This window comes from Planococcus citri, chromosome 4 (genome assembly GCF_950023065.1).
Source record: "Planococcus citri chromosome 4, ihPlaCitr1.1, whole genome shotgun sequence".
Lineage (NCBI taxonomy): Eukaryota > Metazoa > Arthropoda > Insecta > Hemiptera > Pseudococcidae > Planococcus > Planococcus citri.
In genome coordinates this window covers 11,442,067-11,503,014 of record NC_088680.1, presented here as the reverse complement: position 1 = coordinate 11,503,014, position 60,948 = coordinate 11,442,067, and the positions used below count along the sequence as shown (strand labels likewise).

Genomic DNA, 60,948 nt, shown 5'->3' with positions numbered 1-60,948 from the left:
ATAATTTAAATTTTCCAATTTTCATTCGCTATTACGAACAGTACGACAAATTATCGAGTCGGACGTTGCTTCCGAAATTATTAATTTTTCAAATAATTATTCGGTTCACAGAAATTTTGAAGATATATACGCACAAATTTAAGAAAAATTTGGAAATTGGAATAAATTGAATCTCGACCAATTTCAATGTACCTACCGCAATTTTCTAATCTAATCAACTCGTACATGCATCCGCCAGAGTTGAAAATAACAGACAAATTTAGTTTCCGCTATTTCATAATTATCTTCGTATCATGTTTGTACATTCTGATACCCCAGAGATTTGACTAAGTATTATACCTAGTTTATTGTCTATAAATTATTTACAAAAATGTGCATTCTGTTACGATTACGAGAACATCGCTAGGAACGTTAAAATGATTTTCGGTTCGATGTCGATGAAATTTTACGCGATTTTTCCTATTTTTATAATAATATGTTTGACTCACACAAACGGATATACCTGTAAAAATGGAAGTACGTAAGAAATAGTTATTTGTGTATAGATACTCGTACATTATCAATGCTTACTGTTGTTATTTTTTCACATTTTTATGAAATTTTTCAGCAGCCGACTACGTTGAAACCCTCAGATGCCGGTTATTTACGAATTACAGTTCATCTATATCCGCAAAAACTTCCCAAAATTACCCTCAAGGACTCGACTTGGGAATTTTTTACGCTGACGTAGTAAGTTTTTTATTTCAATTTTTTTTTATAAAAACCATTAAGAAGCTACATATTAGAAGATTTTTCTGATACGGAATTCATTCTACAGGATGTTTCAGGAATATTGCAGCTGATTGGAAACGCCAGAGCAGTTAGTATATCGATATTTTAATGGGTAATATGGTCAACATAAATGTATCTTTTTAAGTTTGATGGTCAATGCAAGGACGTTGGAAAGGGGTGAATTTTTAAAAAAAGCTAATTTGTAGATCAGCGCTTTCAAAAGCCTAATTAACTACTCGTATACATAAATTGTGTCACGATTTTCAGGCAATTTAGGGACTAGTAGGGGGCAATAGAGGCATCCAATCGAAAAATCGAATTGATATTCGTATTCAGCGATCTCGAAAACGTATGAATCGATATAATACACGATATTTCAATTTTTCCACATTTTGACCTAAATTTTTGAGCTTCATAACCCCCCCCCCCCCCCTCTATAATAATGATTTTGCGAATAGAATGCCACAAATAGATTTTCTCTCTAAAACATCACACTCTCGAGAAATTAAAGTTCAAAGTTGGGGATCATGACTCATTTCAACTACTGAAAAAACAACTGTCTCGCCGATCAGTCAATCACTCGGAAGATGGGGGAGGGGGAGCAGTATTGATATTTTTCCTGAATTAAAGATATGATTTACGTACATTTATCTATACATGTGATGAATAGATGTTTTTCAACTTATTCAGTATCATCAACTCCTAGACTTGGCGAGATGATCAACTAACCTGGAAACCGAATAAAGATCATATTATCGAAGCTCTAGACATTCGGAATCAATTCGATCAAATATGGAAACCTGATTTTATACTGATTAAGTATGATTTTTATATTAAGTATTTTATTCCATAAATTAGTAAGTGGTGCACCCATCATCATGAGACTAATCGGTACCAAAACCACGTTGCCTTATTGTATCTTTTTTGCAGCAATGTATTTCGAGAGAATAAAACGTTGCTGGGATCTATTGACTTTACCTGTACGGTTTTGCATAATGGAACAGTAACATTCAGGACAAAGTATATCAGTATCCAAGCAAAATGCCCGATTAAGATAGAAAATAGGCCATGGTTTAATCACACTTGTCCGCTTAATTTTAAAACAAGCTCATCGAATTTCATATTCACGACTCATAATGAAGGCAATTTGACTGTAAGTACTTATGCTGTCATTGCAACAATTGTAAAGTGCAACTTCCAAGATCAAATCCAATTTTTAATGAGTAGGGATCATTTTTACAGAATGTTAATTCAACCATCGAATCACCATGGTCAGTAAATAAAACTCGACGAGTGCAACCTACTGATGGCAACAATACATCGACCAATGATACGATATTGATCGAGGTTGATTTGCGAAGAAACGTTAGTGTTTATAATTCAACAAAATGCATCTCATATCCAGGTTTGTATTACAATGAGAACCTCTTAAATGTTATAACGTTTGTTCCAGTCAGATTTAATAAGTAACATAAAGCGGCTGATAACACAAACCAATTGAAAAAAAGTGAATTTCTTGGACAAAATTTTTTATATTGTTTATTTGGACACAGTTTATGAACACATTCTACCTCTAAAAAGTGCATTAATAGTCATTGAACTGAAATTTTGCAAAAATTGCCAGATAAAGTGTTGAAAATAGGTTGAAACTTCAAAAAATTGTGGAAAAGTATTAAAAGTGATGTCAATCAGAGAAATATTCTGAAATTTACAAAAAAAATTAGGAAAAAATGTGGTGAAAAAGTGTTAGAAACATTTTAAAATTACATAAAAACATGAAAAACCCGTAAAAATTAATTATAAATAATAACATTATCTGATGCTCCGATCACAATAACCAATGGAATTTCTATTTTCTATACACAGTAAAAGCTTGTTATACCTAACACTCTTCAAGGTACTGGGAAAAAGAGCATTATTAGCTGAAACGCGTTATAAGCAAAAGTCTCATTTTAATGCTGATGAGCGTAATACCTCGAATTCTTGTTTTAAAGCAAAAAGAATGTAATGAAAGAAGTGGAAATGTGAACTTTATTTTCAATTAGAAGAACTGGGGTACATACATAGACTTGAAATCCTTCTTAAATACAGAGAATTGATAAAAAAAATAAAACTTTTGGTGACACAAGTTCAATCATTTACCTGCAGTTGTTTGAAACAATTCAATTTACATTCTTTTAATCATCACAATTTTTCTGTAAAAAAAAAAAAACACATTCCTCAGTCACTTACCTGCCTTTTTTGTAAGAATTGTAGGTAATCAAGCTTCGAATTAAAGTTTAATAAAGTTATCAAAAAATCTTACTTTTTTGCCCTAAATAGAAAATAATTTTACTTGTTTGTATGAACTGAAACTGTTGAAAGTTGAAAACTTAATTTTTTGGCAAAATGTTGCCATGAAAGTTTTTTTTTACATTTTTTAAAATTCAAACTGCAGAAATTGCCAAAAAAAAACTGTTGTTGTGGCCAAAATTTTCAGTAAGTGACAATTTTTTACATTAAAGTTGACTTTTTTGTCGCAAAAAATTGGCTTTTTGTTGTCAAAATTATTTTAAAAATGTGATTTTTCCTGAATTTTAGAACGTTAAAACGCAATTTATAATAATTGCTCATGAGTGTTAGGTATATGTATCACAATTAATCTTACATTGGTTCAAATGAGGTTGTCTAGGGACCAGAGGAAATCAGCGTTATCACCAAATCAGCGTTATAACTGAAAGCATTATAACGAGCTTTTAATTGGATATCAAGATTCAAGATCAGGACTGAATGATTTTAATAAAATTAAGGGTAAGGGCACCTATTATGGACCAGCACCAGATCTTGTTGGTAATTAGCGCAATCTGTCAGGAAAAAATGTTTTCTGGTGTATTTTTCACCAAAAAAACAAATGAGACATAAAAGTCAAAACTCACTGAGAAATTTACACAAAAATGTATTGAGACACTGACAATTTTTTTAGTGTGTTTTTCAACTTTTATAAAAATTTATATATGTGGTGTCATTTTCTGAATGTTATTGATGTTTATAATATTGAAAAAGGACATAGTTTCTGCTAGTGATCAGTTTTTGCTAAAAATGAAGGTACTTATGCACAGAAATTTTTGGTGCAAAGTTTTTTTTATGGGGTGTCCTAATATGGACCACCTGTGATATTACATTTTTTCCTCATTTTCATAATTTCTTACAGCCGCTGAGAAGGGGGATGCTTAAAATATTTCTTTTGTTCATTTCTACAAATAAATAAGTAAGCATGATGTTTTGAAACATAAAAATATGTTTATTTTGAAATTCTATTGGTGGCCCATATTAGGCACCCAAAATTTTGAACCGTCATTTTGACACTCGTCATTCAACAATTTGAAAAAATATTCAAAATTAACCAGCACTGCTTAAAATTCATTTTTTTGTTCATTTCTATGTACATATAAATATGACGTTTCGAAAAATGTGAAAGCATGTTCAAGTATTTTAAAATTTTATAGGTGGTCTATATTAGGCATCCAAAATTTTGAACAGTCATTTTGACACTTGTCACTCAACAATAAAAAACATGTACTTAAAGTTGACCTTCGCCCCTGAAGTTTTGTAAAGTGTTAGTGGAAGGATGGAACTTCATTTTAAGTCATTGTGAAGGTTTCTACCCCCCATAGTTTTCAAATGGCAATCCTCCATAAAAAAAAGTGTCCATAACAGGTGCCTCTACCCTTAATCATTTCATTATAATAATGAGTGGTTTTCAATGCATAAGGTACACTTCATGTGCATTATTAGAGTGAATCGCAAAAAAAGTGTTGGAAATGGATGATTTTGACCAAATTCAGTGCTGGAGACCTTCATTTTGAGTTGAAAGTCACTTGGAAACTGTTTTTAGCTCCAGAGGTGTCCCTAGGGGAAAATATGGGTGCTCAAAGAGGTGGCATTTTCAACAAAAACAAAAACGATGGTTTTTTGCTCTAGCCCCTGCCCATCTTCATCCAGTTCCAAAAGATGGTGCATATTTGAGATACCCTACTGTGTTGAACTGTTGAATAAAATCATGGCCGTAGCCATCTTGATCAAAGACCACTTTCTGGGTTTTGCCAAGTGGTTGAAAATTTGCAAATTGCATTTTTGGGTCAATTTGTGTTTTGAACATTTTTCTTTTCTCCTGAAATATTCACATTCATCATCATCATCATAATGTATCACCTCCCCCAGAGATATTGTGACACATTTTAGTGACATAATCCTACCAGTAAGCGCGTGTCATTGCTCCATGTCCTGCACGCTTCTCACACATTTCGCAAAGCTGCAGCCTGTTGGTTTGCAAATAGAGTCAGCCCACTGGGTTAACAATCATGTTCTTGCTCTGGTACCTTTTACTCTGCCGTGCACAAATATTGTCTCCATGCCATCAGCTCTTATGAGCTGTCTGAAGTACACTTGAGAATCCAGTGGAGGACCACTGCAGATAATCATTTGGTCACACTAATTTCTCTCTGTATCGAAGCATTATTTTTTTTGCTGCCCAAAGGACTCTCAGCAGCCTCCTCCTCCAGCACCACATTCCCATTGTGTTGATCCATCACCAATCCCTTTCACAAATGCTCCAATCCTCCTCACAAATGGCCCAAGTCTCTGATGCATGCAGGAACACTGAGCAGACTGGCAAGTTCACCAGTTGAATTTCAAGGGCCCTGATTATTGCAAAATCACTTCATATGTATTATTGTTTCAAATGAGCCATGACAGTTCTAGTGTGTGAGCTGGCATCGATGATGTACCTCAGCTTCACACTTTCCAATGTTCTTAATGATGGATTCAAGGTATGAGAATTGCTTCACAATGTTACAACGTATATTCTATCAACTTCCTGGATTTCTGGCAAGTTGTTGGTTAGCCTGTCAATTATCATCATCTTTGTTTCTGTCCTGTTGATCACTTGGCTATGTCTTGTTCTGAGTTTTTCCAGGCACTTCAGCAGCACAGACGTGTACTCCACACTAGAGGCCTCCAAAGTTGTGTCATCATCAGCATACTTACTGTAGGTTGGTGATTCCTCAGCCACGTATTCGGACTCCCTCTCCTTATTAATCAGCTCCATCTGAGTCATCTATGACCCTTTGCCAATCATTTCTGAAGCCAGGGAAATATGTTGGAATGCATCATTACTTCATTAGCTCCGTCTGAATCATCTATGACCGTTTGCCTATCATTTTTGAGGCCAGAAAAATATTTTGGAATGCTATGGTCAATGGTGCCAATTTTTTGGACATTACTGCAAAATCCCAAACATTTACTATCTTTCGAGTCTGGGCTATCTTTTTCTAAAATAGGCTGCGTAGAGACTAGAGCAAAGTTTCGAATAGGTACCTATATATGTTCTTTCTTTAAGGATCCATATCTCCTCTCCAAAGGCACCTCCCAAGCTAAACAATTTTCTGAGTGACTTTCAAGTCAAAATATTAAGGTTTTAATTGAATTTTTGTGAAAATCCTTTAAAATAATGTTGTCAAGATGCACCCATCGGCCCTGTTAATGCACATGTATGAATAATTTTTTGACAAAGAACGAAGATATTTACTTTTATGATTGTAATTTTCCAATAGTTAGTCATGAAGATGCACTGCGATGTTATTTGCAAACAAAGTTCGACTTGCTTTCACCTCCTCCTGAACTGAACCCATCGCTTCCACCTAATATGACGGATGTTCTATCAGTGATGGCGTTTATGGGTATCACATACGTTGATTATGTAAGATTTTATGCGCTTTGAAAGACTTCGCACTCGTATGTGGAATCTATAGGGAAAATTCTATTCAATTACTGTAAGTAATTCCTTTTTTTTTTCTCAGAACATCGAAGATGGAATCCTTTTGTTGACTGGGCATTTTTCAGTGGTAAGTAAATTTGTTATGAATTGAACTTCATCACACAAAGTGGCAAAGTTTACGTGTGAGGGAATAGAATCAGATTCCACTCGTTCTCTCTTACAATATCAAGTGGGTATTTCACTTACACAGTCCTTTATTTTTATGAATTCAACAGCATTGGGATGATGCACGAGTAATGGCCTGGGACGTAAATAAATTTGGATGGCGGGCTTCGATTAAGTTCGAACCCAATTCAGTTTGGAAGCCGAGTTTAACATTAAACAAGTAAGCAAAGTTCATCAATGAACAAGTATTGCAATTCGAAAAACGAATAACGCGTTGAAAAAATTTCAGTCATTTGTTTCTAGAAGACTCGTTCAACAACGAAACATTCGTTGGGAATCAATTAGTGATAGCATCGTGGCTCGGATCTTTTCGGTTTCGGACGTCGATGAATTTGCACACGAGATGTGACATGAGCTCTAATAGTTGGCCATGGAGTGCTCATAAGTGTAGCCTTAATTTTACAACGAATACAAGAGCTATGGACCCTAAAGTGTTCCTACAGGTAGTAAATCTCCACTGGAAACATTTGCAGTTTTGTATTTTTTTAAAACAGCTTTCGTTTATGATTTCAACTCCGAAGGACGAGGCAGTTGCAGACCAGTTATCGAGAGTGAAATCATTATGGAGAATCACCAGCCACAAAACGCGACTCGATTTTCCCAATTTTAACCTTGAAATTACCTTCGAAATGAAAAGTCAATCGTTACGGGTGGTGTCGTGTTTGACATTTATATGTAAGTTCGTATATGGTATGTAGTTTAAATCTGATTATAAATTTATACTCTCGCTTCACCCATCTGAAAATTTACAGCCGTAAGTTTGATTACCCTGCTATCATTCTGGATACCTCCAATAAGTAGCACTAAACTTGCATCAAAAATATCATCTTTACTGCTTCTGGCACTTTATCTAGTGATGTTGATGAATTCGATACCTCATTTTACCACAATAGCTCCTCATTTCAGTAAGTAATGAACGAGTTGAAATAAGAGGATTTCCATGGTCGTCAATTTTAATGCTGATTTATTCATGTTTTAACTATATTTTAGTGATCGGATTCGTCATGTTATCATTAGTTGTGGGAATATCCGGATGTATTACTGCCTACATAGCTCGATTGGCAGGAAAATCACGTTTATATCACCCATCACTGATCATGGTATGTACTTGACTTATTACATTTTCGAGGATTGGAGAGTGATAACAGCTGATCGAAAAATGGGGCAGGAAAAATTCAAGTCTAACTGGATCTGAATTGATTGAAATTTTAACAAATAAAATATCTAATAATAAACTCTTCGAATCGACTGGAAACAGCTTCGAACAGTTTTGAGCACTTCTAAAGCCTCCAATAAATTTGAAAAGCTGAAATTTCTTTCATGCCCTAATTTCAACAAGCTGAGTCGATTCTACATAGTTTGATTTGCTCTAAACCGATCCAGTGTTTTAAATCAATGTACTCTGTTCTCCAGCTACAGTCTACTTATAAATTTTTTTCATTCGTTATTCGTTTTTAAATACAGGATATTACTCGTTCAAATTCAGAACTAAGCAAAGGCGAAAATTACGACACGAATTCGATACTATCAGAAGACATTACACACACTGGAGACGAATACACTATTAAAGAATCACTGTCGAAAAAATCACGCGACGAATTCTTGAAGATTGCCATATTGATTGAACGTTCATCGTTTGCAATTTGTTTGATGATTGTTATATTTCTCACCATAAGTTTAATGACCTAAAAAATAATCTATGCATTATCTATGTGTTGAGTCGACTTGATTAAAATTTCACAAGTTATCGTTTTTTTTTATTTTTTCGCACCTAACCTACCTAGCATATTTTTTCAGAATTTTGCAAACGTTAAAGTTGAACCCAGCAATTGTACATTTCAAGTTCAAAAGCTCTAATAGATTTTTAAGAACCACTCACCCAAACAGCAGAAATAGACGACTCATATTTTTTGAATCTTTGGACACATCACAGGGATTCAAGTCATATTTCACATCAGGCACCCAGAAGTCTGTAAGCAAACAAAAATGAAAATTGAAAAATTATTAATTTGAGCATATTTAAGTAGGTATACTACCTAACCAAAAATCGTATGCAAATTAATAGTATATCCACATTTTCTAATCTAATCAGCTGCTTGCATCCGTCAGTTTCAAAAAATAAGCATTCTCGATATCGGATACTTCATATGTAGTTATCTTCATATCCGCACTTTCTGATACCCGAATGACACTGACGAAGGCCATGTTAAAGTGTTTATAAAAATAACAGTTCGATTTTCGCGTACGAGAACGTTACTTTAAAATGCTAAAATGATTTATGGCCAAAAATTGGTGAAATTCGTAGTTTTCCAAATCTTGGTGACCACGACTTATTACACTAATGGATACGACTGCAGAACTGGAGTAGGTATGCTAATCAGTGTTCTTACATTTTTATACGTTTTTTTTTTCGAAACATTACAGTTTTGAAATTAACACTTTGAAGTGGGAAATAATGAATTCATTCTCGTGTAGTAATTGCATTTTGTGAAATATTTCAGCAGGCAACTCTTCAGAAAATCTCAGATGTCGGCTATTTTCAAATTATTCATCTACCCTGAAGGATGATAGTTTGAACGATTACTTTCAAATATTCGACTTGAAGATTTTTTACGCTGATATAGTAAGTTGTACTTAGTGCAGTTTTTTTCGTGATCTTATTTTAGGTACCTACGTTTAGAATGAGTTTGTTAAAGATAGAAATGAAATTTACAGGATGTTTCAGGGATATTCCAGCTGATTGGAGACGTAAAAGCGGTTAGTGTTTTGAAATTCTTATATTATTTTTAGAAAATTGGAGAGTGAACTTCTTAAATTTGGCCTTGAATTGATTAGAATCGCCAAAAATTCACCAAGCATAAAATTGTGCTTTTTTTGAAGGTTCAATTTTCAAAAGCTCGCCAATTTTGGAAGCTAGGTAGATATAATTCGAAAATTTGAAAAAAAGAAACATGAATGGAATTTTTGTAACACCATGAGTCTCAACATTTTGATCAAAATGTTAGAATGCATGCGTTTTATTTTTTTCCCCATTTTCAAGTTATATCTTCATCATTTGGGAAAATTTTAAAACAGCCCAAGCTTTCCAAAAAAAAAATCAATTCCTTTTAAGATGCTGTAAACAGATTTTCTCCAAGTTGCATCAGCCTCGGAAATTAGTATAGAAATTTCAGGTCCGGAGGTGCCCTTGGAGGGAAGATATGAGGTCTCAAGGAGGAGGCTAATTCGAATGTCACAAGCTGCCAATTATCTAGTCATTATTGCCAAATTGAAAAAAAAAAAGGAGAAAAGAAAAACCAACTCATTGACCCGTCTGTCTGGCAGCTGAATAAGGCCGTCTGCATTCCATTCTGGCCTCCGAAGGTCATTGACCTCTTATGTCTTGTCTGACCTCTTATTAAGGTCATCGACGTACCTTACTATCTGGGTCTGTCTGGCTTCCAGTCGGATCTCCAAGGATCATTGACTTGTCTGTGTAGCTTTTGAGGGTATTCTGCAGACCTCATTGGCCTGGCTGTCTGGCTCTTGAAGACCGTCTGGCGTCCTGCCTGGCTTTCTTCAAATCATCAACCTCCATGTTTAGTTTCTGAAGGCTGTCTGCATTCTATGTGGCTTTAAGAAGGTAATTGACCTCTTTGTCTGGCTTTTGAAGGCCATCTGGCGTCCTGTCTGGCCTCTTATAAGGTCAATGACTTTGCTGTCTGGCTCTTGAAGGCCGTCTGGTGTTCTGTCTGTCCTTCGAAGATTAATGATCTGTGTGTTTGGTTCCTGAAGGCTATATTGCTTCAAGTCTACCCTTCTAAGGGTCATTGACCTGCATGTCAGGCTTGTGAAGATCACCTGGAATCAAGTCTGGCCTTCTGAGGTCATTGACATGACTGGCTATCTGGCCTCTAAAAAACCTCTAGCATCCAGTCCAGCCTCCTGAGGCTATTGACCTGTCTTTGTCTGGCTTTTAAAGGCTGTCTGGCATCAAGTCCAGCCTCTTGAGGTCATTGACCCGTATGACTGGCTTTTGAAGGCTGGCTGACATCAGGTTTACCCTCCTAAGGTCATTGACCTGTTTGTATGGCTTCTAAAGGACGACGGCTACCTCCGAACGTTATTGACCCGCTTGTCTTGGTTTCGAAGGCTGCTTTTGAGGGGATTCTGCAGACCTCACTGACCTGGCTATCTGGCTCTTGAAGGTCGTCTGGCGTCTTGCTTAGCTTTCTCAAGGTCATTGAAGCATCTATGTAGTTTTTTAAGACCCCGATAAGGTTTCATGGCCCATTTTCGAATCCAAAAATGGACCATTTTGTGCAGAAGGACGCATGCCATAGCCGCAATCTGACACCCGAAATGAATTCTTCGTCTCAATGGACCCTCAGTCAACATTTCTATTCGATTCGAAACGCAAAATCCCCCCTACCCTCCTCCACCCTCCAAAAAAATTCATGAACTAATTCCTTCGTATTTTTTGTACATTTTTTTTTTGATTTCCAAAAAAATCGAGTAAAGTATCTTTTTTGACAAACTTCAGGCCACAGAGTCCTAATGTGGTGTCCATTTGAATCGTTTGATTAGTCAAAACTTCATTATAAATGCAGAATTTGAACACTTTCTCAGGCTCAGGCTCAAGCTTAAAAATGGCCCGATTTAAATATTGAGAGAAGGACTTTTAGAGTTTTCTCTGAACTTCAAAGGTCATTGACTTGTCTAAACTGACTTCTAAGGTCATTGGCATGTCTAAACTGACTTCTAAGGTCATTGACCTGTCTGATTGACTTCTAAGATCATTGACCTGTCTGACCAATCTTCCGAGGTCATTGACCTATTTTTTTAAAACTATCTCGGGCCATTGGCTCGTAAGTCGTATGACGAGCTTTCCAAGGTAATTGACCTGCTTGACTGTCCTTCAAAGGTCATTGACATGTCTGACTGACTTCTAAGATCATTGACCTGTCTGACTGACTTTTAAGATCATTGACTTGTCTGCCTGATCTTCTAAGGTCATTGACATAACTACCCGACATTCTAAGGTCATTGGCCTATTTTTTCAACTATCCAGGGTCATTGGCTAGTAAGAGGAGCTTTCCAAAGTAATTGACCTGTCTGACTGACCTTCAAAGGTCATTGACCTGACTGACTGACTTCTAACATAAGATCATTGACCTGTCTGACTGACTTCTAAGATCATTGACCTGTCTGACTGACTTTTAAGATCATTGACTTGTCTGGCTGGCCTTCTAAGGTCATTGACATAACTACCCGACATTCTAAGGTCATTGACCTATTTTTTCAACTATCTAGGGTAATTGGCTCGTATGAGGAGCTTTCCAAAGTAATTGACTTGCCTGACTGACCTTCAAAGGTCATTGACCTGTCTGACTGACATCAACTGTCATTGACCTGTATGTCTGACTTTTAATATCATTGACCAGTTTGACTGACCTTATAAGGTCATTGCCATGACTCCCTGACCTCCCAAGGTCATTGGCCAACTATCTGATGTCATTGACCTGTCTGACTGGCATTCTAAGGTTATTGACCTGGCTGCCTGACTATCCAAGGTCATTGTTATTGACCTGTGTGTCTTGTCTGACCCTCTAAGGTTATTGACCTGGCTGTCTAGCTCTCGAGTACGAAAAGATATCTTTTAAGCTTTCATTTACCAAATACTTACTTATGTAGATCTGGGAAGACGACCAATTAACCTGGAAACCAATCGAATATAATAACACATATTCCCTGGATATTCGGAATAACTATCAGCAAATATGGAAACCGGAGTTCACATTGATCAAGTACATATAAATAAACCGTTTATTTTCACACTGTATTATGTAACTATACACCAATTCCTGTGTCAATTGCATTACCTACCCAACATAATGTCTTCTTTATAGCTACGTATTTCGTGAGAATAACCCCTTATTTAATTCTGGAGACTATTCCATCACAGTATGGCATAACGGAACAGTAACATACTGCGCGAGATCCGTCAGCATTCAAGCAAGATGCCCTATCATTATAAAAAATAGACCATGGTTTAATCATACTTGTCAGCTTGATGTTAAAACCAACCCTGTAGATATCTTATTCAACATTCATAATCAAACTGAATCTTCACCCCATCAGCTTTGCAACAATTCAGCGCCTGTAAGTACATTATTAGTATGGGTAGGTATGAAATGAAACTCCCAGTCTACAAATTAAGCTGATTTTAATGAGTAACATTTTTATAGAGTTTAAATTCAAGTATCGAATCACCATGGATAGTTCAAGACTATAAGAAGGTACTGAAAGATAGCACCTATGGATCGAACTCGTATGATTTAATATCGATTATCATCGAACTGCGCAGAAATATTGACGTTTATAACTCCACACAATGCATCTCATACCCAAGTTTGTGCATAATATTTGTTTGTAAGGTATAACAACAAAAAATAATAACAAAAAATCAAAAGCGTAATTCCAAACCAAAAAGAATAATTTTTGACCTCGAGTCTTCGACTTTTTTGCTATAATTTTTCAAGAGTTCTTCTTGCTGAGTAAATCTGACTCTGGAGGCAGCAGAGCAATGCTTGTGAGGCTTAGATGAACGAAATGCTCGATCATTGAGCCAAATTTTAGCTCTTTGAGCTCGATACGAGTCAACGAGCATCAAAGGACCCGTCTCAAAAATACCCTTAGCTCTCGAGACGATTATTTTCTAATATCGATTTTTTTCAACAGGCAGCAAACGTGATGAAGCGCACTGTTATTTGTTTTCAAACCCTAGTTTGCGTTTACCTCCTTCTGAAGCTATTTTACCCACAGCGAGAATACAGATTACATACGTTGATTTTGTAAGATTTTATGCATGTCTATTTAAAAGCGATCTTGAGATGAAAATTAAACTGAAATATGTAATTCAATTTATTATAGAATATCGAAGATGGAATACTTCTATTAAATGGAAGACTATATTGGGTAAGGATATTCTTTTTTCTTTTTTTGTTTTACTTTACCGTAAGTACGAGTATGTCAGGTCAAACTGGAAACACATAAAATTTCAACCTTCTGGTTTTCTATTCAATCGATCATAATAATATGATAGATATGCATGCATTCGACAGTATTGGGTAGATGAACGAGTGGACTGGGTACCTAAGAAACTTATAAAACTTAGATATGAGCTTGACGTCGTTCGTGATTCAGTATGGAAGCCGAGCTTAACATTACACAAGTGATGGAATAATCTTTACTAGAAGAACTAACCATAATCAATTACATATCATAATAATTGGAAAGGAAACAATGTTGTTAACACTTTCAGTGAGTTATTTCAAGAAGAGTATCTTCTCAACAACGAATCTTTTAGTAGAGGCGTGTTCACGTTGACACAGTTCGGGGGCATTGTCTTATGGTGGAGGAGAATGAGTTCACACATAAGATGTGACATCAAATATAATAGTTGGCCATGGGATCCTCAAAAGTGTGCCCTTAATTTCACATTCGATACACCATCTATGCACATTGACTTGTCCATGATTGTAAGCTTTCGTTTACTAAAATTTTGCACATATTTTTGCATCAATTCAAAATACGAGTTTGTGTTTTTATATGTACTACCTGTGAATTTGATTCCAAATTCAAAGGATGAAGAAATTCAAAAACGAAGAGAAGCGAAGTCACTATGGACCATCACCAACGTGAAGAAAGAAATCAATTTTCCCAACTTGATTTTTGAAATAACTTTTGAATTGAAGAACCATTCGTCACATGTTGTATTGTGTCTTACATTTATAGGTTTGTAAAGAAATATTACTGTTCACACAACTTTTAAATAACCTAAGCTAAGCCAATAAGTTGAAGGGAAGAAATGACTAAGACTCGATCAATTTTACAGCTCTAAGTGTGCTGACGCTGACATCATTCTTGATTTCGCCAATGAGTACGATTAAACTCGCATCGAAAATAACCTCTTTACTACTTCTTGTAATTTTTATCACGATGATGATGAATTCGATTCCGAATTTCGCTGTAAGAGCTCCTAATTTCTGTAAGTTTGGTGATTAGGTTACTATACGAGTGCACTGGATAAGAAACGTTTGATCTATCTATACCTATTTGTTGATTCGTTTGTTTTGTATTTTAGTGATCGGATTCGTCGTATTATTATTAACGGTGGGAATATCCAGCTGTATTACTGCCTACATAGTTCAATTAGCAATAAAATCCCAATCGTATCATCCATCACTGATCATGGTAAAGGAATCATTTCTATTTACATAAATTGCATAGGTAATTATTAGTGGGTAGCCTACCTACTTACACAATTTTTTCACTTTTTGCATGCTTCCAAAATTAGAAATCTACGAATTCGGATGAAAACAAATCCTTTAACGACGCGGTAGAGGCAACAGTATCTGAGGACATTACCCAAACTGAGGATGAATACGTGTCTGAAGACTCACTATCGAAAAAAACTCAAGACGAATGGTTGAAAATAGCATCATTTATTGAATATTCATCATTTGCGATCAGTTTGATAGTTGCTCTAATCCTAACCATGAGTTTAATAATCTGAATTTATCTTCTACGAAGGATTCGAAACACAATCAATACACAATACACATTGTACATAATTCATTATTTTTATAAGTTCATATTCTTTCATTCGAGAAAATCTCAAAAAGATTGGTTGCATAAACAGCCTCAGTTATTGATTAATGAATATTCATCATTTGGTTTTAGTTTGATTGTTGCTATAATTCTAGTCATAAGTTTAATGATTTGAATCTTTCCTTCGCCCTCTCTCTTCTGCTATACCTAATTACCTACCTATGTAATTCATCAATAGCATACACAAGCCCATGATCAAGCAATAAAATGTACTCAACTTAAAAAAATAAAAAAAATCACCCAAAACAGCACAGTTTGATGAATATTTTTCTAATCTACTACTGTAGCAAAACTTTTATCATTTGAAATGGACCCTCGAAAACTGAGATTTGATAAATCTATCATTATCGATTGTGTCATTTGAAATCGAAACTCGAAAGTCCATTTTTGAGATTCGATAAATCGGTCATTATTGATTATTGATGGAATTTTAAGACGTGTAAAATATGTATCATTTGGGACGATATTATCCATAATTTAAAATCGATTCTTGAGATTCGACTAATCCATCATTACCGGTTTTTGCTTTAACCAGGCAATGGTGGAATCAAATTGGGGTGGATAAAAGTGAGCGATTTGTCCGCAACAAAGACGACTTGTGACTAATTTTGGGTCGTTGATTTCGAATATGACGTTCGTTTTCACGGGCGATGCGCATAAGTGGCGTTTTTGGTACTTTTCATTGTGCAAAACCGTCCCACAGGCTTCCAATCAAACTCTAGCAGGCTACCGATTGTTGCAATGAATTCCTCGACCCCGAAAACTCCCCTGGAACCCATTCTCGACTCATTTGCTGGAATTCGTTTCTTGAAAAATTCACATTTTTGTCGAAAACTGGAAATTCCACGAGAACAATGTTTCATGAGCTGCGGTTTGCGGCATTGAATTCGCCGTCCCAAAAAACCCCCACTCCCAAATTTTCAGCAAGTTTGGGCGACATTTTATCCAGTGGTTTTGTTGGCCCCTTCTGCCTACTCCCTAGTAGGCATTGGTGGAATCAAATTGGGGTGGATAAAAGTGAGCGATTTGTCCGCAACAAAGACGACTTGTGACTAATTTTGGGTCGTTGATTTCGAATATGACGTTCGTTTTCACGGGCGATGCGCATAAGTGGCGTTTTTGGTACTTTTCATTGTGCAAAACCGCCCCACAGGCTTCCAATCAAACTCTAGCAGGCTACCGATTGTTGCAATGAATTCCTCGACCCCGAAAACTCCCCTGGAACCCATTCTCGACTCATTTGCTGGAATTCGTTTCTTGAAAAATTCACATTTTTGTCGAAAACTGGAAATTCCACGAGAACAATGAGGCTTCATGAGCTGCGGTTTGCGGCATTGAATTCGCCGTCCCAAAAAACCCCCACTCCCAAATTTTCAGCAAGTTTGGGCGACATTTTATCCAGTGGTTTTGTTGGCCCCTTCTGCCTACTCCCTAGTAGGCAATGGTGGAATCAAATTGGGGTGGATAAAAGTGAGCGATTTGTCCGCAACAAAGACGACTGGTGACTAATTTTGGGTCGCTGATTTCGAATATGACGTTCATATTCACGGGCGATGCGCATAAGTGGCGTTTTTGGTACTTTTCATTGTGCAAAACCGCTCCACAGGCTTCCAATCAAACTCTAGCAAGCTACCGATTGTTGCAATGAATTCCTCGACCCCGAAAACTCCCCTGGAACCCATTCTCGACTCATTTGCTGGAATTCGTTTCTTGAAAAATTCACATTTTTGTCGAAAAACGGAAATTCCACGAGAACAATGAGGCTTCATGAGCTGCGGTTTGCGGCATTGAATTCGCCGTCCCAAAAAACCCCCACTCCCAAATTTTCAGCAGGTTTGGGCGACATTTTATCCAGTGGTTTTGTGGCCCCTTCTGCCTACTCCCTAGTAGGCAATGGTGTAATCAAATTGGGGTGGATAAAAGTGAGCGATTTGTTGGGAACAAAGACGACTGGTGACTAATTTTGGGTCGCTGATTTCGAATATGACGTTCTTTTTCACGGGCGATGCGCATAAGTGGCGTTTTTGGTACTTTTCATTGTGCAAAACCGCTCCACAGGCTTCCAATCAAACTCTAGCAGGCTACCGATTGTTGCGATGAATTCCTCGACCCCGAAACCCCCCTGGAACCCATTCTCGACTCATTTGCTGGAATTCGTTTCTTGCAAAATCCACATTTTTGTCAAAAACTGGAAATTCCACGAGAACAATGAGGTTTCATGAGCTGCGGTTTGCGGCATTGAATTCGCCGTCCCAAAAAACCCCCATTCCCAAATTTTCAGCACGTTTGGGCGACATTTTATCCAGTGGTTTTGTTGGCCCCTTCTGCCTACTCCCTAGTAGGCAATGGTGGAATCAAATTGGGGTGGATAAAAGTGAGCGATTTGTCCGCAACAAAGACGACTTGTGACTAATTTTGGGTCGCTGATTTCGAATATGACGTTCGTGTTCACGGGCGATGCGCATAAGTGGCGTTTTTGGTACTTTTCATTGTGCAAAACCGCTCCACAGGCTTCCAATCAAACTCTAGCAAGCTACCGATTGTTGCAATGAATTCCTCGACCCCGAAAACTCCCCTGGAACCCATTCTCGACTCATTTGCTGGAATTCGTTTCTTGCAAAATTCACATTTTTGTCGAAAACTGGAAATTCCACGAGAACAATGAGGCTTCATGAGCTGCGGTTTGCGGCATTGAATTCGCCGTCCCAAAAAACCCCCATTCCCAAATTTTCAGCACGTTTGGGCGACATTTTATCCAGTGGTTTTGTTGGCCCCTTCTGCCTACTCCCTAGTAGGCAATGGTGGAATCAAATTGGGGTGGATAAAAGTGAGCGATTTGTTCGCAACAAAGACGACTTGTGACTAATTTTGGGTCGCTGATTTCGAATATGACGTTCTTTTTCACGGGCGATGCGCATAAGTGGCGTTTTTGGTACTTTTCATTGTGCAAAACCGCTCCACAGGCTTCCAATCAAACTCTAGCAGGCTACCGATTGTTGCGATGAATTCCTCGACCCCGAAACCCCCCTGGAACCCATTCTCGACTCATTTGCTGGAATTCGTTTCTTGCAAAATCCACATTTTTGTCAAAAACTGGAAATTCCACGAGAACAATGAGGTTTCATGAGCAGCGGTTTGCGGCATTGAATTCGCCGTCCCAAAAAACCCCCATTCCCAAATTTTCAGCACGTTCGGGCGACATTTTATCCAGTGGTTTTGTTGGCCCCTTCTGCCTACTCCCTAGTAGGCAATGGTGGAATCAAATTGGGGTGGATAAAAGTGAGCGATTTGTCCGCAACAAAGACGACTTGTGACTAATTTTGGGTCGCTGATTTCGAATATGACGTTCGTTTTCACGGGCGATGCGCATAAGTGGCGTTTTTGGTACTTTTCATTGTGCAAAACCGCTCCACAGGCTTCCAATCAAACTCTAGCAAGCTACCGATTGTTGCAATGAATTCCTCGACCCCGAAAACCCCCCTGGAACCCATTCTCGACTCATTTGCTGGAATTCGTTTCTTGAAAAATTCACATTTTTGTCGAAAACTGGAAATTCCACGAGAACAATGAGGCTTCATGAGCTGCGGTTTGCGGCATTGAATTCGCCGTCCCAAAAAACCCCCACTCCCAAATTTTCAGCAAGTTTGGGCGACATTTTATCCAGTGGTTTTGTTGGCCCCTTCTGCCTACTCCCTAGTAGGCAATGGTGGAATCAAATTGGGGTGGATAAAAGTGAGCGATTTGTCCGCAACAAAGACGACTGGTGACTAATTTTGGGTCGCTGATTTCGAATATGACGTTCGTTTTCACGGGCGATGCGCATAAGTGGCGTTTTTGGTACTTTTCATTGTGCAAAACCGCCCCACAGGCTTCCAATCAAACTCTAGCAGGCTACCGATTGTTGCGATGAATTCCTCGACCCCGAAACCCCCCTGGAACCCATTCTCGACTCATTTGCTGGAATTCGTTTCTTGCAAAATCCACATTTTTGTCAAAAACTGGAAATTCCACGAGAACAATGAGGCTTCATGAGCTGCGGTTTGCGGCATTGAATTCGCCGTCCCAAAAAACCCCCATTCCCAAATTTTCAGCACGTTTGGGCGACATTTTATCCAGTGGTTTTGTTGGCCCCTTCTGCCTACTCCCTAGAAGGCAATGGTGTAATCAAATTGGGGTGGATAAAAGTGAGCGATTTGTTGGGAACAAAGACGACTGGTGACTAATTTTGGGTCGCTGATTTCGAATATGACGTTCTTTTTCACGGGCGATGCGCATAAGTGGCGTTTTTGGTACTTTTCATTGTGCAAAACCGCTCCACAGGCTTCCAATCAAACTCTAGCAGGCTACCGATTGTTGCGATGAATTCCTCGACCCCGAAACCCCCCTGGAACCCATTCTCGACTCATTTGCTGGAATTCGTTTCTTGCAAAATCCACATTTTTGTCAAAAACTGGAAATTCCACGAGAACAATGAGGTTTCATGAGCTGCGGTTTGCGGCATTGAATTCGCCGTCCCAAAAAACCCCCATTCCCAAATTTTCAGCACGTTTGGGCGACATTTTATCCAGTGGTTTTGTTGGCCCCTTCTGCCTACTCCCTAGTAGGCAATGGTGGAATCAAATTGGGGTGGATAAAAGTGAGCGATTTGTCCGCAACAAAGACGACTTGTGACTAATTTTGGGTCGCTGATTTCGAATATGACGTTCGTGTTCACGGGCGATGCGCATAAGTGGCGTTTTTGGTACTTTTCATTGTGCAAAACCGCTCCACAGGCTTCCAATCAAACTCTAGCAAGCTACCGATTGTTGCAATGAATTCCTCGACCCCGAAAACTCCCCTGGAACCCATTCTCGACTCATTTGCTGGAATTCGTTTCTTGCAAAATTCACATTTTTGTCGAAAACTGGAAATTCCACGAGAACAATGAGGCTTCATGAGCTGCGGTTTGCGGCATTGAATTCGCCGTCCCAAAAAACCCCCATTCCCAAATTTTCAGCACGTTCGGGCGACATTTTATCCAGTGGTTTTGTTGGCCCCTTCTGCCTACTCCCTAGTAGGCAATGGTGGAATCAAATTGGGGTGGATAAAAGTGAGCGATTTGTTCGCAACAAAGACGACTTGTGACTAATTTTGGGTCGCTGATTTCGAATATGACGTTCTTTTTCACGGGCGATGCGCATAAGTGGCGTTTTTGGTACTTTTCATTGTGCAAAACCGCTCCACAGGCTTCCAATCAAACTCTAGCAGGCTACCGATTGTTGCGATGAATTCCTCGACCCCGAAACCCCCCTGGAACCCATTCTCGACTCATTTGCTGGAATTCGTTTCTTGCAAAATCCACATTTTTGTCGAAAACTGGAAATTCCACGAGAACAATGAGGCTTCATGAGCTGCGGTTTGCGGCATTGAATTCGCCGTCCCAAAAAACCCCCACTCCCAAATTTTCAGCAGGTTTGGGCGACATTTTATCCAGTGGTTTTGTGGCCCCTTCTGCCTACTCCCTAGTAGGCAATGGTGGAATCAAATTGGGATGGATAAAAGTGAGCGATTTGTCCGCAACAAAGACGACTTGTGACTAATTTTGGGTCGCTGATTTCGAATATGACGTTCATATTCACGGGCGATGCGCATAAGTGGCGTTTTTGGTACTTTTCATTGTGCAAAACCGCTCCACAGGCTTCCAATCAAACTCTAGCAGGCTACCGATTGTTGCGATGAATTCCTCGACCCCGAAACCCCCCTGGAACCCATTCTCGACTCATTTGCTGGAATTCGTTTCTTGCAAAATCCACATTTTTGTCAAAAACTGGAAATTCCACGAGAACAATGAGGTTTCATGAGCTGCGGTTTGCGGCATTGAATTCGCCGTCCCAAAAAACCCCCATTCCCAAATTTTCAGCACGTTTGGGCGACATTTTATCCAGTGGTTTTGTTGGCCCCTTCTGCCTACTCCCTAGTAGGCAATGGTGGAATCAAATTGGGGTGGATAAAAGTGAGCGATTTGTCCGCAACAAAGACGACTTGTGACTAATTTTGGGTCGCTGATTTCGAATATGACGTTCATATTCACTGGCGATGCGCATAAGTGGCGTTTTTGGTACTTTTCATTGTGCAAAACCGCTCCACAGGCTTCCAATCAAACTCTAGCAGGCTACCGATTGTTGCAATGAATTCCTCGACCCCGAAAACCCCCCTGGAACCCATTCTCGACTCATTTGCTGGAATTCGTTTCTTGCAAAATCCACATTTTTGTCAAAAACTGGAAATTCCACGAGAACAATGAGGTTTCATGAGCTGCGGTTTGCGGCATTGAATTCGCCGTCCCAAAAAACCCCCATTCCCAAATTTTCAGCACGTTCGGGCGACATTTTATCCAGTGGTTTTGTTGGCCCCTTCTGCCTACTCCCTAGTAGGCAATGGTGGAATCAAATTGGGGTGGATAAAAGTGAGCGATTTGTCCGCAACAAAGACGACTTGTGACTAATTTTGGGTCGCTGATTTCGAATATGACGTTCGTTTTCACGGGCGATGCGCATAAGTGGCGTTTTTGGTACTTTTCATTGTGCAAAACCGCTCCACAGGCTTCCAATCAAACTCTAGCAAGCTACCGATTGTTGCAATGAATTCCTCGACCCCGAAAACTCCCCTGGAACCCATTCTCGACTCATTTGCTGGAATTCGTTTCTTGCAAAATTCACATTTTTGTCGAAAACTGGAAATTCCACGAGAACAATGAGGCTTCATGAGCTGCGGTTTGCGGCATTGAATTCGCCGTCCCAAAAAACCCCCATTCCCAAATTTTCAGCACGTTTGGGCGACATTTTATCCAGTGGTTTTGTTGGCCCCTTCTGCCTACTCCCTAGTAGGCAATGGTGGAATCAAATTGGGGTGGATAAAAGTGAGCGATTTGTCCGCAACAAAGACGACTTGTGACTAATTTTGGGTCGCTGATTTCGAATATGACGTTCGTTTTCACGGGCGATGCGCATAAGTGGCGTTTTTGGTACTTTTCATTGTGCAAAACCGCTCCACAGGCTTCCAATCAAACTCTAGCAAGCTACCGATTGTTGCAATGAATTCCTCGACCCCGAAAACCCCCCTGGAACCCATTCTCGACTCATTTGCTGGAATTCGTTTCTTGCAAAATTCACATTTTTGTCGAAAACTGGAAATTCCACGAGAACAATGAGGCTTCATGAGCTGCGGTTTGCGGCATTGAATTCGCCGTCCCAAAAAACCCCCATTCCCAAATTTTCAGCACGTTTGGGCGACATTTTATCCAGTGGTTTTGTTGGCCCCTTCTGCCTACTCCCTAGTAGGCAATGGTGGAATCAAATTGGGGTGGATAAAAGTGAGCGATTTGTTCGCAACAAAGACGACTTGTGACTAATTTTGGGTCGCTGATTTCGAATATGACGTTCTTTTTCACGGGCGATGCGCATAAGTGGCGTTTTTGGTACTTTTCATTGTGCAAAACCGCTCCACAGGCTTCCAATCAAACTCTAGCAGGCTACCGATTGTTGCGATGAATTCCTCGACCCAGAAACCCCCCTGGAACCCATTCTCGACTCATTTGCTGGAATTCGTTTCTTGCAAAATCCACATTTTTGTCAAAAACTGGAAATTCCACGAGAACAATGAGGTTTCATGAGCTGCGGTTTGCGGCATTGAATTCGCCGTCCCAAAAAACCCCCATTCCCAAATTTTCAGCACGTTCGGGCGACATTTTATCCAGTGGTTTTGTTGGCCCCTTCTGCCTACTCCCTAGTAGGCAATGGTGGAATCAAATTGGGGTGGATAAAAGTGAGCGATTTGTCCGCAACAAAGACGACTTGTGACTAATTTTGGGTCGCTGATTTCGAATATGACGTTCGTTTTCACGGGCGATGCGCATAAGTGGCGTTTTTGGTACTTTTCATTGTGCAAAACCGCTCCACAGGCTTCCAATCAAACTCTAGCAAGCTACCGATTGTTGCAATGAATTCCTCGACCCCGAAAACTCCCCTGGAACCCATTCTCGACTCATTTGCTGGAATTCGTTTCTTGCAAAATTCACATTTTTGTCGAAAACTGGAAATTCCACGAGAACAATGAGGCTTCATGAGCTGCGGTTTGCGGCATTGAATTCGCCGTCCCAAAAAACCCCCATTCCCAAATTTTCAGCACGTTTGGGCGACATTTTATCCAGTGGTTTTGTTGGCCCCTTCTGCCTACTCCCTAGTAGGCAATGGTGGAATCAAATTGGGGTGGATAAAAGTGAGCGATTTGTCCGCAACAAAGACGACTTGTGACTAATTTTGGGTCGCTGATTTCGAATATGACGTTCGTTTTCACGGGCGATGCGCATAAGTGGCGTTTTTGGTACTTTTCATTGTGCAAAACCGCTCCACAGGCTTCCAATCAAACTCTAGCAAGCTACCGATTGTTGCAATGAATTCCTCGACCCCGAAAACCCCCCTGGAACCCATTCTCGACTCATTTGCTGGAATTCGTTTCTTGCAAAATTCACATTTTTGTCGAAAACTGGAAATTCCACGAGAACAATGAGGCTTCATGAGCTGCGGTTTGCGGCATTGAATTCGCCGTCCCAAAAAACCCCCATTCCCAAATTTTCAGCACGTTTGGGCGACATTTTATCCAGTGGTTTTGTTGGCCCCTTCTGCCTACTCCCTAGTAGGCAATGGTGGAATCAAATTGGGGTGGATAAAAGTGAGCGATTTGTTCGCAACAAAGACGACTTGTGACTAATTTTGGGTCGCTGATTTCGAATATGACGTTCTTTTTCACGGGCGATGCGCATAAGTGGCGTTTTTGGTACTTTTCATTGTGCAAAACCGCTCCACAGGCTTCCAATCAAACTCTAGCAGGCTACCGATTGTTGCGATGAATTCCTCGACCCAGAAACCCCCCTGGAACCCATTCTCGACTCATTTGCTGGAATTCGTTTCTTGCAAAATCCACATTTTTGTCAAAAACTGGAAATTCCACGAGAACAATGAGGTTTCATGAGCTGCGGTTTGCGGCATTGAATTCGCCGTCCCAAAAAACCCCCATTCCCAAATTTTCAGCACGTTCGGGCGACATTTTATCCAGTGGTTTTGTTGGCCCCTTCTGCCTACTCCCTAGTAGGCAATGGTGGAATCAAATTGGGGTGGATAAAAGTGAGCGATTTGTCCGCAACAAAGACGACTTGTGACTAATTTTGGGTCGCTGATTTCGAATATGACGTTCGTTTTCACGGGCGATGCGCATAAGTGGCGTTTTTGGTACTTTTCATTGTGCAAAACCGCTCCACAGGCTTCCAATCAAACTCTAGCAAGCTACCGATTGTTGCAATGAATTCCTCGACCCCGAAAACTCCCCTGGAACCCATTCTCGACTCATTTGCTGGAATTCGTTTCTTGCAAAATTCACATTTTTGTCGAAAACTGGAAATTCCACGAGAACAATGAGGCTTCATGAGCTGCGGTTTGCGGCATTGAATTCGCCGTCCCAAAAAACCCCCATTCCCAAATTTTCAGCACGTTTGGGCGACATTTTATCCAGTGGTTTTGTTGGCCCCTTCTGCCTACTCCCTAGTAGGCAATGGTGGAATCAAATTGGGGTGGATAAAAGTGAGCGATTTGTTCGCAACAAAGACGACTTGTGACTAATTTTGGGTCGCTGATTTCGAATATGACGTTCGTTTTCACGGGCGATGCGCATAAGTGGCGTTTTTGGTACTTTTCATTGTGCAAAACCGCTCCACAGGCTTCCAATCAAACTCTAGCAAGCTACCGATTGTTGCGATGAATTCCTCGACCCCGAAAACCCCCCTGGAACCCATTCTCGACTCATTTGCTGGAATTCGTTTCTTGCAAAATTCACATTTTTGTCGAAAACTGGAAATTCCACGAGAACAATGAGGCTTCATGAGCTGCGGTTTGCGGCATTGAATTCGCCGTCCCAAAAAACCCCCATTCCCAAATTTTCAGCACGTTTGGGCGACATTTTATCCAGTGGTTTTGTTGGCCCCTTCTGCCTACTCCCTAGTAGGCAATGGTGGAATCAAATTGGGGTGGATAAAAGTGAGCGATTTGTCCGCAACAAAGACGACTTGTGACTAATTTTGGGTCGCTGATTTCGAATATGACGTTCTTTTTCACGGGCGATGCGCATAAGTGGCGTTTTTGGTACTTTTCATTGTGCAAAACCGCTCCACAGGCTTCCAATCAAACTCTAGCAGGCTACCGATTGTTGCGATGAATTCCTCGACCCCGAAACCCCCCTGGAACCCATTCTCGACTCATTTGCTGGAATTCGTTTCTTGCAAAATCCACATTTTTGTCAAAAACTGGAAATTCCACGAGAACAATGAGGTTTCATGAGCTGCGGTTTGCGGCATTGAATTCGCCGTCCCAAAAAACCCCCATTCCCAAATTTTCAGCACGTTTGGGCGACATTTTATCCAGTGGTTTTGTTGGCCCCTTCTGCCTACTCCCTAGTAGGCAATGGTGGAATCAAATTGGGGTGGATAAAAGTGAGCGATTTGTCCGCAACAAAGACGACTTGTGACTAATTTTGGGTCGCTGATTTCGAATATGACGTTCGTTTTCACGGGCGATGCGCATAAGTGGCGTTTTTGGTACTTTTCATTGTGCAAAACCGCTCCACAGGCTTCCAATCAAACTCTAGCAAGCTACCGATTGTTGCAATGAATTCCTCGACCCCGAAAACTCCCCTGGAACCCATTCTCGACTCATTTGCTGGAATTCGTTTCTTGCAAAATTCACATTTTTGTCGAAAACTGGAAATTCCACGAGAACAATGAGGCTTCATGAGCTGCGGTTTGCGGCATTGAATTCGCCGTCCCAAAAAACCCCCATTCCCAAATTTTCAGCACGTTTGGGCGACATTTTATCCAGTGGTTTTGTTGGCCCCTTCTGCCTACTCCCTAGTAGGCAATGGTGGAATCAAATTGGGGTGGATAAAAGTGAGCGATTTGTCCGCAACAAAGACGACTTGTGACTAATTTTGGGTCGCTGATTTCGAATATGACGTTCGTTTTCACGGGCGATGCGCATAAGTGGCGTTTTTGGTACTTTTCATTGTGCAAAACCGCTCCACAGGCTTCCAATCAAACTCTAGCAAGCTACCGATTGTTGCAATGAATTCCTCGACCCCGAAAACCCCCCTGGAACCCATTCTCGACTCATTTGCTGGAATTCGTTTCTTGCAAAATTCACATTTTTGTCGAAAACTGGAAATTCCACGAGAACAATGAGGCTTCATGAGCTGCGGTTTGCGGCATTGAATTCGCCGTCCCAAAAAACCCCCATTCCCAAATTTTCAGCACGTTTGGGCGACATTTTATCCAGTGGTTTTGTTGGCCCCTTCTGCCTACTCCCTAGTAGGCAATGGTGGAATCAAATTGGGGTGGATAAAAGTGAGCGATTTGTTCGCAACAAAGACGACTTGTGACTAATTTTGGGTCGCTGATTTCGAATATGACGTTCTTTTTCACGGGCGATGCGCATAAGTGGCGTTTTTGGTACTTTTCATTGTGCAAAACCGCTCCACAGGCTTCCAATCAAACTCTAGCAGGCTACCGATTGTTGCGATGAATTCCTCGACCCCGAAACCCCCCTGGAACCCATTCTCGACTCATTTGCTGGAATTCGTTTCTTGCAAAATCCACATTTTTGTCAAAAACTGGAAATTCCACGAGAACAATGAGGTTTCATGAGCAGCGGTTTGCGGCATTGAATTCGCCGTCCCAAAAAACCCCCATTCCCAAATTTTCAGCACGTTCGGGCGACATTTTATCCAGTGGTTTTGTTGGCCCCTTCTGCCTACTCCCTAGTAGGCAATGGTGGAATCAAATTGGGGTGGATAAAAGTGAGCGATTTGTCCGCAACAAAGACGACTTGTGACTAATTTTGGGTCGCTGATTTCGAATATGACGTTCGTTTTCACGGGCGATGCGCATAAGTGGCGTTTTTGGTACTTTTCATTGTGCAAAACCGCTCCACAGGCTTCCAATCAAACTCTAGCAAGCTACCGATTGTTGCAATGAATTCCTCGACCCCGAAAACCCCCCTGGAACCCATTCTCGACTCATTTGCTGGAATTCGTTTCTTGCAAAATTCACATTTTTGTCGAAAACTGGAAATTCCACGAGAACAATGAGGCTTCATGAGCTGCGGTTTGCGGCATTGAATTCGCCGTCCCAAAAAACCCCCACTCCCAAATTTTCAGCAGGTTTGGGCGACATTTTATCCAGTGGTTTTGTGGCCCCTTCTGCCTACTCCCTAGTAGGCAATGGTGGAATCAAATTGGGATGGATAAAAGTGAGCGATTTGTCCGCAACAAAGACGACTTGTGACTAATTTTGGGTCGCTGATTTCGAATATGACGTTCATATTCACGGGCGATGCGCATAAGTGGCGTTTTTGGTACTTTTCATTGTGCAAAACCGCTCCACAGGCTTCCAATCAAACTCTAGCAGGCTACCGATTGTTGCGATGAATTCCTCGACCCCGAAACCCCCCTGGAACCCATTCTCGACTCATTTGCTGGAATTCGTTTCTTGCAAAATCCACATTTTTGTCAAAAACTGGAAATTCCACGAGAACAATGAGGTTTCATGAGCAGCGGTTTGCGGCATTGAATTCGCCGTCCCAAAAAACCCCCATTCCCAAATTTTCAGCACGTTCGGGCGACATTTTATCCAGTGGTTTTGTTGGCCCCTTCTGCCTACTCCCTAGTAGGCAATGGTGGAATCAAATTGGGGTGGATAAAAGTGAGCGATTTGTCCGCAACAAAGACGACTTGTGACTAATTTTGGGTCGCTGATTTCGAATATGACGTTCGTTTTCACGGGCGATGCGCATAAGTGGCGTTTTTGGTACTTTTCATTGTGCAAAACCGCTCCACAGGCTTCCAATCAAACTCTAGCAAGCTACCGATTGTTGCAATGAATTCCTCGACCCCGAAAACCCCCCTGGAACCCATTCTCGACTCATTTGCTGGAATTCGTTTCTTGCAAAATTCACATTTTTGTCGAAAACTGGAAATTCCACGAGAACAATGAGGCTTCATGAGCTGCGGTTTGCGGCATTGAATTCGCCGTCCCAAAAAACCCCCATTCCCAAATTTTCAGCACGTTTGGGCGACATTTTATCCAGTGGTTTTGTTGGCCCCTTCTGCCTACTCCCTAGTAGGCAATGGTGGAATCAAATTGGGGTGGATAAAAGTGAGCGATTTGTTGGGAACAAAGACGACTGGTGACTAATTTTGGGTCGCTGATTTCGAATATGACGTTCTTTTTCACGGGCGATGCGCATAAGTGGCGTTTTTGGTACTTTTCATTGTGCAAAACCGCTCCACAGGCTTCCAATCAAACTCTAGCAGGCTACCGATTGTTGCGATGAATTCCTCGACCCAGAAACCCCCCTGGAACCCATTCTCGACTCATTTGCTGGAATTCGTTTCTTGCAAAATCCACATTTTTGTCAAAAACTGGAAATTCCACGAGAACAATGAGGTTTCATGAGCTGCGGTTTGCGGCATTGAATTCGCCGTCCCAAAAAACCCCCATTCCCAAATTTTCAGCACGTTTGGGCGACATTTTATCCAGTGGTTTTGTTGGCCCCTTCTGCCTACTCCCTAGTAGGCAATGGTGGAATCAAATTGGGGTGGATAAAAGTGAGCGATTTGTCCGCAACAAAGACGACTTGTGACTAATTTTGGGTCGCTGATTTCGAATATGACGTTCGTTTTCACGGGCGATGCGCATAAGTGGCGTTTTTGGTACTTTTCATTGTGCAAAACCGCTCCACAGGCTTCCAATCAAACTCTAGCAGGCTACCGATTGTTGCAATGAATTCCTCGACCCCGAAAACCCCCCTGGAACCCATTCTCGACTCATTTGCTGGAATTCGTTTCTTGCAAAATTCACATTTTTGTCGAAAACTGGAAATTCCACGAGAACAATGAGGCTTCATGAGCTGCGGTTTGCGGCATTGAATTCGCCGTCCCAAAAAACCCCCATTCCCAAATTTTCAGCACGTTTGGGCGACATTTTATCCAGTGGTTTTGTTGGCCCCTTCTGCCTACTCCCTAGTAGGCAATGGTGGAATCAAATTGGGGTGGATAAAAGTGAGCGATTTGTTCGCAACAAAGACGACTTGTGACTAATTTTGGGTCGCTGATTTCGAATATGACGTTCTTTTTCACGGGCGATGCGCATAAGTGGCGTTTTTGGTACTTTTCATTGTGCAAAACCGCTCCACAGGCTTCCAATCAAACTCTAGCAGGCTACCGATTGTTGCGATGAATTCCTCGACCCAGAAACCCCCCTGGAACCCATTCTCGACTCATTTGCTGGAATTCGTTTCTTGCAAAATCCACATTTTTGTCAAAAACTGGAAATTCCACGAGAACAATGAGGTTTCATGAGCAGCGGTTTGCGGCATTGAATTCGCCGTCCCAAAAAACCCCCATTCCCAAATTTTCAGCACGTTCGGGCGACATTTTATCCAGTGGTTTTGTTGGCCCCTTCTGCCTACTCCCTAGTAGGCAATGGTGGAATCAAATTGGGGTGGATAAAAGTGAGCGATTTGTCCGCAACAAAGACGACTTGTGACTAATTTTGGGTCGCTGATTTCGAATATGACGTTCGTTTTCACGGGCGATGCGCATAAGTGGCGTTTTTGGTACTTTTCATTGTGCAAAACCGCTCCACAGGCTTCCAATCAAACTCTAGCAAGCTACCGATTGTTGCAATGAATTCCTCGACCCCGAAAACCCCCCTGGAACCCATTCTCGACTCATTTGCTGGAATTCGTTTCTTGCAAAATTCACATTTTTGTCGAAAACTGGAAATTCCACGAGAACAATGAGGCTTCATGAGCTGCGGTTTGCGGCATTGAATTCGCCGTCCCAAAAAACCCCCATTCCCAAATTTTCAGCACGTTTGGGCGACATTTTATCCAGTGGTTTTGTTGGCCCCTTCTGCCTACTCCCTAGTAGGCAATGGTGGAATCAAATTGGGGTGGATAAAAGTGAGCGATTTGTTGGGAACAAAGACGACTGGTGACTAATTTTGGGTCGCTGATTTCGAATATGACGTTCTTTTTCACGGGCGATGCGCATAAGTGGCGTTTTTGGTACTTTTCATTGTGCAAAACCGCTCCACAGGCTTCCAATCAAACTCTAGCAGGCTACCGATTGTTGCGATGAATTCCTCGACCCAGAAACCCCCCTGGAACCCATTCTCGACTCATTTGCTGGAATTCGTTTCTTGCAAAATCCACATTTTTGTCAAAAACTGGAAATTCCACGAGAACAATGAGGTTTCATGAGCTGCGGTTTGCGGCATTGAATTCGCCGTCCCAAAAAACCCCCATTCCCAAATTTTCAGCACGTTTGGGCGACATTTTATCCAGTGGTTTTGTTGGCCCCTTCTGCCTACTCCCTAGTAGGCAATGGTGGAATCAAATTGGGGTGGATAAAAGTGAGCGATTTGTCCGCAACAAAGACGACTTGTGACTAATTTTGGGTCGCTGATTTCGAATATGACGTTCATATTCACTGGCGATGCGCATAAGTGGCGTTTTTGGTACTTTTCATTGTGCAAAACCGCTCCACAGGCTTCCAATCAAACTCTAGCAGGCTACCGATTGTTGCAATGAATTCCTCGACCCCGAAAACCCCCCTGGAACCCATTCTCGACTCATTTGCTGGAATTCGTTTCTTGCAAAATTCACATTTTTGTCGAAAACTGGAAATTCCACGAGAACAATGAGGCTTCATGAGCTGCGGTTTGCGGCATTGAATTCGCCGTCCCAAAAAACCCCCATTCCCAAATTTTCAGCACGTTTGGGCGACATTTTATCCAGTGGTTTTGTTGGCCCCTTCTGCCTACTCCCTAGTAGGCAATGGTGGAATCAAATTGGGGTGGATAAAAGTGAGCGATTTGTTCGCAACAAAGACGACTTGTGACTAATTTTGGGTCGCTGATTTCGAATATGACGTTCTTTTTCACGGGCGATGCGCATAAGTGGCGTTTTTGGTACTTTTCATTGTGCAAAACCGCTCCACAGGCTTCCAATCAAACTCTAGCAGGCTACCGATTGTTGCGATGAATTCCTCGACCCAGAAACCCCCCTGGAACCCATTCTCGACTCATTTGCTGGAATTCGTTTCTTGCAAAATCCACATTTTTGTCAAAAACTGGAAATTCCACGAGAACAATGAGGTTTCATGAGCTGCGGTTTGCGGCATTGAATTCGCCGTCCCAAAAAACCCCCATTCCCAAATTTTCAGCACGTTCGGGCGACATTTTATCCAGTGGTTTTGTTGGCCCCTTCTGCCTACTCCCTAGTAGGCAATGGTGGAATCAAATTGGGGTGGATAAAAGTGAGCGATTTGTCCGCAACAAAGACGACTTGTGACTAATTTTGGGTCGCTGATTTCGAATATGACGTTCGTTTTCACGGGCGATGCGCATAAGTGGCGTTTTTGGTACTTTTCATTGTGCAAAACCGCTCCACAGGCTTCCAATCAAACTCTAGCAAGCTACCGATTGTTGCAATGAATTCCTCGACCCCGAAAACTCCCCTGGAACCCATTCTCGACTCATTTGCTGGAATTCGTTTCTTGCAAAATTCACATTTTTGTCGAAAACTGGAAATTCCACGAGAACAATGAGGCTTCATGAGCTGCGGTTTGCGGCATTGAATTCGCCGTCCCAAAAAACCCCCATTCCCAAATTTTCAGCACGTTTGGGCGACATTTTATCCAGTGGTTTTGTTGGCCCCTTCTGCCTACTCCCTAGTAGGCAATGGTGGAATCAAATTGGGGTGGATAAAAGTGAGCGATTTGTCCGCAACAAAGACGACTTGTGACTAATTTTGGGTCGCTGATTTCGAATATGACGTTCGTTTTCACGGGCGATGCGCATAAGTGGCGTTTTTGGTACTTTTCATTGTGCAAAACCGCTCCACAGGCTTCCAATCAAACTCTAGCAAGCTACCGATTGTTGCAATGAATTCCTCGACCCCGAAAACCCCCCTGGAACCCATTCTCGACTCATTTGCTGGAATTCGTTTCTTGCAAAATTCACATTTTTGTCGAAAACTGGAAATTCCACGAGAACAATGAGGCTTCATGAGCTGCGGTTTGCGGCATTGAATTCGCCGTCCCAAAAAACCCCCATTCCCAAATTTTCAGCACGTTTGGGCGACATTTTATCCAGTGGTTTTGTTGGCCCCTTCTGCCTACTCCCTAGTAGGCAATGGTGGAATCAAATTGGGGTGGATAAAAGTGAGCGATTTGTTCGCAACAAAGACGACTTGTGACTAATTTTGGGTCGCTGATTTCGAATATGACGTTCTTTTTCACGGGCGATGCGCATAAGTGGCGTTTTTGGTACTTTTCATTGTGCAAAACCGCTCCACAGGCTTCCAATCAAACTCTAGCAGGCTACCGATTGTTGCGATGAATTCCTCGACCCAGAAACCCCCCTGGAACCCATTCTCGACTCATTTGCTGGAATTCGTTTCTTGCAAAATCCACATTTTTGTCAAAAACTGGAAATTCCACGAGAACAATGAGGTTTCATGAGCTGCGGTTTGCGGCATTGAATTCGCCGTCCCAAAAAACCCCCATTCCCAAATTTTCAGCACGTTCGGGCGACATTTTATCCAGTGGTTTTGTTGGCCCCTTCTGCCTACTCCCTAGTAGGCAATGGTGGAATCAAATTGGGGTGGATAAAAGTGAGCGATTTGTCCGCAACAAAGACGACTTGTGACTAATTTTGGGTCGCTGATTTCGAATATGACGTTCGTTTTCACGGGCGATGCGCATAAGTGGCGTTTTTGGTACTTTTCATTGTGCAAAACCGCTCCACAGGCTTCCAATCAAACTCTAGCAAGCTACCGATTGTTGCAATGAATTCCTCGACCCCGAAAACTCCCCTGGAACCCATTCTCGACTCATTTGCTGGAATTCGTTTCTTGCAAAATTCACATTTTTGTCGAAAACTGGAAATTCCACGAGAACAATGAGGCTTCATGAGCTGCGGTTTGCGGCATTGAATTCGCCGTCCCAAAAAACCCCCATTCCCAAATTTTCAGCACGTTTGGGCGACATTTTATCCAGTGGTTTTGTTGGCCCCTTCTGCCTACTCCCTAGTAGGCAATGGTGGAATCAAATTGGGGTGGATAAAAGTGAGCGATTTGTTCGCAACAAAGACGACTTGTGACTAATTTTGGGTCGCTGATTTCGAATATGACGTTCGTTTTCACGGGCGATGCGCATAAGTGGCGTTTTTGGTACTTTTCATTGTGCAAAACCGCTCCACAGGCTTCCAATCAAACTCTAGCAAGCTACCGATTGTTGCGATGAATTCCTCGACCCCGAAAACCCCCCTGGAACCCATTCTCGACTCATTTGCTGGAATTCGTTTCTTGCAAAATTCACATTTTTGTCGAAAACTGGAAATTCCACGAGAACAATGAGGCTTCATGAGCTGCGGTTTGCGGCATTGAATTCGCCGTCCCAAAAAACCCCCATTCCCAAATTTTCAGCACGTTTGGGCGACATTTTATCCAGTGGTTTTGTTGGCCCCTTCTGCCTACTCCCTAGTAGGCAATGGTGGAATCAAATTGGGGTGGATAAAAGTGAGCGATTTGTCCGCAACAAAGACGACTTGTGACTAATTTTGGGTCGCTGATTTCGAATATGACGTTCTTTTTCACGGGCGATGCGCATAAGTGGCGTTTTTGGTACTTTTCATTGTGCAAAACCGCTCCACAGGCTTCCAATCAAACTCTAGCAGGCTACCGATTGTTGCGATGAATTCCTCGACCCCGAAACCCCCCTGGAACCCATTCTCGACTCATTTGCTGGAATTCGTTTCTTGCAAAATCCACATTTTTGTCAAAAACTGGAAATTCCACGAGAACAATGAGGTTTCATGAGCTGCGGTTTGCGGCATTGAATTCGCCGTCCCAAAAAACCCCCATTCCCAAATTTTCAGCACGTTTGGGCGACATTTTATCCAGTGGTTTTGTTGGCCCCTTCTGCCTACTCCCTAGTAGGCAATGGTGGAATCAAATTGGGGTGGATAAAAGTGAGCGATTTGTCCGCAACAAAGACGACTTGTGACTAATTTTGGGTCGCTGATTTCGAATATGACGTTCGTTTTCACGGGCGATGCGCATAAGTGGCGTTTTTGGTACTTTTCATTGTGCAAAACCGCTCCACAGGCTTCCAATCAAACTCTAGCAAGCTACCGATTGTTGCAATGAATTCCTCGACCCCGAAAACTCCCCTGGAACCCATTCTCGACTCATTTGCTGGAATTCGTTTCTTGCAAAATTCACATTTTTGTCGAAAACTGGAAATTCCACGAGAACAATGAGGCTTCATGAGCTGCGGTTTGCGGCATTGAATTCGCCGTCCCAAAAAACCCCCATTCCCAAATTTTCAGCACGTTTGGGCGACATTTTATCCAGTGGTTTTGTTGGCCCCTTCTGCCTACTCCCTAGTAGGCAATGGTGGAATCAAATTGGGGTGGATAAAAGTGAGCGATTTGTCCGCAACAAAGACGACTTGTGACTAATTTTGGGTCGCTGATTTCGAATATGACGTTCGTTTTCACGGGCGATGCGCATAAGTGGCGTTTTTGGTACTTTTCATTGTGCAAAACCGCTCCACAGGCTTCCAATCAAACTCTAGCAAGCTACCGATTGTTGCAATGAATTCCTCGACCCCGAAAACTCCCCTGGAACCCATTCTCGACTCATTTGCTGGAATTCGTTTCTTGCAAAATTCACATTTTTGTCGAAAACTGGAAATTCCACGAGAACAATGAGGCTTCATGAGCTGCGGTTTGCGGCATTGAATTCGCCGTCCCAAAAAACCCCCATTCCCAAATTTTCAGCACGTTTGGGCGACATTTTATCCAGTGGTTTTGTTGGCCCCTTCTGCCTACTCCCTAGTAGGCAATGGTGGAATCAAATTGGGGTGGATAAAAGTGAGCGATTTGTCCGCAACAAAGACGACTTGTGACTAATTTTGGGTCGCTGATTTCGAATATGACGTTCGTTTTCACGGGCGATGCGCATAAGTGGCGTTTTTGGTACTTTTCATTGTGCAAAACCGCTCCACAGGCTTCCAATCAAACTCTAGCAAGCTACCGATTGTTGCAATGAATTCCTCGACCCCGAAAACTCCCCTGGAACCCATTCTCGACTCATTTGCTGGAATTCGTTTCTTGCAAAATTCACATTTTTGTCGAAAACTGGAAATTCCACGAGAACAATGAGGCTTCATGAGCTGCGGTTTGCGGCATTGAATTCGCCGTCCCAAAAAACCCCCATTCCCAAATTTTCAGCACGTTTGGGCGACATTTTATCCAGTGGTTTTGTTGGCCCCTTCTGCCTACTCCCTAGTAGGCAATGGTGGAATCAAATTGGGGTGGATAAAAGTGAGCGATTTGTCCGCAACAAAGACGACTTGTGACTAATTTTGGGTCGCTGATTTCGAATATGACGTTCGTTTTCACGGGCGATGCGCATAAGTGGCGTTTTTGGTACTTTTCATTGTGCAAAACCGCTCCACAGGCTTCCAATCAAACTCTAGCAAGCTACCGATTGTTGCAATGAATTCCTCGACCCCGAAAACCCCCCTGGAACCCATTCTCGACTCATTTGCTGGAATTCGTTTCTTGCAAAATTCACATTTTTGTCGAAAACTGGAAATTCCACGAGAACAATGAGGCTTCATGAGCTGCGGTTTGCGGCATTGAATTCGCCGTCCCAAAAAACCCCCATTCCCAAATTTTCAGCACGTTTGGGCGACATTTTATCCAGTGGTTTTGTTGGCCCCTTCTGCCTACTCCCTAGTAGGCAATGGTGGAATCAAATTGGGGTGGATAAAAGTGAGCGATTTGTTCGCAACAAAGACGACTTGTGACTAATTTTGGGTCGCTGATTTCGAATATGACGTTCTTTTTCACGGGCGATGCGCATAAGTGGCGTTTTTGGTACTTTTCATTGTGCAAAACCGCTCCACAGGCTTCCAATCAAACTCTAGCAGGCTACCGATTGTTGCGATGAATTCCTCGACCCCGAAACCCCCCTGGAACACATTCTCGACTCATTTGCTGGAATTCGTTTCTTGCAAAATCCACATTTTTGTCAAAAACTGGAAATTCCACGAGAACAATGAGGTTTCATGAGCTGCGGTTTGCGGCATTGAATTCGCCGTCCCAAAAAACCCCCATTCCCAAATTTTCAGCACGTTTGGGCGACATTTTATCCAGTGGTTTTGTTGGCCCCTTCTGCCTACTCCCTAGTAGGCAATGGTGGAATCAAATTGGGGTGGATAAAAGTGAGCGATTTGTCCGCAACAAAGACGACTTGTGACTAATTTTGGGTCGCTGATTTCGAATATGACGTTCGTTTTCACGGGCGATGCGCATAAGTGGCGTTTTTGGTACTTTTCATTGTGCAAAACCGCTCCACAGGCTTCCAATCAAACTCTAGCAAGCTACCGATTGTTGCGATGAATTCCTCGACCCCGAAAACCCCCCTGGAACCCATTCTCGACTCATTTGCTGGAATTCGTTTCTTGCAAAATTTACATTTTTGTCGAAAACTGGAAATTCCACGAGAACAATGAGGCTTCATGAGCTGCGGTTTGCGGCATTGAATTCGCCGTCCCAAAAAACCCCCATTCCCAAATTTTCAGCACGTTTGGGCGACATTTTATCCAGTGGTTTTGTTGGACCCTTCTGCCTACTCCCTAGTAGGCAATGGTGGAATCAAATTGGGGTGGATAAAAGTGAGCGATTTGTTCGCAACAAAGACGTCTTGTGACTAATTTTGGGTCGCTGATTTCGAATATGACGTTCATATTCACGGGCGATGCGCATAAGTGGCGTTTTTGGTATTTTTCATTGTGCAAAACCGCTCCACAGGCTTCCAATCAAACTCTAGCAGGCTACCGATTGTTGCGATGAATTCCTCGACCCCGAAACCCCCCTGGAACCCATTCTCGACTCATTTGCTGGAATTCGTTTCTTGCAAAATCCACATTTTTGTCAAAAACTGGAAATTCCACGAGAACAATGAGGTTTCATGAGCTGCGGTTTGCGGCATTGAATTCGCCGTCCCAAAAAACCCCCATTCCCAAATTTTCAGCACGTTTGGGCGACATTTTATCCAGTGGTTTTGTTGGCCCCTTCTGCCTACTCCCTAGTAGGCAATGGTGGAATCAAATTGGGGTGGATAAAAGTGAGCGATTTGTCCGCAACAAAGACGACTTGTGACTAATTTTGGGTCGCTGATTTCGAATATGACGTTCGTTTTCACGGGCGATGCGCATAAGTGGCGTTTTTGGTACTTTTCATTGTGCAAAACCGCTCCACAGGCTTCCAATCAAACTCTAGCAAGCTACCGATTGTTGCAATGAATTCCTCGACCCCGAAAACTCCCCTGGAACCCATTCTCGACTCATTTGCTGGAATTCGTTTCTTGCAAAATTCACATTTTTGTCGAAAACTGGAAATTCCACGAGAACAATGAGGCTTCATGAGCTGCGGTTTGCGGCATTGAATTCGCCGTCCCAAAAAACCCCCATTCCCAAATTTTCAGCACGTTTGGGCGACATTTTATCCAGTGGTTTTGTTGGCCCCTTCTGCCTACTCCCTAGTAGGCAATGGTGGAATCAAATTGGGGTGGATAAAAGTGAGCGATTTGTCCGCAACAAAGACGACTTGTGACTAATTTTGGGTCGCTGATTTCGAATATGACGTTCGTTTTCACGGGCGATGCGCATAAGTGGCGTTTTTGGTACTTTTCATTGTGCAAAACCGCTCCACAGGCTTCCAATCAAACTCTAGCAAGCTACCGATTGTTGCAATGAATTCCTCGACCCCGAAAACCCCCCTGGAACCCATTCTCGACTCATTTGCTGGAATTCGTTTCTTGAAAAATTCACATTTTTGTCGAAAAATGGAAATTCCACGAGAACAATGAGGTTTCATGAGCTGCGGTTTGCGGCATTGAATTCGCCGTCCCAAAAAACCCCCATTCCCAAATTTTCAGCACGTTTTGGCGACATTTTATCCAGTGGTTTTGTTGGCCCCTTCTGCCTACTCCCTAGTAGGCAATGGTGGAATCAAATTGGGGTGGATAAAAGTGAGCGATTTGTCCGCAACAAAGACGACTTGTGACTAATTTTGGGTCGCTGATTTCGAATATGACGTTCGTTTTCACGGGCGATGCGCATAAGTGGCGTTTTTGGTACTTTTCATTGTGCAAAACCGCTCCACAGGCTTCCAATCAAACTCTAGCAAGCTACCGATTGTTGCAATGAATTCCTCGACCCCGAAAACCCCCCTGGAACCCATTCTCGACTCATTTGCTGGAATTCGTTTCTAGCAAAATTCACATTTTTGTCGAAAACTGGAAATTCCACGAGAACAATGAGGCTTCATGAGCTGCGGTTTGCGGCATTGAATTCGCCGTCCCAAAAAACCCCCATTCCCAAATTTTCAGCACGTTTGGGCGACATTTTATCCAGTGGTTTTGTTGGCCCCTTCTGCCTACTCCCTAGTAGGCAATGGTGGAATCAAATTGGGGTGGATAAAAGTGAGCGATTTGTTCGCAACAAAGACGACTTGTGACTAATTTTGGGTCGCTGATTTCGAATATGACGTTCTTTTTCACGGGCGATGCGCATAAGTGGCGTTTTTGGTACTTTTCATTGTGCAAAACCGCTCCACAGGCTTCCAATCAAACTCTAGCAGGCTACCGATTGTTGCGATGAATTCCTCGACCCCGAAACCCCCCTGGAACACATTCTCGACTCATTTGCTGGAATTCGTTTCTTGCAAAATCCACATTTTTGTCAAAAACTGGAAATTCCACGAGAACAATGAGGTTTCATGAGCTGCGGTTTGCGGCATTGAATTCGCCGTCCCAAAAAACCCCCATTCCCAAATTTTCAGCACGTTTGGGCGACATTTTATCCAGTGGTTTTGTTGGCCCCTTCTGCCTACTCCCTAGTAGGCAATGGTGGAATCAAATTGGGGTGGATAAAAGTGAGCGATTTGTCCGCAACAAAGACGACTTGTGACTAATTTTGGGTCGCTGATTTCGAATATGACGTTCGTTTTCACGGGCGATGCGCATAAGTGGCGTTTTTGGTACTTTTCATTGTGCAAAACCGCTCCACAGGCTTCCAATCAAACTCTAGCAAGCTACCGATTGTTGCGATGAATTCCTCGACCCCGAAAACCCCCCTGGAACCCATTCTCGACTCATTTGCTGGAATTCGTTTCTTGCAAAATTTACATTTTTGTCGAAAACTGGAAATTCCACGAGAACAATGAGGCTTCATGAGCTGCGGTTTGCGGCATTGAATTCGCCGTCCCAAAAAACCCCCATTCCCAAATTTTCAGCACGTTTGGGCGACATTTTATCCAGTGGTTTTGTTGGACCCTTCTGCCTACTCCCTAGTAGGCAATGGTGGAATCAAATTGGGGTGGATAAAAGTGAGCGATTTGTTCGCAACAAAGACGTCTTGTGACTAATTTTGGGTCGCTGATTTCGAATATGACGTTCATATTCACGGGCGATGCGCATAAGTGGCGTTTTTGGTATTTTTCATTGTGCAAAACCGCTCCACAGGCTTCCAATCAAACTCTAGCAGGCTACCGATTGTTGCGATGAATTCCTCGACCCCGAAACCCCCCTGGAACCCATTCTCGACTCATTTGCTGGAATTCGTTTCTTGCAAAATCCACATTTTTGTCAAAAACTGGAAATTCCACGAGAACAATGAGGTTTCATGAGCTGCGGTTTGCGGCATTGAATTCGCCGTCCCAAAAAACCCCCATTCCCAAATTTTCAGCACGTTTGGGCGACATTTTATCCAGTGGTTTTGTTGGCCCCTTCTGCCTACTCCCTAGTAGGCAATGGTGGAATCAAATTGGGGTGGATAAAAGTGAGCGATTTGTCCGCAACAAAGACGACTTGTGACTAATTTTGGGTCGCTGATTTCGAATATGACGTTCGTTTTCACGGGCGATGCGCATAAGTGGCGTTTTTGGTACTTTTCATTGTGCAAAACCGCTCCACAGGCTTCCAATCAAACTCTAGCAAGCTACCGATTGTTGCAATGAATTCCTCGACCCCGAAAACTCCCCTGGAACCCATTCTCGACTCATTTGCTGGAATTCGTTTCTTGCAAAATTCACATTTTTGTCGAAAACTGGAAATTCCACGAGAACAATGAGGCTTCATGAGCTGCGGTTTGCGGCATTGAATTCGCCGTCCCAAAAAACCCCCATTCCCAAATTTTCAGCACGTTTGGGCGACATTTTATCCAGTGGTTTTGTTGGCCCCTTCTGCCTACTCCCTAGTAGGCAATGGTGGAATCAAATTGGGGTGGATAAAAGTGAGCGATTTGTCCGCAACAAAGACGACTTGTGACTAATTTTGGGTCGCTGATTTCGAATATGACGTTCGTTTTCACGGGCGATGCGCATAAGTGGCGTTTTTGGTACTTTTCATTGTGCAAAACCGCTCCACAGGCTTCCAATCAAACTCTAGCAAGCTACCGATTGTTGCAATGAATTCCTCGACCCCGAAAACCCCCCTGGAACCCATTCTCGACTCATTTGCTGGAATTCGTTTCTTGAAAAATTCACATTTTTGTCGAAAAATGGAAATTCCACGAGAACAATGAGGTTTCATGAGCTGCGGTTTGCGGCATTGAATTCGCCGTCCCAAAAAACCCCCATTCCCAAATTTTCAGCACGTTTTGGCGACATTTTATCCAGTGGTTTTGTTGGCCCCTTCTGCCTACTCCCTAGTAGGCAATGGTGGAATCAAATTGGGGTGGATAAAAGTGAGCGATTTGTCCGCAACAAAGACGACTTGTGACTAATTTTGGGTCGCTGATTTCGAATATGACGTTCGTTTTCACGGGCGATGCGCATAAGTGGCGTTTTTGGTACTTTTCATTGTGCAAAACCGCTCCACAGGCTTCCAATCAAACTCTAGCAAGCTACCGATTGTTGCAATGAATTCCTCGACCCCGAAAACCCCCCTGGAACCCATTCTCGACTCATTTGCTGGAATTCGTTTCTAGCAAAATTCACATTTTTGTCGAAAACTGGAAATTCCACGAGAACAATGAGGCTTCATGAGCTGCGGTTTGCGGCATTGAATTCGCCGTCCCAAAAAACCCCCATTCCCAAATTTTCAGCACGTTTGGGCGACATTTTATCCAGTGGTTTTGTTGGCCCCTTCTGCCTACTCCCTAGTAGGCAATGGTGGAATCAAATTGGGGTGGATAAAAGTGAGCGATTTGTTCGCAACAAAGACGACTTGTGACTAATTTTGGGTCGCTGATTTCGAATATGACGTTCTTTTTCACGGGCGATGCGCATAAGTGGCGTTTTTGGTACTTTTCATTGTGCAAAACCGCTCCACAGGCTTCCAATCAAACTCTAGCAGGCTACCGATTGTTGCGATGAATTCCTCGACCCCGAAACCCCCCTGGAACACATTCTCGACTCATTTGCTGGAATTCGTTTCTTGCAAAATCCACATTTTTGTCAAAAACTGGAAATTCCACGAGAACAATGAGGTTTCATGAGCTGCGGTTTGCGGCATTGAATTCGCCGTCCCAAAAAACCCCCATTCCCAAATTTTCAGCACGTTTGGGCGACATTTTATCCAGTGGTTTTGTTGGCCCCTTCTGCCTACTCCCTAGTAGGCAATGGTGGAATCAAATTGGGGTGGATAAAAGTGAGCGATTTGTCCGCAACAAAGACGACTTGTGACTAATTTTGGGTCGCTGATTTCGAATATGACGTTCGTTTTCACGGGCGATGCGCATAAGTGGCGTTTTTGGTACTTTTCATTGTGCAAAACCGCTCCACAGGCTTCCAATCAAACTCTAGCAAGCTACCGATTGTTGCGATGAATTCCTCGACCCCGAAAACCCCCCTGGAACCCATTCTCGACTCATTTGCTGGAATTCGTTTCTTGCAAAATTTACATTTTTGTCGAAAACTGGAAATTCCACGAGAACAATGAGGCTTCATGAGCTGCGGTTTGCGGCATTGAATTCGCCGTCCCAAAAAACCCCCATTCCCAAATTTTCAGCACGTTTGGGCGACATTTTATCCAGTGGTTTTGTTGGACCCTTCTGCCTACTCCCTAGTAGGCAATGGTGGAATCAAATTGGGGTGGATAAAAGTGAGCGATTTGTTCGCAACAAAGACGTCTTGTGACTAATTTTGGGTCGCTGATTTCGAATATGACGTTCATATTCACGGGCGATGCGCATAAGTGGCGTTTTTGGTATTTTTCATTGTGCAAAACCGCTCCACAGGCTTCCAATCAAACTCTAGCAGGCTACCGATTGTTGCGATGAATTCCTCGACCCCGAAACCCCCCTGGAACCCATTCTCGACTCATTTGCTGGAATTCGTTTCTTGCAAAATCCACATTTTTGTCAAAAACTGGAAATTCCACGAGAACAATGAGGTTTCATGAGCTGCGGTTTGCGGCATTGAATTCGCCGTCCCAAAAAACCCCCATTCCCAAATTTTCAGCACGTTTGGGCGACATTTTATCCAGTGGTTTTGTTGGCCCCTTCTGCCTACTCCCTAGTAGGCAATGGTGGAATCAAATTGGGGTGGATAAAAGTGAGCGATTTGTCCGCAACAAAGACGACTTGTGACTAATTTTGGGTCGCTGATTTCGAATATGACGTTCGTTTTCACGGGCGATGCGCATAAGTGGCGTTTTTGGTACTTTTCATTGTGCAAAACCGCTCCACAGGCTTCCAATCAAACTCTAGCAAGCTACCGATTGTTGCAATGAATTCCTCGACCCCGAAAACTCCCCTGGAACCCATTCTCGACTCATTTGCTGGAATTCGTTTCTTGCAAAATTCACATTTTTGTCGAAAACTGGAAATTCCACGAGAACAATGAGGCTTCATGAGCTGCGGTTTGCGGCATTGAATTCGCCGTCCCAAAAAACCCCCATTCCCAAATTTTCAGCACGTTTGGGCGACATTTTATCCAGTGGTTTTGTTGGCCCCTTCTGCCTACTCCCTAGTAGGCAATGGTGGAATCAAATTGGGGTGGATAAAAGTGAGCGATTTGTCCGCAACAAAGACGACTTGTGACTAATTTTGGGTCGCTGATTTCGAATATGACGTTCGTTTTCACGGGCGATGCGCATAAGTGGCGTTTTTGGTACTTTTCATTGTGCAAAACCGCTCCACAGGCTTCCAATCAAACTCTAGCAAGCTACCGATTGTTGCAATGAATTCCTCGACCCCGAAAACCCCCCTGGAACCCATTCTCGACTCATTTGCTGGAATTCGTTTCTTGAAAAATTCACATTTTTGTCGAAAAATGGAAATTCCACGAGAACAATGAGGTTTCATGAGCTGCGGTTTGCGGCATTGAATTCGCCGTCCCAAAAAACCCCCATTCCCAAATTTTCAGCACGTTTTGGCGACATTTTATCCAGTGGTTTTGTTGGCCCCTTCTGCCTACTCCCTAGTAGGCAATGGTGGAATCAAATTGGGGTGGATAAAAGTGAGCGATTTGTCCGCAACAAAGACGACTTGTGACTAATTTTGGGTCGCTGATTTCGAATATGACGTTCGTTTTCACGGGCGATGCGCATAAGTGGCGTTTTTGGTACTTTTCATTGTGCAAAACCGCTCCACAGGCTTCCAATCAAACTCTAGCAAGCTACCGATTGTTGCAATGAATTCCTCGACCCCGAAAACCCCCCTGGAACCCATTCTCGACTCATTTGCTGGAATTCGTTTCTAGCAAAATTCACATTTTTGTCGAAAACTGGAAATTCCACGAGAACAATGAGGCTTCATGAGCTGCGGTTTGCGGCATTGAATTCGCCGTCCCAAAAAACCCCCATTCCCAAATTTTCAGCACGTTTGGGCGACATTTTATCCAGTGGTTTTGTTGGCCCCTTCTGCCTACTCCCTAGTAGGCAATGGTGGAATCAAATTGGGGTGGATAAAAGTGAGCGATTTGTTCGCAACAAAGACGACTTGTGACTAATTTTGGGTCGCTGATTTCGAATATGACGTTCTTTTTCACGGGCGATGCGCATAAGTGGCGTTTTTGGTACTTTTCATTGTGCAAAACCGCTCCACAGGCTTCCAATCAAACTCTAGCAGGCTACCGATTGTTGCGATGAATTCCTCGACCCCGAAACCCCCCTGGAACCCATTCTCGACTCATTTGCTGGAATTCGTTTCTTGCAAAATCCACATTTTTGTCAAAAACTGGAAATTCCACGAGAACAATGAGGTTTCATGAGCTGCGGTTTGCGGCATTGAATTCGCCGTCCCAAAAAACCCCCATTCCCAAATTTTCAGCACGTTTGGGCGACATTTTATCCAGTGGTTTTGTTGGCCCCTTCTGCCTACTCCCTAGTAGGCAATGGTGGAATCAAATTGGGGTGGATAAAAGTGAGCGATTTGTCCGCAACAAAGACGACTTGTGACTAATTTTGGGTCGCTGATTTCGAATATGACGTTCGTTTTCACGGGCGATGCGCATAAGTGGCGTTTTTGGTACTTTTCATTGTGCAAAACCGCTCCACAGGCTTCCAATCAAACTCTAGCAAGCTACCGATTGTTGCAATGAATTCCTCGACCCCGAAAACTCCCCTGGAACCCATTCTCGACTCATTTGCTGGAATTCGTTTCTTGCAAAATTCACATTTTTGTCGAAAACTGGAAATTCCACGAGAACAATGAGGCTTCATGAGCTGCGGTTTGCGGCATTGAATTCGCCGTCCCAAAAAACCCCCATTCCCAAATTTTCAGCACGTTTGGGCGACATTTTATCCAGTGGTTTTGTTGGCCCCTTCTGCCTACTCCCTAGTAGGCAATGGTGGAATCAAATTGGGGTGGATAAAAGTGAGCGATTTGTTCGCAACAAAGACGACTTGTGACTAATTTTGGGTCGCTGATTTCGAATATGACGTTCGTTTTCACGGGCGATGCGCATAAGTGGCGTTTTTGGTACTTTTCATTGTGCAAAACCGCTCCACAGGCTTCCAATCAAACTCTAGCAAGCTACCGATTGTTGCGATGAATTCCTCGACCCCGAAAACCCCCCTGGAACCCATTCTCGACTCATTTGCTGGAATTCGTTTCTTGCAAAATTCACATTTTTGTCGAAAACTGGAAATTCCACGAGAACAATGAGGCTTCATGAGCTGCGGTTTGCGGCATTGAATTCGCCGTCCCAAAAAACCCCCATTCCCAAATTTTCAGCACGTTTGGGCGACATTTTATCCAGTGGTTTTGTTGGCCCCTTCTGCCTACTCCCTAGTAGGCAATGGTGGAATCAAATTGGGGTGGATAAAAGTGAGCGATTTGTCCGCAACAAAGACGACTTGTGACTAATTTTGGGTCGCTGATTTCGAATATGACGTTCTTTTTCACGGGCGATGCGCATAAGTGGCGTTTTTGGTACTTTTCATTGTGCAAAACCGCTCCACAGGCTTCCAATCAAACTCTAGCAGGCTACCGATTGTTGCGATGAATTCCTCGACCCCGAAACCCCCCTGGAACCCATTCTCGACTCATTTGCTGGAATTCGTTTCTTGCAAAATCCACATTTTTGTCAAAAACTGGAAATTCCACGAGAACAATGAGGTTTCATGAGCTGCGGTTTGCGGCATTGAATTCGCCGTCCCAAAAAACCCCCATTCCCAAATTTTCAGCACGTTTGGGCGACATTTTATCCAGTGGTTTTGTTGGCCCCTTCTGCCTACTCCCTAGTAGGCAATGGTGGAATCAAATTGGGGTGGATAAAAGTGAGCGATTTGTCCGCAACAAAGACGACTTGTGACTAATTTTGGGTCGCTGATTTCGAATATGACGTTCGTTTTCACGGGCGATGCGCATAAGTGGCGTTTTTGGTACTTTTCATTGTGCAAAACCGCTCCACAGGCTTCCAATCAAACTCTAGCAAGCTACCGATTGTTGCAATGAATTCCTCGACCCCGAAAACTCCCCTGGAACCCATTCTCGACTCATTTGCTGGAATTCGTTTCTTGCAAAATTCACATTTTTGTCGAAAACTGGAAATTCCACGAGAACAATGAGGCTTCATGAGCTGCGGTTTGCGGCATTGAATTCGCCGTCCCAAAAAACCCCCATTCCCAAATTTTCAGCACGTTTGGGCGACATTTTATCCAGTGGTTTTGTTGGCCCCTTCTGCCTACTCCCTAGTAGGCAATGGTGGAATCAAATTGGGGTGGATAAAAGTGAGCGATTTGTCCGCAACAAAGACGACTTGTGACTAATTTTGGGTCGCTGATTTCGAATATGACGTTCGTTTTCACGGGCGATGCGCATAAGTGGCGTTTTTGGTACTTTTCATTGTGCAAAACCGCTCCACAGGCTTCCAATCAAACTCTAGCAAGCTACCGATTGTTGCAATGAATTCCTCGACCCCGAAAACCCCCCTGGAACCCATTCTCGACTCATTTGCTGGAATTCGTTTCTTGCAAAATTCACATTTTTGTCGAAAACTGGAAATTCCACGAGAACAATGAGGCTTCATGAGCTGCGGTTTGCGGCATTGAATTCGCCGTCCCAAAAAACCCCCATTCCCAAATTTTCAGCACGTTTGGGCGACATTTTATCCAGTGGTTTTGTTGGCCCCTTCTGCCTACTCCCTAGTAGGCAATGGTGGAATCAAATTGGGGTGGATAAAAGTGAGCGATTTGTTCGCAACAAAGACGACTTGTGACTAATTTTGGGTCGCTGATTTCGAATATGACGTTCTTTTTCACGGGCGATGCGCATAAGTGGCGTTTTTGGTACTTTTCATTGTGCAAAACCGCTCCACAGGCTTCCAATCAAACTCTAGCAGGCTACCGATTGTTGCGATGAATTCCTCGACCCCGAAACCCCCCTGGAACCCATTCTCGACTCATTTGCTGGAATTCGTTTCTTGCAAAATCCACATTTTTGTCAAAAACTGGAAATTCCACGAGAACAATGAGGTTTCATGAGCAGCGGTTTGCGGCATTGAATTCGCCGTCCCAAAAAACCCCCATTCCCAAATTTTCAGCACGTTCGGGCGACATTTTATCCAGTGGTTTTGTTGGCCCCTTCTGCCTACTCCCTAGTAGGCAATGGTGGAATCAAATTGGGGTGGATAAAAGTGAGCGATTTGTCCGCAACAAAGACGACTTGTGACTAATTTTGGGTCGCTGATTTCGAATATGACGTTCGTTTTCACGGGCGATGCGCATAAGTGGCGTTTTTGGTACTTTTCATTGTGCAAAACCGCTCCACAGGCTTCCAATCAAACTCTAGCAAGCTACCGATTGTTGCAATGAATTCCTCGACCCCGAAAACCCCCCTGGAACCCATTCTCGACTCATTTGCTGGAATTCGTTTCTTGCAAAATTCACATTTTTGTCGAAAACTGGAAATTCCACGAGAACAATGAGGCTTCATGAGCTGCGGTTTGCGGCATTGAATTCGCCGTCCCAAAAAACCCCCACTCCCAAATTTTCAGCAGGTTTGGGCGACATTTTATCCAGTGGTTTTGTGGCCCCTTCTGCCTACTCCCTAGTAGGCAATGGTGGAATCAAATTGGGATGGATAAAAGTGAGCGATTTGTCCGCAACAAAGACGACTTGTGACTAATTTTGGGTCGCTGATTTCGAATATGACGTTCATATTCACGGGCGATGCGCATAAGTGGCGTTTTTGGTACTTTTCATTGTGCAAAACCGCTCCACAGGCTTCCAATCAAACTCTAGCAGGCTACCGATTGTTGCGATGAATTCCTCGACCCCGAAACCCCCCTGGAACCCATTCTCGACTCATTTGCTGGAATTCGTTTCTTGCAAAATTCACATTTTTGTCGAAAACTGGAAATTCCACGAGAACAATGAGGCTTCATGAGCTGCGGTTTGCGGCATTGAATTCGCCGTCCCAAAAAACCCCCATTCCCAAATTTTCAGCACGTTTGGGCGACATTTTATCCAGTGGTTTTGTTGGCCCCTTCTGCCTACTCCCTAGTAGGCAATGGTGGAATCAAATTGGGGTGGATAAAAGTGAGCGATTTGTTGGGAACAAAGACGACTGGTGACTAATTTTGGGTCGCTGATTTCGAATATGACGTTCTTTTTCACGGGCGATGCGCATAAGTGGCGTTTTTGGTACTTTTCATTGTGCAAAACCGCTCCACAGGCTTCCAATCAAACTCTAGCAGGCTACCGATTGTTGCGATGAATTCCTCGACCCAGAAACCCCCCTGGAACCCATTCTCGACTCATTTGCTGGAATTCGTTTCTTGCAAAATCCACATTTTTGTCAAAAACTGGAAATTCCACGAGAACAATGAGGTTTCATGAGCTGCGGTTTGCGGCATTGAATTCGCCGTCCCAAAAAACCCCCATTCCCAAATTTTCAGCACGTTTGGGCGACATTTTATCCAGTGGTTTTGTTGGCCCCTTCTGCCTACTCCCTAGTAGGCAATGGTGGAATCAAATTGGGGTGGATAAAAGTGAGCGATTTGTCCGCAACAAAGACGACTTGTGACTAATTTTGGGTCGCTGATTTCGAATATGACGTTCATATTCACTGGCGATGCGCATAAGTGGCGTTTTTGGTACTTTTCATTGTGCAAAACCGCTCCACAGGCTTCCAATCAAACTCTAGCAGGCTACCGATTGTTGCAATGAATTCCTCGACCCCGAAAACCCCCCTGGAACCCATTCTCGACTCATTTGCTGGAATTCGTTTCTTGCAAAATTCACATTTTTGTCGAAAACTGGAAATTCCACGAGAACAATGAGGCTTCATGAGCTGCGGTTTGCGGCATTGAATTCGCCGTCCCAAAAAACCCCCATTCCCAAATTTTCAGCACGTTTGGGCGACATTTTATCCAGTGGTTTTGTTGGCCCCTTCTGCCTACTCCCTAGTAGGCAATGGTGGAATCAAATTGGGGTGGATAAAAGTGAGCGATTTGTTCGCAACAAAGACGACTTGTGACTAATTTTGGGTCGCTGATTTCGAATATGACGTTCTTTTTCACGGGCGATGCGCATAAGTGGCGTTTTTGGTACTTTTCATTGTGCAAAACCGCTCCACAGGCTTCCAATCAAACTCTAGCAGGCTACCGATTGTTGCGATGAATTCCTCGACCCAGAAACCCCCCTGGAACCCATTCTCGACTCATTTGCTGGAATTCGTTTCTTGCAAAATCCACATTTTTGTCAAAAACTGGAAATTCCACGAGAACAATGAGGTTTCATGAGCAGCGGTTTGCGGCATTGAATTCGCCGTCCCAAAAAACCCCCATTCCCAAATTTTCAGCACGTTCGGGCGACATTTTATCCAGTGGTTTTGTTGGCCCCTTCTGCCTACTCCCTAGTAGGCAATGGTGGAATCAAATTGGGGTGGATAAAAGTGAGCGATTTGTCCGCAACAAAGACGACTTGTGACTAATTTTGGGTCGCTGATTTCGAATATGACGTTCGTTTTCACGGGCGATGCGCATAAGTGGCGTTTTTGGTACTTTTCATTGTGCAAAACCGCTCCACAGGCTTCCAATCAAACTCTAGCAAGCTACCGATTGTTGCAATGAATTCCTCGACCCCGAAAACCCCCCTGGAACCCATTCTCGACTCATTTGCTGGAATTCGTTTCTTGCAAAATTCACATTTTTGTCAAAAACTGGAAATTCCACGAGAACAATGAGGTTTCATGAGCTGCGGTTTGCGGCATTGAATTCGCCGTCCCAAAAAACCCCCATTCCCAAATTTTCAGCACGTTTGGGCGACATTTTATCCAGTGGTTTTGTTGGCCCCTTCTGCCTACTCCCTAGTAGGCAATGGTGGAATCAAATTGGGGTGGATAAAAGTGAGCGATTTGTCCGCAACAAAGACGACTTGTGACTAATTTTGGGTCGCTGATTTCGAATATGACGTTCATATTCACTGGCGATGCGCATAAGTGGCGTTTTTGGTACTTTTCATTGTGCAAAACCGCTCCACAGGCTTCCAATCAAACTCTAGCAGGCTACCGATTGTTGCAATGAATTCCTCGACCCCGAAAACCCCCCTGGAACCCATTCTCGACTCATTTGCTGGAATTCGTTTCTTGCAAAATTCACATTTTTGTCGAAAACTGGAAATTCCACGAGAACAATGAGGCTTCATGAGCTGCGGTTTGCGGCATTGAATTCGCCGTCCCAAAAAACCCCCATTCCCAAATTTTCAGCACGTTTGGGCGACATTTTATCCAGTGGTTTTGTTGGCCCCTTCTGCCTACTCCCTAGTAGGCAATGGTGGAATCAAATTGGGGTGGATAAAAGTGAGCGATTTGTTCGCAACAAAGACGACTTGTGACTAATTTTGGGTCGCTGATTTCGAATATGACGTTCTTTTTCACGGGCGATGCGCATAAGTGGCGTTTTTGGTACTTTTCATTGTGCAAAACCGCTCCACAGGCTTCCAATCAAACTCTAGCAGGCTACCGATTGTTGCGATGAATTCCTCGACCCAGAAACCCCCCTGGAACCCATTCTCGACTCATTTGCTGGAATTCGTTTCTTGCAAAATCCACATTTTTGTCAAAAACTGGAAATTCCACGAGAACAATGAGGTTTCATGAGCTGCGGTTTGCGGCATTGAATTCGCCGTCCCAAAAAACCCCCATTCCCAAATTTTCAGCACGTTCGGGCGACATTTTATCCAGTGGTTTTGTTGGCCCCTTCTGCCTACTCCCTAGTAGGCAATGGTGGAATCAAATTGGGGTGGATAAAAGTGAGCGATTTGTCCGCAACAAAGACGACTTGTGACTAATTTTGGGTCGCTGATTTCGAATATGACGTTCGTTTTCACGGGCGATGCGCATAAGTGGCGTTTTTGGTACTTTTCATTGTGCAAAACCGCTCCACAGGCTTCCAATCAAACTCTAGCAAGCTACCGATTGTTGCAATGAATTCCTCGACCCCGAAAACTCCCCTGGAACCCATTCTCGACTCATTTGCTGGAATTCGTTTCTTGCAAAATTCACATTTTTGTCGAAAACTGGAAATTCCACGAGAACAATGAGGCTTCATGAGCTGCGGTTTGCGGCATTGAATTCGCCGTCCCAAAAAACCCCCATTCCCAAATTTTCAGCACGTTTGGGCGACATTTTATCCAGTGGTTTTGTTGGCCCCTTCTGCCTACTCCCTAGTAGGCAATGGTGGAATCAAATTGGGGTGGATAAAAGTGAGCGATTTGTCCGCAACAAAGACGACTTGTGACTAATTTTGGGTCGCTGATTTCGAATATGACGTTCGTTTTCACGGGCGATGCGCATAAGTGGCGTTTTTGGTACTTTTCATTGTGCAAAACCGCTCCACAGGCTTCCAATCAAACTCTAGCAAGCTACCGATTGTTGCAATGAATTCCTCGACCCCGAAAACCCCCCTGGAACCCATTCTCGACTCATTTGCTGGAATTCGTTTCTTGCAAAATTCACATTTTTGTCGAAAACTGGAAATTCCACGAGAACAATGAGGCTTCATGAGCTGCGGTTTGCGGCATTGAATTCGCCGTCCCAAAAAACCCCCATTCCCAAATTTTCAGCACGTTCGGGCGACATTTTATCCAGTGGTTTTGTTGGCCCCTTCTGCCTACTCCCTAGTAGGCAATGGTGGAATCAAATTGGGGTGGATAAAAGTGAGCGATTTGTTCGCAACAAAGACGACTTGTGACTAATTTTGGGTCGCTGATTTCGAATATGACGTTCTTTTTCACGGGCGATGCGCATAAGTGGCGTTTTTGGTACTTTTCATTGTGCAAAACCGCTCCACAGGCTTCCAATCAAACTCTAGCAGGCTACCGATTGTTGCGATGAATTCCTCGACCCAGAAACCCCCCTGGAACCCATTCTCGACTCATTTGCTGGAATTCGTTTCTTGCAAAATCCACATTTTTGTCAAAAACTGGAAATTCCACGAGAACAATGAGGTTTCATGAGCTGCGGTTTGCGGCATTGAATTCGCCGTCCCAAAAAACCCCCATTCCCAAATTTTCAGCACGTTCGGGCGACATTTTATCCAGTGGTTTTGTTGGCCCCTTCTGCCTACTCCCTAGTAGGCAATGGTGGAATCAAATTGGGGTGGATAAAAGTGAGCGATTTGTCCGCAACAAAGACGACTTGTGACTAATTTTGGGTCGCTGATTTCGAATATGACGTTCGTTTTCACGGGCGATGCGCATAAGTGGCGTTTTTGGTACTTTTCATTGTGCAAAACCGCTCCACAGGCTTCCAATCAAACTCTAGCAAGCTACCGATTGTTGCAATGAATTCCTCGACCCCGAAAACTCCCCTGGAACCCATTCTCGACTCATTTGCTGGAATTCGTTTCTTGCAAAATTCACATTTTTGTCGAAAACTGGAAATTCCACGAGAACAATGAGGCTTCATGAGCTGCGGTTTGCGGCATTGAATTCGCCGTCCCAAAAAACCCCCATTCCCAAATTTTCAGCACGTTTGGGCGACATTTTATCCAGTGGTTTTGTTGGCCCCTTCTGCCTACTCCCTAGTAGGCAATGGTGGAATCAAATTGGGGTGGATAAAAGTGAGCGATTTGTTCGCAACAAAGACGACTTGTGACTAATTTTGGGTCGCTGATTTCGAATATGACGTTCGTTTTCACGGGCGATGCGCATAAGTGGCGTTTTTGGTACTTTTCATTGTGCAAAACCGCTCCACAGGCTTCCAATCAAACTCTAGCAAGCTACCGATTGTTGCGATGAATTCCTCGACCCCGAAAACCCCCCTGGAACCCATTCTCGACTCATTTGCTGGAATTCGTTTCTTGCAAAATTCACATTTTTGTCGAAAACTGGAAATTCCACGAGAACAATGAGGCTTCATGAGCTGCGGTTTGCGGCATTGAATTCGCCGTCCCAAAAAACCCCCATTCCCAAATTTTCAGCACGTTTGGGCGACATTTTATCCAGTGGTTTTGTTGGCCCCTTCTGCCTACTCCCTAGTAGGCAATGGTGGAATCAAATTGGGGTGGATAAAAGTGAGCGATTTGTCCGCAACAAAGACGACTTGTGACTAATTTTGGGTCGCTGATTTCGAATATGACGTTCGTTTTCACGGGCGATGCGCATAAGTGGCGTTTTTGGTACTTTTCATTGTGCAAAACCGCTCCACAGGCTTCCAATCAAACTCTAGCAAGCTACCGATTGTTGCAATGAATTCCTCGACCCCGAAAACTCCCCTGGAACCCATTCTCGACTCATTTGCTGGAATTCGTTTCTTGCAAAATTCACATTTTTGTCGAAAACTGGAAATTCCACGAGAACAATGAGGCTTCATGAGCTGCGGTTTGCGGCATTGAATTCGCCGTCCCAAAAAACCCCCATTCCCAAATTTTCAGCACGTTTGGGCGACATTTTATCCAGTGGTTTTGTTGGCCCCTTCTGCCTACTCCCTAGTAGGCAATGGTGGAATCAAATTGGGGTGGATAAAAGTGAGCGATTTGTCCGCAACAAAGACGACTTGTGACTAATTTTGGGTCGCTGATTTCGAATATGACGTTCGTTTTCACGGGCGATGCGCATAAGTGGCGTTTTTGGTACTTTTCATTGTGCAAAACCGCTCCACAGGCTTCCAATCAAACTCTAGCAAGCTACCGATTGTTGCAATGAATTCCTCGACCCCGAAAACCCCCCTGGAACCCATTCTCGACTCATTTGCTGGAATTCGTTTCTTGCAAAATTCACATTTTTGTCGAAAACTGGAAATTCCACGAGAACAATGAGGCTTCATGAGCTGCGGTTTGCGGCATTGAATTCGCCGTCCCAAAAAACCCCCATTCCCAAATTTTCAGCACGTTTGGGCGACATTTTATCCAGTGGTTTTGTTGGCCCCTTCTGCCTACTCCCTAGTAGGCAATGGTGGAATCAAATTGGGGTGGATAAAAGTGAGCGATTTGTTCGCAACAAAGACGACTTGTGACTAATTTTGGGTCGCTGATTTCGAATATGACGTTCTTTTTCACGGGCGATGCGCATAAGTGGCGTTTTTGGTACTTTTCATTGTGCAAAACCGCTCCACAGGCTTCCAATCAAACTCTAGCAGGCTACCGATTGTTGCGATGAATTCCTCGACCCCGAAACCCCCCTGGAACACATTCTCGACTCATTTGCTGGAATTCGTTTCTTGCAAAATCCACATTTTTGTCAAAAACTGGAAATTCCACGAGAACAATGAGGTTTCATGAGCTGCGGTTTGCGGCATTGAATTCGCCGTCCCAAAAAACCCCCATTCCCAAATTTTCAGCACGTTTGGGCGACATTTTATCCAGTGGTTTTGTTGGCCCCTTCTGCCTACTCCCTAGTAGGCAATGGTGGAATCAAATTGGGGTGGATAAAAGTGAGCGATTTGTCCGCAACAAAGACGACTTGTGACTAATTTTGGGTCGCTGATTTCGAATATGACGTTCGTTTTCACGGGCGATGCGCATAAGTGGCGTTTTTGGTACTTTTCATTGTGCAAAACCGCTCCACAGGCTTCCAATCAAACTCTAGCAAGCTACCGATTGTTGCGATGAATTCCTCGACCCCGAAAACCCCCCTGGAACCCATTCTCGACTCATTTGCTGGAATTCGTTTCTTGCAAAATTTACATTTTTGTCGAAAACTGGAAATTCCACGAGAACAATGAGGCTTCATGAGCTGCGGTTTGCGGCATTGAATTCGCCGTCCCAAAAAACCCCCATTCCCAAATTTTCAGCACGTTTGGGCGACATTTTATCCAGTGGTTTTGTTGGACCCTTCTGCCTACTCCCTAGTAGGCAATGGTGGAATCAAATTGGGGTGGATAAAAGTGAGCGATTTGTTCGCAACAAAGACGTCTTGTGACTAATTTTGGGTCGCTGATTTCGAATATGACGTTCATATTCACGGGCGATGCGCATAAGTGGCGTTTTTGGTATTTTTCATTGTGCAAAACCGCTCCACAGGCTTCCAATCAAACTCTAGCAGGCTACCGATTGTTGCGATGAATTCCTCGACCCCGAAACCCCCCTGGAACCCATTCTCGACTCATTTGCTGGAATTCGTTTCTTGCAAAATCCACATTTTTGTCAAAAACTGGAAATTCCACGAGAACAATGAGGTTTCATGAGCTGCGGTTTGCGGCATTGAATTCGCCGTCCCAAAAAACCCCCATTCCCAAATTTTCAGCACGTTTGGGCGACATTTTATCCAGTGGTTTTGTTGGCCCCTTCTGCCTACTCCCTAGTAGGCAATGGTGGAATCAAATTGGGGTGGATAAAAGTGAGCGATTTGTCCGCAACAAAGACGACTTGTGACTAATTTTGGGTCGCTGATTTCGAATATGACGTTCGTTTTCACGGGCGATGCGCATAAGTGGCGTTTTTGGTACTTTTCATTGTGCAAAACCGCTCCACAGGCTTCCAATCAAACTCTAGCAAGCTACCGATTGTTGCAATGAATTCCTCGACCCCGAAAACTCCCCTGGAACCCATTCTCGACTCATTTGCTGGAATTCGTTTCTTGCAAAATTCACATTTTTGTCGAAAACTGGAAATTCCACGAGAACAATGAGGCTTCATGAGCTGCGGTTTGCGGCATTGAATTCGCCGTCCCAAAAAACCCCCATTCCCAAATTTTCAGCACGTTTGGGCGACATTTTATCCAGTGGTTTTGTTGGCCCCTTCTGCCTACTCCCTAGTAGGCAATGGTGGAATCAAATTGGGGTGGATAAAAGTGAGCGATTTGTCCGCAACAAAGACGACTTGTGACTAATTTTGGGTCGCTGATTTCGAATATGACGTTCGTTTTCACGGGCGATGCGCATAAGTGGCGTTTTTGGTACTTTTCATTGTGCAAAACCGCTCCACAGGCTTCCAATCAAACTCTAGCAAGCTACCGATTGTTGCAATGAATTCCTCGACCCCGAAAACCCCCCTGGAACCCATTCTCGACTCATTTGCTGGAATTCGTTTCTTGAAAAATTCACATTTTTGTCGAAAAATGGAAATTCCACGAGAACAATGAGGTTTCATGAGCTGCGGTTTGCGGCATTGAATTCGCCGTCCCAAAAAACCCCCATTCCCAAATTTTCAGCACGTTTTGGCGACATTTTATCCAGTGGTTTTGTTGGCCCCTTCTGCCTACTCCCTAGTAGGCAATGGTGGAATCAAATTGGGGTGGATAAAAGTGAGCGATTTGTCCGCAACAAAGACGACTTGTGACTAATTTTGGGTCGCTGATTTCGAATATGACGTTCGTTTTCACGGGCGATGCGCATAAGTGGCGTTTTTGGTACTTTTCATTGTGCAAAACCGCTCCACAGGCTTCCAATCAAACTCTAGCAAGCTACCGATTGTTGCAATGAATTCCTCGACCCCGAAAACCCCCCTGGAACCCATTCTCGACTCATTTGCTGGAATTCGTTTCTAGCAAAATTCACATTTTTGTCGAAAACTGGAAATTCCACGAGAACAATGAGGCTTCATGAGCTGCGGTTTGCGGCATTGAATTCGCCGTCCCAAAAAACCCCCATTCCCAAATTTTCAGCACGTTTGGGCGACATTTTATCCAGTGGTTTTGTTGGCCCCTTCTGCCTACTCCCTAGTAGGCAATGGTGGAATCAAATTGGGGTGGATAAAAGTGAGCGATTTGTTCGCAACAAAGACGACTTGTGACTAATTTTGGGTCGCTGATTTCGAATATGACGTTCTTTTTCACGGGCGATGCGCATAAGTGGCGTTTTTGGTACTTTTCATTGTGCAAAACCGCTCCACAGGCTTCCAATCAAACTCTAGCAGGCTACCGATTGTTGCGATGAATTCCTCGACCCCGAAACCCCCCTGGAACACATTCTCGACTCATTTGCTGGAATTCGTTTCTTGCAAAATCCACATTTTTGTCAAAAACTGGAAATTCCACGAGAACAATGAGGTTTCATGAGCTGCGGTTTGCGGCATTGAATTCGCCGTCCCAAAAAACCCCCATTCCCAAATTTTCAGCACGTTTGGGCGACATTTTATCCAGTGGTTTTGTTGGCCCCTTCTGCCTACTCCCTAGTAGGCAATGGTGGAATCAAATTGGGGTGGATAAAAGTGAGCGATTTGTCCGCAACAAAGACGACTTGTGACTAATTTTGGGTCGCTGATTTCGAATATGACGTTCGTTTTCACGGGCGATGCGCATAAGTGGCGTTTTTGGTACTTTTCATTGTGCAAAACCGCTCCACAGGCTTCCAATCAAACTCTAGCAAGCTACCGATTGTTGCGATGAATTCCTCGACCCCGAAAACCCCCCTGGAACCCATTCTCGACTCATTTGCTGGAATTCGTTTCTTGCAAAATTTACATTTTTGTCGAAAACTGGAAATTCCACGAGAACAATGAGGCTTCATGAGCTGCGGTTTGCGGCATTGAATTCGCCGTCCCAAAAAACCCCCATTCCCAAATTTTCAGCACGTTTGGGCGACATTTTATCCAGTGGTTTTGTTGGACCCTTCTGCCTACTCCCTAGTAGGCAATGGTGGAATCAAATTGGGGTGGATAAAAGTGAGCGATTTGTTCGCAACAAAGACGTCTTGTGACTAATTTTGGGTCGCTGATTTCGAATATGACGTTCATATTCACGGGCGATGCGCATAAGTGGCGTTTTTGGTATTTTTCATTGTGCAAAACCGCTCCACAGGCTTCCAATCAAACTCTAGCAGGCTACCGATTGTTGCGATGAATTCCTCGACCCCGAAACCCCCCTGGAACCCATTCTCGACTCATTTGCTGGAATTCGTTTCTTGCAAAATCCACATTTTTGTCAAAAACTGGAAATTCCACGAGAACAATGAGGTTTCATGAGCTGCGGTTTGCGGCATTGAATTCGCCGTCCCAAAAAACCCCCATTCCCAAATTTTCAGCACGTTTGGGCGACATTTTATCCAGTGGTTTTGTTGGCCCCTTCTGCCTACTCCCTAGTAGGCAATGGTGGAATCAAATTGGGGTGGATAAAAGTGAGCGATTTGTCCGCAACAAAGACGACTTGTGACTAATTTTGGGTCGCTGATTTCGAATATGACGTTCGTTTTCACGGGCGATGCGCATAAGTGGCGTTTTTGGTACTTTTCATTGTGCAAAACCGCTCCACAGGCTTCCAATCAAACTCTAGCAAGCTACCGATTGTTGCAATGAATTCCTCGACCCCGAAAACTCCCCTGGAACCCATTCTCGACTCATTTGCTGGAATTCGTTTCTTGCAAAATTCACATTTTTGTCGAAAACTGGAAATTCCACGAGAACAATGAGGCTTCATGAGCTGCGGTTTGCGGCATTGAATTCGCCGTCCCAAAAAACCCCCATTCCCAAATTTTCAGCACGTTTGGGCGACATTTTATCCAGTGGTTTTGTTGGCCCCTTCTGCCTACTCCCTAGTAGGCAATGGTGGAATCAAATTGGGGTGGATAAAAGTGAGCGATTTGTCCGCAACAAAGACGACTTGTGACTAATTTTGGGTCGCTGATTTCGAATATGACGTTCGTTTTCACGGGCGATGCGCATAAGTGGCGTTTTTGGTACTTTTCATTGTGCAAAACCGCTCCACAGGCTTCCAATCAAACTCTAGCAAGCTACCGATTGTTGCAATGAATTCCTCGACCCCGAAAACCCCCCTGGAACCCATTCTCGACTCATTTGCTGGAATTCGTTTCTAGCAAAATTCACATTTTTGTCGAAAACTGGAAATTCCACGAGAACAATGAGGCTTCATGAGCTGCGGTTTGCGGCATTGAATTCGCCGTCCCAAAAAACCCCCATTCCCAAATTTTCAGCACGTTTGGGCGACATTTTATCCAGTGGTTTTGTTGGCCCCTTCTGCCTACTCCCTAGTAGGCAATGGTGGAATCAAATTGGGGTGGATAAAAGTGAGCGATTTGTTCGCAACAAAGACGACTTGTGACTAATTTTGGGTCGCTGATTTCGAATATGACGTTCTTTTTCACGGGCGATGCGCATAAGTGGCGTTTTTGGTACTTTTCATTGTGCAAAACCGCTCCACAGGCTTCCAATCAAACTCTAGCAGGCTACCGATTGTTGCGATGAATTCCTCGACCCCGAAACCCCCCTGGAACACATTCTCGACTCATTTGCTGGAATTCGTTTCTTGCAAAATCCACATTTTTGTCAAAAACTGGAAATTCCACGAGAACAATGAGGTTTCATGAGCTGCGGTTTGCGGCATTGAATTCGCCGTCCCAAAAAACCCCCATTCCCAAATTTTCAGCACGTTTGGGCGACATTTTATCCAGTGGTTTTGTTGGCCCCTTCTGCCTACTCCCTAGTAGGCAATGGTGGAATCAAATTGGGGTGGATAAAAGTGAGCGATTTGTCCGCAACAAAGACGACTTGTGACTAATTTTGGGTCGCTGATTTCGAATATGACGTTCGTTTTCACGGGCGATGCGCATAAGTGGCGTTTTTGGTACTTTTCATTGTGCAAAACCGCTCCACAGGCTTCCAATCAAACTCTAGCAAGCTACCGATTGTTGCGATGAATTCCTCGACCCCGAAAACCCCCCTGGAACCCATTCTCGACTCATTTGCTGGAATTCGTTTCTTGCAAAATTTACATTTTTGTCGAAAACTGGAAATTCCACGAGAACAATGAGGCTTCATGAGCTGCGGTTTGCGGCATTGAATTCGCCGTCCCAAAAAACCCCCATTCCCAAATTTTCAGCACGTTTGGGCGACATTTTATCCAGTGGTTTTGTTGGACCCTTCTGCCTACTCCCTAGTAGGCAATGGTGGAATCAAATTGGGGTGGATAAAAGTGAGCGATTTGTTCGCAACAAAGACGTCTTGTGACTAATTTTGGGTCGCTGATTTCGAATATGACGTTCATATTCACGGGCGATGCGCATAAGTGGCGTTTTTGGTATTTTTCATTGTGCAAAACCGCTCCACAGGCTTCCAATCAAACTCTAGCAGGCTACCGATTGTTGCGATGAATTCCTCGACCCCGAAACCCCCCTGGAACCCATTCTCGACTCATTTGCTGGAATTCGTTTCTTGCAAAATCCACATTTTTGTCAAAAACTGGAAATTCCACGAGAACAATGAGGTTTCATGAGCTGCGGTTTGCGGCATTGAATTCGCCGTCCCAAAAAACCCCCATTCCCAAATTTTCAGCACGTTTGGGCGACATTTTATCCAGTGGTTTTGTTGGCCCCTTCTGCCTACTCCCTAGTAGGCAATGGTGGAATCAAATTGGGGTGGATAAAAGTGAGCGATTTGTCCGCAACAAAGACGACTTGTGACTAATTTTGGGTCGCTGATTTCGAATATGACGTTCGTTTTCACGGGCGATGCGCATAAGTGGCGTTTTTGGTACTTTTCATTGTGCAAAACCGCTCCACAGGCTTCCAATCAAACTCTAGCAAGCTACCGATTGTTGCAA

General features: G+C 43.2%; 2 protein-coding genes across 4 annotated transcripts; both read left to right on the top strand.

Moving 5' to 3' along the window:
* The first annotated feature begins 314 nt into the window (after positions 1-314).
* Positions 315-8,498, top strand: LOC135842723 (uncharacterized). 3 transcript variants are annotated; one of them, XM_065360317.1, is made up of 14 exons: positions 315-516; positions 611-729; positions 818-859; positions 1,478-1,590; positions 1,702-1,924; positions 1,999-2,176; positions 6,363-6,508; positions 6,609-6,653; positions 6,802-6,911; positions 6,981-7,194; positions 7,273-7,426; positions 7,504-7,656; positions 7,742-7,851; positions 8,216-8,498. In XM_065360317.1, the coding sequence occupies exons 1-14, from the start codon at positions 417-419 to the stop codon at positions 8,438-8,440; spliced, it is 1,932 nt and encodes a 643-aa protein (XP_065216389.1). In that variant the 5' UTR covers positions 315-416; the 3' UTR covers positions 8,441-8,498. The 3 variants fall into 3 exon arrangements, with proteins under 3 accessions (XP_065216389.1, XP_065216388.1, XP_065216390.1); XM_065360316.1 differs by having other exon boundaries at positions 608-729; XM_065360318.1 differs by having other exon boundaries at positions 316-516; positions 608-729; positions 2,014-2,176.
* Positions 8,499-8,913: 415 nt separating this feature from the next.
* LOC135842724 (uncharacterized) lies at positions 8,914-15,656 on the top strand. The gene is made up of 14 exons (XM_065360319.1): positions 8,914-9,119; positions 9,253-9,374; positions 9,467-9,508; positions 12,425-12,537; positions 12,640-12,892; positions 12,979-13,141; positions 13,472-13,584; positions 13,664-13,708; positions 13,855-13,964; positions 14,055-14,271; positions 14,377-14,527; positions 14,628-14,780; positions 14,877-14,986; positions 15,090-15,656. The coding sequence occupies exons 1-14, from the start codon at positions 9,023-9,025 to the stop codon at positions 15,306-15,308; spliced, it is 1,908 nt and encodes a 635-aa protein (XP_065216391.1). The 5' UTR covers positions 8,914-9,022; the 3' UTR covers positions 15,309-15,656.
* Positions 15,657-60,948: the final 45,292 nt, after the last annotated feature.

Coding starts and splice junctions, on each gene's coding strand:
- LOC135842724 (XM_065360319.1), top strand. CDS start 9,023: ATGATTTATGGCCAAAAATTGGTGAAATTCGTAGTTTTCCAAATCTTG. Junction 9,509..12,424: donor TGATTGGAGACGTAAAAGCG/GTTAGTGTTTTG, acceptor TTACTTATGTAG/ATCTGGGAAGACGACCAATT. Junction 12,538..12,639: donor CCGGAGTTCACATTGATCAA/GTACATATAAAT, acceptor TCTTCTTTATAG/CTACGTATTTCGTGAGAATA.
- LOC135842723 (XM_065360316.1), top strand. CDS start 417: ATGATTTTCGGTTCGATGTCGATGAAATTTTACGCGATTTTTCCTATT. Junction 517..607: donor ATATACCTGTAAAAATGGAA/GTACGTAAGAAA, acceptor GAAATTTTTCAG/CAGCCGACTACGTTGAAACC. Junction 6,912..6,980: donor CCGAGTTTAACATTAAACAA/GTAAGCAAAGTT, acceptor AAAAAATTTCAG/TCATTTGTTTCTAGAAGACT.